The following is a 72,089-nucleotide window of genomic DNA, read 5'->3' as shown; positions in this document are numbered from 1 at the left end:
TTGCCCCTCCGGCTCCTTGAGGTGTGTGTGCGTGTGCATGTGTGTTATTTCATGCTTGTTCATGCCGGCATACTACATGTGTGTGTGTGTGTGTGTGGGGTTTGTATTTGTATGTGTGTTTTGATATCCAGTGTGTGTGTGCGCGCGCTGAATGAGGGCCAGGTATGGGTTGAGGAGAAGGATTGATGGTCCTGGAGGGACTCGGCAGCTGGAACAGAGAACAGCAGACAGACAGACGGACGGATGGAGAGGAACAGGGGAATAAATCAGAGGAAGAGAGGAGAAGAGGAGGAAGGAGCTTGGAAGTGTGGAAGAAGGAGAGAAGGAGAGCAGAAAGGAGAGGAAAAGGAGAGACGAGGAGGAGGGGGATGACAGAAAAATAGATCCAGACAAACAAACTGCAAATTCTTCTGAAATGATGTGATGCAAGGTTTTAGTAATTGCCCAGTAGGTTGCAATATGTGCCGTCATTCAGAAATGCCAGGAGACCATAGGAAATATCATATAATACTAATGTATCTGACCACAACCATGCTTGACTCTGTGCAGACACAGACAGACACACACACACACACCTCATATCCCTCGCTCCCTCTTCCTTTCTTTCCTTCTCCATTTCACTTTTCCTCTTTTTACCACATCTCTTACTTTCTCTCTGCGCGCGCACGCACGCACACACACACACACACACACACACTACATGCCTGACCACATCCCCTCCTCTCCCCTCTCCTCCCAACCTCAGGTCGTGTGGTAATGAGTGTGTGATGGAGCCTCGTGGCGAGCAGACTGGCAGAGGTATTTTTAGCACTTCTGGTGGTTTCCATCACTAAATATGCTCCAACTTCATATTTCAAGTTTGAAGCCGACCTCAAAGGGAGAAATGGATAGTTTGTTGCAGTTAGTTTAAGCTATTAGACATCGCTGTTGAATGTAACACAGAGATTTGTGGATTGAGGGGGAGGGCGGTAATTGGTGATAACTGAAAAAACAACAGTTTGGTCTTAGATGAAAAAAAAGCTTGAAAGGAAAAAAGACGGAGCACTTCACTTGGCGACAAGAAAGTACAAGTAGCATTACCTCTGAGCTTCAGTTACATTTCTTGAAGGGAAATAATGAGTGGAAACAATCATCACATTCAATCAGTCAAGGCAAAGAATTTTCCCTCACTGTTTTTATTTCTAACAGATGCAATACTGCAGCAGTCAGTCTAAAGTCAACTGAACCTGACGTAAGCATTTTACCTGTTCATACATGCAATCATAGCATACCACTGTACTGTATGACTTTTCACCTATGAAGGTGGCAACCAGTAACCTAATATCTGGATCCTGATATCAGAGAGACTTTTCTGAATAGACGTTACAAGAAGCAATGACAAATCATAACAGGAAGCAGTCTGGTGTTGGTTTCGCTCTGGTCCCATTGCTCAGACTGCAGTCATACTGGGAGCAGCACAGAGACTGGAGTAATAATGGAAGAAGCCACAGTGTCATCAACCATTTGTTTGAAATTTGGCTGCTGCCATGTTGGTTTTCTGGAGGCAAAAGGCACCTACTTTGACTGTAGGTCGGTGCTGGAGAGTATTAATTATAAATTATAAAATATATATATATATTTTTAAATGGACCAAACTACTAGTCTAAAAAGCAGAGGGAGGCATTTTATTCTGTTACGGTGTTTTACCCAGACGACAATGCTAAAATCTAGCTAAACCTCACGACCATACACCGACATGATCGCCAGTGCAGCCACCATCCTCACAACAATCAACATTACCGTAGGCTGAGCTCAACTACTGTTAAGGTTGCTAGCAAGATTGCAAACTCGACATGGAGAAAACGGATGGTAGGCTATGATTTGTGTGTTTTGAATGTGTTTCAAATTAATACATTAAAATAGTGTTGAAATAACTCGTATACATGTTTTTATTAATAAATGTAGAAAACCTTTTTCCCTCTGGTATACACCCAAAAACTGACCGACTTTTGGCCAATGCTTTACAGCATTTAACAGTGGCTTATACATTAGCTGTCGAATTAGCTTGTTAACCATCGTACCACAGAATGAGATTGTAAGTGGGGTGGTAGCTGATTGGGGTTATTTATTGATAGCCTAAAGAAGCTAAGAGAGCTTGTTCAACATAGCAGACATGCCACCTGGTACACAACACGTCCTGGGTAACTTTAATTAACCAGGTTTCTCACCACTACAGCCCGTCATCTTATATGGGAAAAGCCAACAACCTTGACTCCTACGAACTGGCTGCCAGAACTAATATAGCCAGGTACAGTTAGCACAGTATACCTGCTAATTAGTGCGAACACCTCACTGAAAAAAGTTTAAGCGCAGACATTTTGAACAGCCTGTTAGTAAACTAAAGTTAGGAGCTAGCCATATTCTTTGTCCCAGAGGTCAAGAGGTCAAGTTCAGTCACTGAAATAGATAATGTCACTTAGCAGACAGCTAGCTCACCCACCTATCACTAACACCTACCCCTAATGGTGCGTAACTGCAAGTTAATAGAAAATAATGCTATAGAGACCAAAACCATGTTTGTACCAGGCGCAGAAATAACAACTGGGTTTAAATCAAATCAAATCTTCCTGACATGTTCCTTACAGGTATTGTGTTGCATGTGGTTGGCAATACACAAGAGCCATGACAAAGTGTGCTCTAAAACAGAGAAAAAAATCCTGACCTAAGAAACAAAACAAAACCTCAACAAGTCTCAGAAGTTTCCCTGAAATGATGTCTGACCAAACTGTACAGTTTGGGCTCACGTGTGCAGTATTTGTTGTAGAAAAAGAGCTGCCTCAGCCTCATTTAATGCTGATAAAAGCCGGTCATGCATCGCTCACTGTGTTTCCATAATGACCAGTCAGCTGCAGCTGCCGCTAAACCGTATATTTAACTCTCAAACACTTAGCAGAAAGTCCCCTCACACCGCCAATTTGTTCCCACAACAAACTTTCCTTCACTACTTTTTCATCTTCAGCTTGTTGTTGTCTCAGACTGAAACCTCAGTGATTTGTGCTGCAAATGGCTTTTAGAAGTCTTTGTCTTTTTGAAAATGGTTAAACTATAAAACAGATTTATGTCCTAAAAATATCCGTGCCAACTGGTAGTTACCCTGGTTCTATACCAATCAATCTTTTCTGTGCTTGTTGATGATTGATTAGCTTGACTTTTTGTTAATACTTGTGTTCACTTTCTTAGTTAGAGGAAAAGATTGACAGCACGCTTGTGTCTCAGTGTTGAATGTAGGGGTAGCACCAGGAATAAGCTTAGCTAAGCTTTGCTAGCATGGAGATTGAAAATGGAAGAAAACAGCTGGCCTTGCTCTGTCAAAAGTGTAAAAAATACTCCAACCCACACCCCTAAAACTCACATTTTCTTCTTGTCCAGCCTGTTCACACTCCAAAGCCATCAGACGCTGACGTTTTGTCACACCCCACACATCTCACAGACGCACAAAGAACTCTTTACCTACTAGCTGTAAAAGAGAGACACAAATAAAGTCTGCTTTGGGGGATGATTTTTGGGGCAAATAACGCCCGAAAATGGTGTTCGAGCCCGTTAGAAACCAGAATGAACATTGAGTTATCTTTGAGGTTTTTTCCTGATCTTAACAATAGCCCTTTTTAGACTGCCAGTTTAAGGCCGGATTATCACGCCTCTGTTACGTTCCGTCTTCTATGTAGAACGCACAGAGGCTGAATGGTGGGGCGAAGTCAGTCCGCCTCTGAGCTGGTATCGGCGGTAGTAACAGAGGCGTAACTATGTAAACAGTGGAGCCGGCTGGGTGGAATAGTGCCAAGAAGCACGCGCTGTTTGTTCACACTTTGCGCAAGTTTTGCTTCCGCAACGCTGGAACGCAATGTAAAAACACACACTGTGGCAGCTTTACACCGGCGTTACTTGGTCAAATGTAAAATAGCAAAGGCGGAACCTTCTTACAGCGCTGAGGCAGAACGGCAGTGTATAAGGGGCTATAGAGTCAGACAACCTTTCACACTCACATTCACACCTATGGGCAATTATAGATTCAGTAGTGAACCTAACGAGCATGTCTTTGCATCCAGACGGAACCCACGCGTACACGAGGAGAGCATGCAAACTCTACACTAAAAGGCCCCTTACGTCCGAAGTGGGATTCAAACCAGGAACCTTGTAGCTGTGAGGTGACAGTGCTAACTACTGCACCACCAGGCAGCCCTATTACTCTTACCAAGTCGGAAAAAAGAAAACAGACGCTAAGGGGTGCAGCTACATGATACACCATAACAAAGCATCCGTAATTATAGACCTGCAATAGGAATGTGCTGCATTTTCTGAAGCGTTACATTTACACTGAAGGAAGACGTCGGGGGAGGTCGAGAACAGACGCCAGAGCTCGTGCTGTTAGGAGTTGATTTATCCTCAGCTTCCTACGTTAGTATTTTTTCCCCAAGCTTTCTTGTTTTGCACGTTACCTGGTAGCCCATGTAAATACATGTCAACCTATGGGATTTAAACAAGGCCTTGTAAGTATGCAACTTCACAATACTTGAACACTTGCTATGCTAGCTAAGAGGGAGTTGATTTCTATTAAATGACCCTCAAAAGTCAAGTGATCTATATCTCTCAAGTCCTGTGAGAAACAAGACTGAAGAGAAGGAAACTGTTAAAAAGCCAAGAATCTACTTCACTCCCTTCTGTTGTTGTTATAGATTTTCTGTGGCCAGATTAACAGCAGATTTATTCAGACATATCTATTTTAGTCAGCCATTAAGTTTGTCATGGAAAAGAAGAAGAACATTCTGCAACACAGCATCTAATTTATGCTGCCCGAAATATTATCATTTGTACTTCTAGCAAAAGGAAAGGAGCTTCTTGACTGATTGATGTCTCACAGCGGAGCGGAGGTCTTTCATTCATTTAAAAGCTTCCACATTTCCACTGAGTGCTCCGTCTCCTCCATCCTTATTTCTGTTGGCAGGCTCCTGTCCTTCTCCTTGGACATCTTTGCTGTATCACAAGGACGCTGAGTGCCTGTAGAGGAGAAGGTTGGTTTATGGTCCATATAGAGGCAAGTGGCAGAAGCACATCCCATAACATATAAATCCCACTATGCACTATGTGACAGCTGGGGTCAATCCACTTAAAATCCTGTCTGTGTAATGTGCAAACAGAAGGTGTTTTTCCTGTGTGAATTATGTTCATATAATAGCCATATCCTCGGCTGTCTCTCTTATGATTGGTTTATTTTCTGTCTTTACTGGAACCTTCCTTCATTCATTCATTATGTCTGCTGACTTTGCTTTCTGTCCATCTGTCTTACCTTCCTGTACTCCTGCTGTCTGTGTTGTCCTCTGAGTCTGTCCAGGCGTCTGTCATTTCCTCTGAGTCAGAAGGTCTTTTGGAAAACAGAGTTCTGAAGGCTCTAATCATTTCCACTGAAACTGCAGATACATATTGTATGTGCCTGTTTGTGCATTGGCTACATGATAATGTTTTATGGGCTTTTATGATAAAAAAAAAAGAAACACAATAAAACCTTGTAAAATATATTAAATGATATGTCAAGTAAATGCGCACAGGATGCTGCGAGCGTCTGGCCAAAATCATCCATCCTGTGTGGGGATGTTGATGCACACTATTCTATCAGAACCAGATGATCCCTCACGCAGGGATTTTTAAAGCCTCTTCAAATTTGGCTTCCACAAAAGTCTGACAGATTTTATTTCAACTATTGAAAAAAAGAATGTAAAAAAAGGCTAAATTGGATGTTTATTTTAAACGCTGTGTGGGCGTGGCAGGGCACATTTTGATTGACATCTGACTGGATCCAAACACAAAAATGGTGCTTGTGACAATCAACGTTGTGTAGCCATGAACATTCCTGATTCACAATAAGAGGGGGAAGCAGAAGCCCTGCAATCTGAAAATATACATTTCAGTTGGTCACTTAAGTTACAAAATTCCTGCTACAATATCATGGGATATTCAGCAGTTAGCATGCACAGTCAACGGTAGCTGAGATGCCCCCTACTGACTCTTGTGGCTATGAATGCAATATTAAATGATTACTTAGTATTTTTAGCTAGTGCCACATTAGAACTTAAGTATAATAATAGAAAATAAATAATAATAATAATAATAATAATAAATAAACTATTAACTATATAAAAATATAATAGGACAACGCTAACGCTGGGGATAACAGCTGCCTTGTTACTATTCCTACGATAGTTTGCGAAACTAATCGTGTAATTTTCATGATATCTGAGCTTAACCACCCAAATTTCAAGTCAAATATCAGGAAAGTTTACAGGAACACAAATGACAACATTCAGAATTTGGAGGGAAACTAATTTTCTAACATTTTAGATGCTTACTATTATGTGACACAACCAGTGGAATAACTGGAGATGGACCAAGAAATGCTCGGCTCACACGAGTAAAAGGCAGAGTCCAGGTTTGGTATGCAGGTAATCACAAGCAATAATCTAAAAGTAATCTTAAAACTTTTTAACATGTTTTTTCTTTTTTTTAAAGAAGGAAACCCTCAAATTTAAACTGGGAAGTCTTATTAAACAGATACATTTAGAGACACTGAAGGTGAACCGGTCTGAAACACTGTGATACATACATCTATGGTCTCATGTCCAGGTTGCATATTGTCTTTCACACCTTACAACTTCAAAACCTTAACTATAAAAGACTTATACAGCAGAAGTAGAGAATCTACCCACTTGATTCGAACCTTTGGGGGTTTCCCTTTCTGTTTTTCAGCTGGTGTGTCTCCTCTGCAGGGATGCCCAGTGTGCTCTGACCTCCGCCCTGACCACAAACCCTGCAGTAACTGCCTGCGTAAACTGCTCGTGGAAGTGGCTACAAATCCAGGGCACACGAATTCCACAGGGCGTATCCTGCTCTTCCAGCTCACTGCTGCTGTTTGGTAAAGCTTCTTCCTCAAGTACACAGTGTGTCATCTACTACATCTTCCAAGAGTAAAGCCAGCTTTGCACAGACAACAAGAGCACCTGGTAAAGATAACTTACTCAGTTCAGGATTATAAACTACTTATTGTCTTTGATTTCTCTATCATGTGTCCCCCTGACTTTTGCAAGACATCTTGCACCCTCTCTGCTTTATACTGACAATCACAACCTGCCTGTAACTTTGATTCATTATATCTGTAGAAGGTTTATGGACATTCGGTGAAGTAGTACTGCGACTGGCCTGCCTTAGGCCACAACTTTAAAGCTGTAACACAGTCCCAAAAATGTTCCTTTAAGTCATGAACTCTGAAACCAAATACTAGACTAACCAGAATGTTTTAACTGCTGGCACATCATACAGACCAAACAGACCATACCCTTCTGTTTTTTTCCATGGCGCATTTATCTTACAAATAAGCACAAAGGAATCTGAACCATTACAAAAGCATGGAAGCCAGGTGGTATAATGACATGGCCTCTCCACAGGCTCTGAACTGACAACAACAAAGCAGAAAGAAAAGGACCATTTTTCCACAAACAGATTCAAGTCCATCCCATAAAATGACCAATACAGCAGAGTGAGACATGCTGAAATTATTCAGTGAGAGTGTGCAGACTGTCCTGTATGTTAAATTTCCAACCACACGTCTGAGACTGATGCCCCTTTTTCCATTTGAGCCACAGCCAGCCTGAAATCCTGCTCATATTGTAAAAACTGTTCGGCCAGGAGGTGCCCGTAGCGATCCAGTTCTTTATTTTTAACAATGGCACATTTTATTTTCTACCGAGGTCACAAAGATTTTGCACAAATAAACTCTAGGAGAAACAGACCTCGTGCTTTAAGCTGTGACATATGGTTCGGGTCCTTGGCTTGTTAAACTGCCTCTTTTGCAGTAAGGGGTTTTAAAGTCAGAAGTTTGTTATTCAGGATGATTAGTCTTCACATAAGCTGAGCAACACAGATGTGTCATGCCAGGAGTTTAATGTTGCCATGCTAAAAGTAGGGATATTATGCTGTTTCACATTTTAAGAGGTATATATAATTTTACAATGTTGGATGTCCAGACGTCATGGATTCACGCTGGCCAGTGCTAAAAAAGGTAGTGCAACATAAAGCGACAAGGAAAAGAAAACTCCACAACCTGGTGACAGGAAGGTGGTGAAAACATTTTAGAAGTAGTAGAATGTGTTTTTGTCGTTTATTTAAAACACAACCTAAGTTTACAGCCATGTTAGCAGCTGCTTGGAGCTAAATCAATAGAGTGATAATGCTAACATTATTATGTTTAGAAGGCATAAGCTATTGGTGTTCAACATCTTGCTTAGTAAGTCAGAATGCTAACTTTTGCTAATTAGGTACACGGCATAATGAGACGATAACTAAGCCCTTTTAGACTCATCTCTATGCCAGGTCACAAAAGAAAAGTGCACTGGCGGTAGCCTCATCTTGTGGGAATAGTGAACAACCAAAGATGGGAAGGTTTGAAAATGTATGAAGTGAAGCAGCTGATAATTCTGGAGTAAAACCTGTTGCAGCGAATCAGTCTTCCAACAGGACGCTGACCCCAAACACGCACACAATACCGAACCAGAGCCCAAACCTCATCTGAACTGAGCATGTAGATGAGGCCTTGACAATGTTAGTGCGATGGGGCAATTCAGTGAAGTGAGGAAAGATTGGTCAAAAAGGTGATTCCAGATGGCCCTGCCAATTTTGTCATCATATTCAGAGGAGAATATTATGGCCAAGTTTATGCACCTGCTTTACTTTGCATCACCTGGTCAATAACAGCACATTTCAAGCCTTCTGTGCTTAGGGAACACCTACAACTGAAACAGCTTTTACATTCTGCTTGTCTTGAAGCTGCATGGATCATTGTTCATATAAACAAAGGCTACTGTTGAGGTAGGGCTTTTGGATGTGGCTAATAGTTAAATGCATAACGTCCATGTCCATTAAACTCTAACATACAAATACAAGCAACAAACATCCAACACGAGTAACTGCTGCCACCAGTTACCGCAGCGTGTGTGTGTCTGTGTGTGTGGTCCGGGTGAAAACCTGACCAGACAAACAGTGGTTCCCATTTATAATCTCTGGACTCCAAATTGGCTCCTACAGAACATATTCATTTATTTCTCAGTAATCTCTATTTATAATGTAGAAATCTGTAGAATCTGTAGGCAGGGACGTGGATTTTAGGGAAGTGGTCTAGTTTCAGTTTTGTGCTTGTAGCCCGAGTAATATTGACCAATCATGTGTCAGCAGTCTGCGGCGTATGCAGGAAAAACAGTCCGTGTGGAGAGCAAAAGCAGGCGGATCCCATCAGCAGTCATCTGGCAACCTTTTACCTTCTTATTAATCTCTACAAACAGATATCAGCATGTAAGTTCAGCTAACAATCCGTTCTAGATCTAAAATTCAAAATGAGATTCATTCCCTGATGCTGTGTAACAAAAGCAGTTCAGATTTTGTTACAAAGTGAGGTGCAGGGAAGCATAGGGAGACTTCAGGAAGACAGAAAAAATATCACTATGGCAGGGAGTTATGCTTTGAAAAATGAAGAAGACTTTTATTTTCACTCTCTACAAAAATAAAAGAAAAACCTGAACCAAATAAAACTTAGCTTCAATGCTTTACAAAGTAAGACAAGGAACCGAAACTAAATATCTGTGGGGTAACCAGAGCAACCCGGGGAAAAACCACAAGGGTGGGGGGGATGTAAGCCAATACCTGGACTCCTTCTTCTTCTTCCACGTCTTTGGCTTCCTCAATCCCAAAGCGTGCCGGATTCTTTTCCACATTGAAGGCTCCTTTCTTGTAGCTGAGGCTCCACTCGTCGTCATTGTAAAAATTCAGTTTCTCTAACTCTTTTCTTTTTAAGCCAATTAACCTGAACTAAATATCTGTGGGGTAACCAGAGCAACCCGGGGAAAAACAACACAGGGGGGGATGGGGGGGATGTAAGCCAATTAACCTGAACTAAATATCTGTGGGGAAACCAGAGCTACCCGGGGAAAACCACAGGGGAGAGATATAAGCCAATTAACCTAAACTGAATATCTGTGGGGAAACCAGAGCTACCCGGGGAAGAACAACACAGGGGGTGGGGGGCGTGGGGGGGATGTAAGCCAATTAACCTAAACTAAAAATCTGTGGGGAAACCAGAGCAACCCGGGTGAAAACCACAGGGGGGATTGTAAGCCAATTAACCTAAACTAAATATCTGTGGGGAAACCAGAGCTACCCGGGGAAGAACAACACAGGGGGTGGGGGGCGTGGGGGGGATGTAAGCCAATTAACCTAAACTAAAAATCTGTGGGGAAACCAGAGCAACCCGGGTGAAAACCACAGGGGGGATGTAAGCCAATTAACCTAAACTAAATATCTGTGGGGAAACCAGAGCAACCCGGGAAAAAAACACAGGGGGGATGTAAGCCAATTCACCTAAACTAAGTATCTTTGGGGAAACCAGAGCAACCCGGGGAAAAACAAGACGGGGGGATGTGAGCCAGTTAACCTAAACTAAATATCTGTGTGGAAACCAGAGCAACCCGGGGAAATAAAACACAGGGGGGGATGGGGGGGATGTAAGCCAATTAACCTAAACTAAATATCTGTGGGGAAACTGAGGCAAACCAGGGAAAAACCACAGGGGGGGGATGTAAGCCAATTAAACTGAACTAAATATCTGTGTGGAAACCAGAACAACCCGGGGAAAAACAACACATGGGGTGGGGGGCGTGTGGGGGATGTAAGCCAATTAACCTGAACGAAAAATCTGTGGGGAAACCAGAGCAACCCGGAAAAAACCACAGGGGGGGATGTGAGCCAATTCACCTAAACTAAAAATCTGTGGGGTAACCAGAGCAACCCGGGTAAAAACCACAAGGGTGGGGGGGATGTAAGCCAATTAACCTAAACTAAATATCTGTGGGGAAACCAGAGCAACCCGGGAAAAAACCACAGGGGGGGATGTAAGCCAATTAACCTAAACTAAATATCTGTGGGGAAACCAGAGCAACCCGGGAAAAAACCACAGGGGGGGATGTAAGCCAATTAACCTAAACTAAATATCTGTGGGGAAACCAGAGCAACCCGGGAGAAACCATAGGGGGGGATGTAAGCCAATTCACCTAAACTAAGTATCTTTGGGGAAACCAGAGCAACCCGGGGAAAAACAACACGGGGGGATGTGAACCAGTTAACATAAACTAAATATCTGTGTGGAAACCAGAGCAACCCAGGGAAATAAAACACAGGGGGGGATGGGGGGGATGTAAGCCAATTAACCTAAACTAAATATCTGTGGGGAAACTGAGGCAAACCAGGGAAAAACCACAGGGGAGGGATGGGGGGGATGGGGGGGATGTAAGCCAATTAACCTAAACTAAATATCTGTGGGGTAACCAGAGCAACCCGGGGAAAAACAACACAGGGGGGGATGGGGGGGGTGTAAGCCAATTAACCTAAACTAAATATCTGTGGGGAAACCAGAGCAACCCGGGGAAAAACCACAGGGGGAGGGATGTAAGCCAATTAACCTGAACTAAAAATCTGTGGGGTAACCAGAGCAACCCGGGGAAAAACCACAGGGGCGGGATGTAAGCCAATTAACCTAAACTAAATATCTGTGGGGAAACCAGAGCCACCCGGGGAAAAACCACATGTGGGGATGTAAGCCAATTAACCTAAACTAAATATCTGTGGGGAAACCAAAGCAACCCGGGGAAAAACCACAGGGGGAGGGATGTGAGCCAATTCACCAAAACTAAATATCTGTGGGGCAACCAGAGCAACCCGGGGAAAAACCACAGGGGGGGATGTAAGCCAATTAACCTAAACTAAATATCTGTGGGGAAACCAGAGTAACCCGGGGAAAAACCACAAGGGAAGGGATGTGAGCCAATTCACCAAAACTAAATATCTGTGGGGAAACCAGAGCAACCCGGGTGAAAACCACAGGGGGGATGTAAGCCAATTAACCTAAACTAAATATCTGTGGGGAAACCAGAGCAACCCGGGAAAAAACCAAAGGGGGGGATGTGAGCCAATTCACCTAAACTAAATATCTGTGGGGTAACCAGAGCAACCCGGGTAAAAACCACAAGGGTGGGGGGGATGTAAGCCAATTAACCTAAACAAAATATCTGTGGGGAAACCAGAGCAACCCGGGAAAAAACCACAGGGGGGGATGTAAGCCAATTTACCCAAACTAAATATCTGTGGGGAAACCAGAGCAACCCGGGTAAAAACAACACGGGGGGGATGTAAGCCAATTAACCTAAACTAAATATCTGTGGGGAAACCAGAGAAACCCGGAAAAAACCACAGGGGGGGATGTAAGCCAATTCACCTAAACTAAAAATCTGTGGGGTAACCAGAGCAACCCGGGTAAAAACCACAAGGGTGGGGGGGATGTAAGCCAATTAACCTAAACTAAATATCTGTGGGGTAACCAGAGCAACCCGGGTAAAAACCACAAGGGTGGGGGGGATGTAAGCCAATTAACGTAAACTAAATATCTGTGGGGAAACCAGAGCAACCCGGGAAAAAACCACAGGGGGGGATGGGGGGGATGTAAGCCAATTAACCTAAACTAAATATCTGTGGGGTAACCAGAGCAACCCGGGGAAAAACCATAGGGGGGATGTAAGTCAATTAAACTAAACTAAATATCTGTGGGGAAACCAGAGCAACCCGGGGAAAAACCACAGGGGGAGGGATGTGAGCCAATTCACCAAAACTAAATATCTGTGGGGAAACCAGAGCAACCCGGGTGAAAACCACAGGGGGGGATGTGAGCCAATTCACCTAAACTAAAAATCTGTGGGGTAACCAGAGCAACCCGGGTAAAAACCACAAGGGTGGGGGGGATGTAAGCCAATTCACCTAAACTAAATATCTGTGGGGAAACCAGAGCAACCCGGGAAAAAACCACAGGGGGGGATGGGGGGGATGTAAGCCAATTAACCTAAACTAAATATCTGTGTGGAAACCAGAGCAACCCGGGAAAAGACAACACAGGGGGTGGGGGCGTGGGGGGGATGTAAGCCAATTAACCTAAACTAAATATCTGTGGGGTAACCAGAGCAACCCGGGAAAAAACCACAGGGGGGGATGTAAGCCAATTAACCTAAACTAAATATCTGTGGAGAAACCAAAGCAACCCGTGGAAAAACCACAGAGGGGGTGATTTGAGCCAATTCACTTAAACTAAATATATGTGGGGTAACCAGAGCAACCCGGGGAAAAACCACAGGGCAGGGATGCAAGCCAATTAACCTAAACTAAATATCTGTGGGGAAACCAGAGCAACCCGGGTGAAAACCACAGGGGGGATGTAAGCCAATTAACCTAAACTAAATATCTGTGGGGAAACCAGTGCAACCCAGGGAAAAACCTCAGGGGAGGGATGTAAGCCAATTAACCTAAACTAAATATCTGTGGGGAAACCAGAGCAACCCGGGAAAAAACCAAAGGGGGGGATGTGAGCCAATTCACCTAAACTAAATATCTGTGGGGTAACCAGAGCAACCCGGGAAAAAACCACAAGGGTGGGGGGGATGTAAGCCAATTAACCTAAACAAAATATCTGTGGGGAAACCAGAGCAACCCGGGAAAAAACCACAGGGGGGGATGTAAGCCAATTTACCCAAACTAAATATCTGTGGGGAAACCAGAGCAACCCGGGGAAAAACCACAGGGGGGGGGATTTGAGCCAATTCACCTAAACTAAATATCTGTGGGGAAACCAGAGCAACCCGGGGAAAAACAACACGGGGGGGATGTGAGCCAGTTAACCTAAACTAAATATCTGTGGGGAAACCAGAGCAACCCAGGGAAAAACCTCAGGGGAGGGATGTAAGCCAATTAACCTAAACTAAATATCTGTGGGGAAACCAGAGCAACCCGGGAAAAAACCACAGGGGGGGATGTGAGCCAATTCACCTAAACTAAATATATGTGGGGTAACCAGAGCAACCCGGGTAAAAACCACAAGGGTGCGGGGGATGTAAGCCAATTAACCTAAACTAAATATCTGTGGGGAAACCAGAGCAACCCGGGGAAAAACCACAGGGGGGGTGATTTGAGCCAATTCACTTAAACTAAATATATGTGGGGTAACCAGAGCAACCCGGGGAAAAACAACACGGGGGGGATGTAAGCCAATTAACCTAAACTAAATATCTGTGGTGAAACCAGAGCAACTCGGGGAAAAACCACAGGGGAGGGATGTAAGCCAATCAACCTAAACTAAATATCTGTGGGGAAACAAGAGCAACCCGGGGAAAAACCACAGGGGGTGATTTGAGCCAATTCACCTAAACTCAAAATCTGTGGGGTAACCAGAGCAACCCGGGGAAAAACCACAAGGGTGGGGGGGATGTAAGCCAATTAACCTAAACTAAATATCTGTGGGGAAACCAGAGCAACCTGGGGAAAAACCACAGGGGGGGATGTGAGCCAATTCACCTAAACTAAATGTAGCTTAGCGAAAGTTCAAGCAGGAAGACTGTTCTCATTCATTCATTCATCATTAACTTCATACATACTACACTCTCTCTCTTTCCCCCCTCTGTTCCTGTTTCGCGATCAGCTGATTATGGGCGTTCCCATTTAAGCATTAACCAACCAGAGTTAGACACGATGTCTATGAACCAATCATCTTACTGCTGTCAAACTTTAAATCTGCTCCTCTCCCTTCCGCAGTCTGCTCATCGTTTCAGACGATTATTGCGAATGGAACATTTCCTACTCACCCTTTGTTGCATCTCGTTGTCTCATTTTCCTCCAATGTCCGACTCTGACCTCGATCAACTCGCGGAGGATCCTGATCTAGGAGGCGATGTGTTGCCGGAGATAGCTTCCATCTCCCCGGACAGCCTGCGCAGGAGCGCTCGCCTTGCAGTTCGTGACAGTCCATCAAAAGGCGAGGCAGGATTCCTCATGTCTCAGCTTCATGGTCGTGGCATCACTCCAGCACCAGGTATTTCTCTCTCCCAGCTCCGCGAGTTGGCGGAATTATCAAATTACGAACAGGGAGAATGCTCATATCGCGCCAAGCAACCGGCTGCTTCCATCATCTCCTCTCCTGTACCAACTCGCGGTCGGAAAAGAACGAGGAAATCAGGTCCCTCGCAAGCTCCTCAGCCCAAGAGGAGAATTGTCTCTTGCCGGTCCCCCTCTCACGCAGAACTGACTAATCCAAGACACTCATCCTCTGATAGTTTCTTAGTCTCCACCTTACAGGCTCTGAATAAATCTATGGGTAATATCGACGTACGCCTTCGTGCTCTGGAGAACGCTTCATCTGCCACTTCTTCCTCTGCTACAACTTCTGCAAATTCGGGCACTTCAATGCTGGATGTCACTACGCCAAGTCAGCCATCCACTATCACTCGGATTGAAGCTTCAGAACATTCACTCGCCACGGCTGTTCCAGCTCCTATTTTAGGTAGGCCTTACATTCCTCAATCAGCGTACATATCTCCCCGATTAAGGTCTAAAATCTTAGATGGCAAAGACATTAATCTAGTCAGCCTTATCCTGCCTTCACCAGAGTGCGCTAATAGCGTCGCCACAGGCGAAAATTTAACTGCCGTCTTTAAGTCCGCCGATCCCCGGCTTAATAATGATTTGAGTTTCGGGCAGTTCGTAGCAGCTTTCGGCATATTCCATGATGTTATATGCTCTGCTTTCCCCGAGAGAAGACAAGAACTCGATGCTTATTTGTCTCTCATCAGTGATCTCAATCTCAAGTATGAAAACATATTCTTTCAGTACCACAAAGCTTTCTCAAGAAAAGCCGCTCTGAACATTTCACAATATAACATCCGCCTGGACTGGTCCATTCTGGACACCGAGCTCCTAGTGATGTTCGCCGGAGGAAATCAAATCATCACCTGCAGCTCATGTGGGCAATCAGGTCATTCCGCCTCCCTGTGCCCCTCAGTGCCGTTTCAGCAGTCTCTCTTCAAGCCCCCACCTCCACCCACGCCTCTACCTCTCACCGACAAACGTGGCCATCAGGTGCATCTCTTTAATAGCACGCCGATCTGCAACAATTTCAATGAAAATGTCTGCTCATTTCCCAATTGCCATTTTCTTCACGTTTGCAGCAGTTGCAGGGATGCACATCCCCGGTCCGTCTGCCCATCCGTGGGTTTTGGGGGGTTCTTTCAAGGCCAGTGGTTCGCTGATCACTGGCCTCCCGCTTTCTCCGGTTTCGATCAGTCCTCAGCGCTGTACAAAATTTACCCCGTTGCAGTTGCATGTCACGTGTGGGGTCAGCATTGGAAACGCAAACGTATCTCAGTGCTTTGTGATAATCAAGCTGTCGTCAGCATGATCAACAGAGGGCGCTCCTCTTCTAAAGATATCATGCCATTCCTTCGAAGCATCACATGGTCGTCCATAACTCACAACTTCATAATCACGGCCCGTCACGTGCCCGGGCATTACAATAAACTTGCTGACTCTCTCTCACGCTTTAACTTTCAGATCTTCCGGAGCATCTGCCCCGAAGCCAGCCCAGTCCCTATTCAAGTTCCGCCCCTTCAACAGCTAACTCTCTTCTAAATCATGGCCCCATGATCAGCTATTTAGAGTCATCCAAATATTATATGAGGAAAGGTTTAGCCCCCTCCACTTTAAAAACATATGATTTTGCATGGAGTACTTTTGCCTTGTTTTGTGTTTCAATATGTATGCCTCTCAAACCTGTTCACATTAACACCATTTGTGCTTTCATAGGCTACTGTATGGATGTTAGACATTTTAAACCCCAGTATATTAGAGGATTACTTGCAGGAATCCAGTTTAACGTCAGATGTTATGATCCCTCTTTTCCTAGTCTATTTTCGAATCCTGCTATTAAAATTTTGTTAAAGGGCATTGCTAAAGTCTCCCCTCCTGTTGCAGACCGCAGGAGGCCTATTACTTTGTCCGTTCTTCACAGCATGTTATCTGAACTTAGAAAAGGGTTCTTATCTCCTTATGTTGACGCTCTGCTCGAGGCAGTATTTTCCATGGCTTTTTATGCATTCCTCAGAGCTGGTGAATTCACTACAACTTCCTCTCAATCTTTCAATCCCAATAAGAATATTTCTTTCTCTGATTTAGCCTTTCATTCTAGTCACTATTGTGTAGATCTTAAGGATACTAAATGTAATGGGTCCTGTTCAGTCATTGTGGCTCGCACAGGAACACTCTTTTGCCCATTTAAATCCATGATCAAATTCCTTTCAGTCAGACCCCCTACTAACGCCAAGTCTCCTCTATTTCTAACACCTGGGAACTCCCCTCTTTCAAAATCTTGGTTTAATTCTCATCTAAAACAAGTGCTCCTCAAAATCAATTTATCCCCCCAGCATTATTCAGGGCATTCTTTTAGAATAGGTGCTGCCACTACTGCTGCCAATCAAGGCATCTCATCATCCTCTCTGCAACAACTCGGGCGGTGGTCTTCCTCGGCCTACACTTCTTATATTCGCCCTGATGTCGGCACCGTTCTTGCAAATCAAAGATCTCTGAAACCCTGAATTCTGGTAAGCTTTTCATATAACTGGTGGTGATGGTATGTGCGGTGTTGCTATGGGTTGAGGTTCACCGTTGCGTCCTGTCACAAGGTCTCATGGCAGGGGAGGGCACGTACACGCATCATACACTTGGTTAAAACACGTAGATCATATAGGTTTCATCACGCACCTCACGTAAGAGCTATGCGGCCAACGTCAGCTTAGGGTCATATGACCTTTAACACTCAGCCTTAGCGGCTCGATCAGGTCATCGGACCAGCATACACCTCACATAGGTCTATCGTGACCTCATCATGCACGGCCAATCGCTGGTCCAGGTCTATCGTGACCCCCTCATGCATGGTCAATCGCTGGCCAAGGTCTATCGTGACCTCTTCATGCACGGCCAATCGCTGGTCCAGGTCTATCATGACCCCCTCATGTACGGCCAATCGCTGGTCAAGGTCTATCGTGACCCCCTCATGCACAGCCAATCGCTGGTCAAGGTCTATCGTGACCCCCTCATGCACGGCCAATCGCTGGTCAAGGTCTATCGTGACCCCCTCATGCATGGTCAATTGCTGGCCAAGGTCTCATGACCTCACTCTTGCACGGTCAATCGCTGGCTTCATGTCTTGTGATCTCACTCTTGCACGGCCAATTACTGGCTATTAATGTGAATGTAAATGTCTAATTATTGTTTCATAATGCATATCAATTATTCACGCTCTCTGTGCTTAATTCTTTAACTCTTCTTAGAATCCTGTTAAAACCCGGTAAGGTAAGGCCTGCTTCATCAAAAGTGAGTATATGCTTCCCGTTATTTCTTCTCATTGTTTTGGGGGGTATCCTATCCTGCTCTCAGCCTCTACACCCCTCCAGCTCACGATGACATCACGATGGAGTCTAATCGCCAAAGACTTTGCACATTTCATTTCAACCTGTAAATAAATAATTGTTCAAACGTATTAAGTCTCTCCTGATTGAAATGTAGCTTAGCGAAAGTTCAAGCAGGAAGACTGTTCTCATTCATTCATTCATCATTAACTTCATTCATACTACACTCTCTCTCTTTCCCCCCTCTGTTCCTGTTTCACGATCAGCTGATTATGGGCGTTCCCATTTAAGCATTAACCAACCAGAGTTAGACACGATGTCTGTGAACCAATCATCTTACTGCTGTCAAACTTTAAATCTGCTCCTCTCCCTTCCGCAGTCTGCTCATCGTTTCAGACGATTATTGCGACCCTCCTCCACCCCAGTCACCTCCATCCTTTTCATCAGTGTTCAGTCAGCTCAGCTCATCCTGCATCCTCTCTTCACCATCATCACCACCAGTGTCTAGACTCCATCGGGGGGGGGTATCCTATCCTGCTCTCAGCCTCTACACCCCTCCAGCTCACGATGACATCACGATGGAGTCTAATCGCCAAAGACTTTGCACATTTCATTTCAACCTGTAAATAAATAATTGTTCAAACGTATTAAGTCTCTCCTGATTGAAATATCTGTGGGGAAACCAGAGCAACCCGGGTAAAAACCACAAGGGTGGGGGGGATGTAAGCCAATTAACCTAAACTAAATATCTGTGGGGAAACCAGAGCAACCCGGGTGAAAACCACAGGGGGGATGTAAGCCAATTAACCTGAACTAAATATCCGTGGGGAAACCAGAGCAACCCGGAAAAAACCACAGGGGCGGATGTGAGCCAATTCACCTAAACTAAAAATCTGTGGGGAAACCAGAGCAACCCGGGTAAAAACCACAAGGGTGGGGGGGATGTAAGCCAATTAACCGAAACAAAATATCTGTGGGGAAACCAGAGCATTCCGGGGAAAAACAACACGGGGGGGATGTGAGCCAGTTAACCTAAACTAAATATCTGTGTGGAAACCAGAGCAACCCGGGGAAAAAAAACACGGGGGGGATGTGAGCCAGTTAACCTAAACTAAATATCTTTGTGGAAACCAGAGCAACCCGGGGAAATAAAACACAGGGGGGGATGGGGGGGATGTAAGCCAATTAACCTGAACTAAATATCTGTGGGGACATCAGAGTAACCCGGGAAAAAACCACAGGGGAGTGATGTAGGCCAATTCACCTGAACTAAAAATCTGTGGGGTAACCAGGGAAACCTGGGTAAAAATGACACGGGGGGTGGGGGGCGTGGGGGGGATGTAAGCCAATTAACCTGAACTAAATATCTGTGGGATACCTAGAGCAACCTGGGGAAAAACCACAGGGGGGATTTAAGCCAATTAACCTAAACTAAATATCGGTGGGGAAACCAGAGCAACCCGGGAAAAAACAACAAGGGTGGGGGATGTGAGCCAATTCACCTAAACTAAATATATGTGGGGTAACCAGAGCAACCCGGGGAAAAACAACACAGGGGGGGATGGGGGGGATGTAAGCCAATTAACCTAAACTAAATATCTGTGGGGAAACCAGAGCAACCCGGGAAAAAACCACAGGGGGGGATGTAAGCCAATTAACCTAAACTAAATATCTGTGGGGAAACCAGAGCAACCCGGGGAAAAACAACACAGGGGGGGATGGGGATGATGTAAGCCAATTCACCTACCTGGACTCCTTCTTCTTCCACGTTTTTGGCTTCCTCAATCCCAAAGAGTGCCGGATTCTTTTCCACGTTGGAGGCTCCTTTCTTGTATCTGAAGCTCCACTCGTCGTCATTATAAAAATTCAGTTTCTCTAACTCTTTTCTTTTTAAGCCAATTAACCTAAACTAAATATATGTGGGGAAACTAAACCAACCCGGGAAAAAACCACAGGGGGGGGGGTGTGAGCAAATTCACCTAAACTAAATATATGTGGGGTAACCAGAGCAACCCGGGTAAAAACAACAAGGGGGGGATGTAAGCCAATTAACCTAAACTAAATATCTGTGGGGTAACCATAGCAACCCGGGTAAAAACCACAAGGGTGGGGGGGATATAAGCCAATTAACCTAAAATAAAAATCTGTGGGGTAACCAGAGCAACCCGGGTAAAAACAACAAGGGTGGGGGGGGGTGTAAGCCAATTAACCTAATCTAAATATCTGTGGGGAAACCAGAGCAACCCGGGAAAAAACCACAGGGGGGGATGTAAGCCAATTAACCTAAACTAAATATCTGTGGGGAAACCAGAGCAACCCAGGGAAAAACCACAGGGGGGGGGCTGTGAGCCAATTCACCTAAACTAAACATCTGTGGGGAAACCAGAGCAACCCGGGAAATAACCACAGGGGGGGATGTAAGCCAATTAACCTAAACTAAATATCTGTGGGGAAACCAGAGCAACCCGGAAAAAACCACAGGGGGGGATGTGAGCCAATTCACCTAAACTAAAAATCTGTGGGGTAACCAGAGCAACCCGGGTAAAAACCACAAGGGTGGGGGGGATGTAAGCCAATTAACCTAAACTAAATATCGGTGGGGAAACCAGAGCAACCTGGGGAAAAACCACAGGGGGGGGTGTGAGCCAATTAAGCTAAACTAAATATCTGTGGGGAAAACAGCGCAACCCGGAAAAAACCACAGGGGGGGATGTGAGCCAATTCACCTAAACTAAAAATCTGTGGGGTAACCAGAGCAACCTGGGTAAAAACCAGAAGAGTGTGGGGGATGTAAGCCAATTAACCTAAACTAAATATCTGTGGGATACCCAGAGCAACCTGGGGAAAAACCACAGGGGGGATGTAAGCCAATTAACCTAAACTAAATATCGGTGGGGAAACCAGAGCAACCCGGGAAAAAACAACAAGGGGGGGATGTGAGCCAATTCACCTAAACTAAATATATGTGGGGAAACCAGAGCAACCCGGGGAAAAACAACACAGGGGGGGATGGGGGGGATGTAAGCCAATTAAGCTAAACTAAATATCTGTGGGGAAACCAGAGCAACCCGGGAAAAAACCACAGGGGGGGATGTAAGCCAATTAACCTAAACTAAATATCTGTGGGGAAACCAGAGCAACCCGGGGAAAAACAACACAGGGGGGGATGGGGGGGATGTAAGCCAATTCACCTACCTGGACTCCTTCTTCTTCTTCCACGTCTTTGGCTTCCTCAATCCCAAAGCGTGCCGGATTCTTTTCCACGTTGAAGGCTCCTTTCTTGTAGCTGAAGCTCCACTCATCGTCATTGTAAAAATTCAATTTCTCTAACTCTTTTCTTTTTAAGCCAATTAACCTAACCTAAATATCTGTGGGGTAACCAGAGCAACCCGGGTAAAAACCACAAGGGTGGGGGGGATGTAAGCCAATTAACCTGAACTAAATATCTGTGGGGAAACCAGAGCAACCGGGGAAAAAACCACAGGGGGGGATGTAAGCCAATTAACCTAAACTAAATATCTGTGGGGAAACCAGAGCAACCCGGGAAAAAACCACAGGGCGGGATGTAAGCCAATTAACCTAAACTAAATATCTGTGGGGAAACCAGAGCAACCCGGGAAAAAACCACAGGGGGGGATGTGAGCCAATTCACCTAAGCTAAATATCTGTGGGGTAACCAGAGCAACCAGGGAAAAAACCACAAGGGTGGGGGGGATGTAAGCCAATTAACCTAAACTAAATATCTGTGGGGTAACCAGAGCAACCCGGGAAAAAACCACAAGGGTGGGGGGGATGTAAGCCAATTAACCTAAACTAAATATCTGTGGGGTGACCAGAGCAACCCGGGTAAAAACCACAAGGGTGGGGGGGATGTAAGCCAATTAACCTAAACTAAATATCTGTGGGGAAAACAGAGCAACCCGGGTAAAAACCACAGGGGGGGGGGGGTGTGAGCCAATTCACCTAAACTAAATATCTGTGGGATACCCAGAGCAACCTGGGGAAAAACCACAGGGGTGGGGGGGGGGGGTGTAAGCCAATTAACCTAATCTAAATATCTGTGGGGAAACCAGAGCAACCCGGGAAAAAACCACAGGGGGGGATGTAAGCCAATTAACCTAAACTAAATATCTGTGGGGAAACCAGAGCAACCCAGGGAAAAACCACAGGGGGGGGGCTGTGAGCCAATTCACCTAAACTAAATATATGTGGGGTAACCAGAGCAACCCGGGGGAAAACATAACAGGGGGGGATGTAAGCCAATTAACCTAAACTAAACATCTGTGGGGAAACCAGAGCAACCCGGGAAATAACCACAGGGGGGGATGTAAGCCAATTAACCTAAACTAAATATCTGTGGGGAAACCAGAGCAACCCGGAAAAAACCACAGGGGGGGATGTGAGCCAATTCACCTAAACTAAAAATCTGTGGGGTAACCAGAGCAACCCGGGTAAAAACCACAAGGGTGGGGGGGATGTAAGCCAATTAACCTAAAGTAAATATCGGTGGGGAAACCAGAGCAACCTGGGGAAAAACCACAGGGGGGGGTGTGAGCCAATTAAGCTAAACTAAATATCTGTGGGGAAAACAGCACAACCCGGAAAAAACCACAGGGGGGGATGTGAGCCAATTCACCTAAACTTAAAATCTGTGGGGTAACCAGAGCAACCTGGGTAAAAACCAGAAGAGTGTGGGGGATGTAAGCCAATTAACCTAAACTAAATATCTGTGGGGAAACCAGAGCAACCCGGGGAAAAACAACACAGGGGGGGATGGGGGGGATGTAAGCCAATTAACCTACCTGGACTCCTTCTTCTTCTTCCACGTCTTTGGCTTCCTCAATCCCAAAGCGTGCCGGAGTCTTTTCCACGTTGAAGGCTCCTTTCTTGTAGCTGAAGCTCCACTCATCGTCATTGTAAAAATTCAATTTCTCTAACTCTTTTCTTTTTAAGCCAATTAACCTAACCTAAATATCTGTGGGGTAACCAGAGCAACCCGGGTAAAAACCACAAGGGTGGGGGGGATGTAAGCCAATTAACCTGAACTAAATATCTGTGGGGAAACCAGAGCAACCGGGGAAAAAACCACAGGGCGGGATGTAAGCCAATTAACCTAAACTAAATATCTGTGGGGTAACCAGAGCAACCCGGGTAAAAACCACAAGGGTGGGGGGGATGTAAGCCAATTAACCTAAACTAAACATCTGTGGAGAAACCAGAGCAACCCGGGGAAAAACAACACAGTTGGGGGATGGGGGGGATGTAAGCCAATTAACCTAAACTAAATATCTGTGGGGAAACCAGAGCAACCCGGGGAAAAACCACAGGGGGGGGGGGGTGTGAGCCAATTCACCTAAACTAAATATCTGTGGGATACCCAGAGCAACCTGGGGAAAAACCACAGGGGGTGATTTAAGCCAATTAACCTAAACTAAACATCTGTGGAGAACCCAGAGCAACCGGGGGAAAAACAACAAAGGGGGTGGGGGGCGTTGGGGGAATGTACGCCAATTAACCTAAACTAAATATCTGTGGGATACCCAGAGCAACCTGGGGAAAAACCACAGGGGGTGATTTAAGCCAATTAACCTAAACTAAACATCTGTGGAGAAACCAGAGCAACCCGGGGAAAAACAACACAGTTGGGGGATGGGGGGGATGTAAGCCAATTAACCTAAACTAAATATCGGTGGGGAAACCAGAGCAACCCGGGAAAAAACAGCAGGGGGGGGGGTGTGAGCCAATTCACCTAAACTAAATATATGTGGGGTAACCAGAGCAACCCGGGGAAAAACAACACAGGGGGTGATGGGGGGGATGTAAGCCAATTAACCTAAACTAAATATCTGTGGGGTAATCAGAGCAACCCGGGAAGAAACCACAGGGGGGGATGTAAGCCAATTAACCTAAACTAAATATCTGTGGAGAAACCAGCGCAACCCGGGGAAAAACCACAGGGGGGGATGTAAGCCAATTAACCTAAACTAAATATCTGTGGGATACCCAGAGCAATCTGGGGAAAAACCACAGGGGGTGATTTAAGCCAATTAACCTAAACTAAACATCTGTGGAGAAACCAGAGCAACCCGGGGAAAAACAACACAGTTGGGGGATGGGGGGGATGTAAGCCAATTAACCTAAACTAAATATCTGAGGGGAAACCAGAGCAACCCGGGGAAAAACCACAGGGGCGGTGATTTGAGCCAATTCACTTAAACTAAATATATGTGGGGAAACCAGAGCAACCCGGGTAAAAACCACAAGGGTGGGGGGGATGTAAGCCAATTAACCTTAACTAAATATCTGTGGGGAAACCAGAGCAACCCGGGGAAAAACCACAGGGGGGGGATGTGAGCCAATTCACCTAAACTAAATATTGGTGGGGAAACCAGAGCAACCCAGGAAAAACAACACAGGGGGGGATGTAAGCCAATTCACCTAAGCTAAATATCTGTGGGGTAACCAGAGCAACCCGGGTAAAAACCACAAGGGTGGGGGGGATGTAAGCCAATTAACCTTAACTAAATATCTGTGGGGAAACCAGAGCAACCCGGGGAAAAACCACAGGGGGGGGATGTGAGCCAATTCACCTAAACTAAATATTGGTGGGGAAACCAGAGCAACCCGGGAAAAAACCACAGGGGGGGATGTAGGCCAATTAACCTAAACTAAATATCGGTGGGGAAACCAGAGCAACCCGGGAAAAACAACACAGGGGGGGATGTAAGCCAATTAACCTGAACTAAATATCGGTGGGGAAACCAGGGCAACCCGGGAAAAAACCACAAGGGGGGATGTGAGCCAATTCACCTAAGCTAAATATCTGTGGGGTAACCAGAGCAACCCGGGGAAAAACCACAAGGGTGAGGGGGATGTAAGCCAATTAATCTAAACTAAATATCTGTGGGGTAACCAGAGCAACCCGGGTAAAAACCACAAGGGTGGGGGGGATGTAAGCCAATTAACCTAAACTAAATATCTGTGGGGAAACCAGAGCAACCTGGGGAAAAACCACAGGGGGGGGGATGTGAGCCAATTCACCTAAACTAAATATCTGTGGGATACTCAGAGCAACCTGGGGAAAAACCACAGGGGGTGATTTAAGCCAATTAACCTAAACTAAATATCTGTGGGATACCCAGAGCAACCTGGGGAAAAACCACAGGGGGTGATTTAAGCCAATTAACCTAAACTAAACATCTGTGGAGAAACCAGAGCAACCCGGGGAAAAACAACACAGTTGGGGGATGGGGGGGATGTAAGCCAATTAACCTAAACTAAATATCGGTGGGGAAACCAGAGCAACCCGGGAAAAAACAGCAGGGGGGGTGGGGGGTGTGAGCCAATTCACCTAAACTAAATATCTGTGGGGTAACCAGAGCAACCCGGGAAAAAACCACAGGGGGGGATGTAAGCCAATTAACCTAAACTAAATATCTGTGGGGAAACCAGAGCAACCCGGGGAAAAACCACAGGGGCGGTGATTTGAGCCAATTCACTTAAACTAAATATCTGTGGGGTAACCAGAGCAACCCGGGGAAAAACAACACGGGGGGGATGTAAGCCAATTCACCTAAACTAAATATATGTGGGGTAACCAGAGCAACCCGGGTAAAAACAACACGGGGGGGATGGGGGGGATGTAAGCCAATTAACCAAAACTAAATATCTGTGGGATACCCAGAGCAACCTGGGAAAAAACCACAGGGGAGGATGTAAACCAATTAACCTAAACTAAATATCTGTGGGGAAACCAGAGCAACCCGGAAAAAACCACAGGGGGGGATGTGAGCCAATTCACCTAAACTAAAAATCTGTGGGGTAACCAGAGCAACCTGGGGAAAAACCAGAAGAGTGTGGGGGATGTAAGCCAATTAACCTAAACTAAATATCTGTGGGATACCCAGAGCAACCTGGGGAAAAACCACAGGGGGGATGTAAGCCAATTAACCTAAACTAAATATCGGTGGGGAAACCAGAGCAACCCGGGAAAAAACAACAAGGGGGGGATGTGAGCCAATTCACCTAAACTAAATATATGTGGGGTAACCAGAGCAACCCGGGGAAAAACAACACAGGGGGGGATGGGGGGGATGTAAGCCAATTCACCTACCTGGACTCCTTCTTCTTCTTCCACGTTTTTGGCTTCCTCAATCCCAAAGAGTGCCGGATTCTTTTCCACGTTGGAGGCTCCTTTCTTGTTTCTGAAGCTCCACTCGTCGTCATTATAAAAATTCAGTTTCTCTAACTCTTTTCTTTTTAAGCCAATTAACCTAACCTAAATATCTGTGGGGTAACCAGAGCAACCCGGGTAAAAACCACAAGGGTGGGGGGGATATAAGCCAATTAACCTAAAATAAAAATCTGTGGGGTAACCAGAGCAACCCGGGTAAAAACAACAAGGGTGGGGGGGGTGTAAGCCAATTAACCTAATCTAAATATCTGTGGGGAAACCAGAGCAACCCGGGAAAAAACCACAGGGGGGGGGATGTGAGCCAATTCACCTAAACTAAATATATGTGGGGTAACCAGAGCAACCCGGGTAAAAACAACACGGGGGGGATGGGGGGGATGTAAGCCAATTAACCTAAACTAAATATCTGTGGGGAAACCAGAGCAACCCGGAAAAAACCACAGGGGGGGATGTGAGCCAATTCACCTAAACTAAAAATCTGTGGGGTAACCAGAGCAACCTGGGTAAAAACCAGAAGAGTGTGGGGGATGTAAGCCAATTAACCTAAACTAAATATATGTGGGGTAACCAGAGCAACCTGGGAAAAAACCACAGGGGAGGATGTAAACCAATTAACCTAAACTAAATATCTGTGGGGAAACCAGAGCAACCCGGAAAAAACCACAGGGGGGGATGTGAGCCAATTCACCTAAACTAAATATATGTGGGGTAACCAGAGCAACCCGGGGAAAAACAACACAGGGGGGGATGGGGGGGATGTAAGCTAATTAACCTAAACTAAATACATGTGGGGAAACCAGAGCAACCCGGGGAAAAACCACAGGGGGGGATGTAAGCCAATTAACCTAAACTAAATATCTGTGGGGAAACCAGAGCAACCCGGGGAAAAACAACACAGTTGGGGGATGGGGGGGATGTAAGCCAATTAACCTAAACTAAATATCGGTGGGGAAACCAGAGCAACCCGGGAAAAAACAACAGGGGGGGGGATGTGAGCCAATTCACCTAAACTAAATATATGTGGGGTAACCAGAGCAACCCGGGGAAAAACCACAGGGGGGGGGGCGTGGGGGTGATGTAAGCCAATTCACCTACCTGGACTCCTTCTTCTTCTTCCACGTCTTTGGCTTACTCAATCCCAAAGCGTGCCGGATTCTTTTCCACGTTGAAGGCTCCTTTCTTGTATCTGAAGCTCCACTCGTCGTCATTATAAAAATTCAGTTTCTCTAACTCTTTTCTTTTTAAGCCAATTTACCCAAACTAAATATCTGTGGGGAAACCAGAGCAAGCCGGGGAAAAACCACAGGGGGGGGGGATGTGAGCCAATTCACCTAAACTAAATATCTGTGGGGAAACCAGAGTAACCCGGGAAAAAACCACAGGGGGGATGTAAGCCAATTCACCTAAACTAAACATCTGTGGAGAAACCAGAGCAACCCGGGGAAAAACAACACAGTTGGGGGATGGGGGGGATGTAAGCCAATTAACCTAAACTAAATATCGGTGGGGAAACCAGAGCAACCCTGGGAAAAACCACAGGGGGGGGGGATGTGAGCCAATTCACCAAAACTAAATATCTGTGGGGAAACCAGAGCAACCCGGGAAAAAACCACAGGGGGGGGGGATGTGAGCCAATTCACCTAAACTAAATATATGTGGGGTAACCAGAGCAACCCGGGTAAAAACCACAAGGGTGGGGGGGATGTAAGCCAATTAACCTAAACTAAATATCGGTGGGGAAACCAGAGCAACCTGGGGAAAAACCACACGGGGGGGTGTGAGCCAATTAACCGAAACTAAATATCTGTGGGGAAACCAGAACAACCCGGGAAAAAACCACAGGGCGGGATGTAAGCCAATTAACCTAAACTAAATATCGGTGGGGAAACCAGAGCAACCCGGGAAAAAACCACAGGGGGGGATGTAATCCAATTAACCTAAACTAAATATCTGTGGGGAAACCAGAGCAACCCGGGGAAAAATCACAGGGGGGGGATGTGAGCCAATTCACCTAAACTAAATATATGTGGGGTAACCAGAGCAACCCGGGTAAAAACCACAAGGGTGGGGGGGATGTAAGCCAATTAACCTAAACTAAATATCTGTGGGATACCCAGAGCAACCTGGGAAAAAACCACAGGGGAGGATGTAAACCAATTAACCTAAACTAAATATCTGTGGGGAAACCAGAGCAACCCGGGGAAAAACAACACAGGGGGTGGGGGGCGTGGGAGGGATGTAAGCAAATTAACTTAAAAACTAAATATCTGTGGGATACCCAGAGCAACCTGGGGAAAAACCACAGGGGGTGATTTAAGCCAATTAACCTAAACTAAACATCTGTGGAGAAACCAGAGCAACCCGGGGAAAAACAACACAGTTGGGGGATGGGGGGGATGTAAGCCAATTAACCTAAACTAAATATCGGTGGGGAAACCAGAGCAACCCGGGAAAAAACAACAGGGGGGGGGATGTGAGCCAATTCACCTAAACTAAATATATGTGGGGTAACCAGAGCAAGCCGGGGAAAAACCACAGGGGGGGGGGATGTGAGCCAATTCACCGAAACTAAATATCTGTGGGGAAACCAGAGCAACCCGGGAAAAAACCACAGGGGGGATGTAAGCCAATTCACCTAAACTAAACATCTGTGGAGAAACCAGAGCAACCCGGGGAAAAACAACACAGTTGGGGGATGGGGGGGATGTAAGCCAATTAACCTAAACTAAATATCGGTGGGGAAACCAGAGCAACCCGGGAAAAAACAGCAGGGGGGGGGGTGTGAGCCAATTCACCTAAACTAAATATATGTGGGGTAACCAGAGCAACCCGGGGAAAAACAACACAGGGGGGGATGGGGGGGATGTAAGCCAATTAACCTAAACTAAATATCTGTGGGGTAATCAGAGCAACCCGGGAAAAAACCACAGGGGGGGATGTAAGCCAATTAACCTAAACTAAATATCTGTGGGGTAATCAGAGCAACCCGGGGAAAAACCACAGGGGGGGTGATTTTAGCTAATTCACTTAAACTAAATATATGTGGGGTAACCAGAGCAACCCGGGGAAAAACAACACGGGGGGGATGTAAGCCAATTAACCTAAACTAAATATCTGTGGGATACCCAGAGCAACCTGGGGAAAAACCACAGGGGGTGATTTAAGCCAATTAACCTAAACTAAACATCTGTGGAGAAACCAGAGCAACCCGGGGAAGAACAACACAGTTGGGGGATGGGGGGGATGTAAGCCAATTAACCTAAACTAAATATCGGTGGGGAAACCAGAGCAACCCGGGAAAAAACAGCAGGGCGGGGGGTGTGAGCCAATTCACCTGAACTAAATATCTGTGGGGTAACCAGAGCAACCCGGGGAAAAACAACATGGGGGGGGATGGGGGGGATGTAAGCCAATTAACCGAAACTAAATATCTGTGGGGTAATCAGAGCAACCCGGGAAAAAACCACAGGGGGGGATGTAAGCCAATTAACCTAAACTAAATATCTGTGGGGAAACCAGAGCAACCCGGGGAAAAACCACAGGGGCAGTGATTTGAGCCAATTCACTTAAACTAAATATCTGTGGGGTAACCAGAGCAACCCGGGGAAAAACAACACAGGGGGGGATGTAAGCCAATTAACCTAAACTAAATATCTGTGGGGAAACCAGAGCAACCCGGGAAAAAACCACAGGGGGGGATGTAAGCCAATTAACCTAAACTAAATATCTGTGGGGAAACCAAAGCAACCCGGGGAATAACCACAGGGGGGGGCCTGTGGGGGATGTAAGCCAATTAACCTAAACTAAATATCTGTGGGGAAACCAGAGCAACCCAGGGAAAAACCACAGGGGGGGGGGATGTGAGCCAATTAACCTAAACTAAATATCTATGGGATAACCAGAGCAACCTGGGGAAAAACCACAGGGGATGATATAAGCCAATTAACCTAAACTAAATATCTGTGGGGTAATCAGAGCAACCCGGGAAAAAACCACAGGGGGGGATGTAAGCCAATTAACCTAAACTAAATATCTCTGGGGAAACCAGAGCAACCTGGGGAAAATCCACAGGGGGGGGGGGGATGTGAGCCATTTCACCTAAACTGAATATCTGTGGGGAAACCTGAGCAACCCGGGAAAAAACAACAGGGGGGATGTAAGCCAATTCACCTAAAATAAAAATCTGTGGGGTAACCAGAGCAACCCGGGTAAAAACCACAAGGGTGGTGGGGATGTAGGCCAATTAACCTAAACTAAATATCTGTGGGGAAACCAGAGCAACCCGGGGAACAACCACAGGGGGGGATGTAAGCTAATTAACCTAAACTAAACATCTGTCGGGAAACCAGAGCAACCCTGTGAAAAACCACAGGGGGGATTTTAGCCAATTCACTTACCTGGACTCTGGACTCCTTCTTATTCTTCCACGTCTTTGGCTTCCTCAATCCTAAAGCGTGCCGGATTCTTTTCCACGTTCGACCTGTTCTTCAGAGGTCCTCACGTTTCTCCCTGAATTCTGCACTCGCTGCAATTTATCTGGCCTGTAGAATGAGTAAGAAAGTAATACTGCTGTTTGTACTTGCAGTTTGTATCTGGTCAACAGTTGTAGTCCGTGTCAGTGATGACTGTAACGACTAATTCTCTTTCTCTCAGTGATATTACTCTGCTGAGAGATTTGAAATGGTCTGACTGGTAGAATACACGCAGCCTTTGATAGACATCTTCAAAGACAATGACATCACGCCTTTGATGATGCTTCCATTCTAGATTGTTTTGATCTTGAGTTCCACAGTTCCATTTATTCTCCCTTTTTTCTGCATGTTTACATTCAAAATCTACACTGTAAAAAAGGTGTTGTTTATTTTAAATGGCAGCTTTGGTTGCCAGAATAAAATGGGAAAATATGTAAACATAACATTTTAAAGTGTTGAAATTTCCGAAAAATTGCATTAGATTGATCACTTAGATTTTCAGTACATCTGCAATGCCTTCTTATTGATGTCACTTCCCTGAGGTGATGAACATTTAACATTTAAGGTTGCAAATTTAGCAATTAAACGTGAAAAGCTAAGCTATAAATACCTAAAGACTAAATTTCCTTAAAGATTTAAAATAATATTAAACAACCTGACATTCCAATAAAAAATATCTCAAAGCAGGGAATATAATGAGCTGCCATTTCTCAACATATTTGTTATATGTACTTCACAAACATTAGAATAGAGCATATGAAAAAGTATTGATCATCTTATTGGACCTGAGAGAATAAAGACAAGAGAGGAAAAGGGGAAGAAACACTGATGTGAGAGAGAAGAAGAGGAGCAGATAAAAAGATGGCAAGGAAAATTTGTTAAGGAGAATCCAGTGGATAGTTTTTGATGAATAAATGTAAGAAATGTTCACACTCTTTGAATGTCTTTGTTAAAATAGATAGCAGTATACTAATCACTACAAGCTCTTTGAATTCAGGTACAGACATGCAAAAGAGGAATGTCAAGACAAGAGCAATTAAACTCAAAAGCTTTTCATACATAGTCCTAAAATGTAAAATCTTAAACTTAATTGATTAATAATGTTAAAGTATGGAGCAAAAGTGAGCTGAATCTTACCTTCAAACTTGGTCCATATTCAGGCACATCACCACTCATCAGAGTTCTTGAGACAAGGATATTCAGGTTAAAGTTTCAGGTGAAGAATTATTATGTTGGGCTACATGGTTGTGCAGTGGTTAGCACTGTTGCTTCATAGCTACAAGGTTCCTGGTTCGAATCCCTGTCCAGAGGTTTCTGTGTGGAGTTTGCATGTTCTCCCCATGCATGCGTGGGTTCTCTCCAAAGACAGGACACACAGTCTTTTGGTTCGTTGGTGACTCTAAGTTTCCTGTAGGTGTAAAGGTGAGTATGAGTGGTGGTCTGTCTCGACATCAGTGTGCTTTCACCTGGCTGATACTATAATATAAGTATTTTAAGTGAAAGGTAAAGAGTAGGTAACGTCTCCCCGAAGCCAATTTAAGGGCTCGACAATTGTAACAGAACAGTAAGGAAGTAAAGAACAGTGAAAGGGTGAGCTGAAGAGTGTAAAGCATCGCATTCACTGTCTATAGGGCTCAACTTTATTATCCAGAGAAGAAACATGGAGTAACGAGATGTTGCAAAAAGAATAATGCACGTCCGATTTATCCTATCAGTGGAAGGGCTTTGACAAATAGTCCAACAAATACCCGGAGAGTACAGTTTACAATAAACGTGTCTGCATAAGAAGTTAATAGAACACAAGTAGTTTAAGTAGCAGCAGTAAGCACAGTCCTGTCAGTTGAAGTATAAATTGTAGCGGTAGTGGGAATAGTTGGTTTGACTATTTTGTTTGTTGGTGGACAAAAGTTGAAATTTAGGAATTATTGCATGCTGGCTATGCCGAATTACTTTGTGTGGCTTATAAATTGGAAACTGTATCTTCTAAAACAAGACTTCACTTTAACTTTTATGCACATATAAGCGTATAAGTTAAGAGGGAGCTATACAGGCGCCCATTACCAAGGGAACTGAAAGGATGCAGGCTACTCTAAAGAGCCATTGTGAAGGAATCACAAGCCTTATATAATTCAGTCATCCTAAACATCATATTGAAAAGCCAGATCACAACTAGACAAGAGGCAAAGGAAACAAAACCTCCCTGGAAGTTCTCCATTCAAGTTCTGTGGGTCGTTGAAATCAGGTGGTGTTCCGAAAGTTTTTTCTCTTGACCACACAACCTGTCTTGTGGTCTGTACTGAGTTCAGCTGTGCATTTGGTACCCACATCTGGTTTGATCCTCACTAAGAATAGCTGATGCCCGATGTCCTTGATCCACTTTAGTTTCTGGCTTTAAAAATAGTTCCAAATTCTCCTTCCCCTTTGTAAGGAGTGCTTCACTGAGGCGTGTTAGTGTGGCCTTGCTCTTCAATCTCACATAAAGTAGGGGAAGGCCAATAATTTATCATGCTCCTCTGGGAAATTTAAATCAATTGATAGCTTGGGGTCATGCTGCTCTGAAGACAGTCGACGGGGTCAGTCCCCATCAGTCCCTCCAGGATTTAGCGGGCATTTTCTGTGACTGTTGGGGCACATCCAATGTGAGCGACCGGGATAAGCAATCCAGTGAAGCCATCTGGGGTCCGTTTCACAAAGCAGGTTTATTGAAAACTCTGAGTCTGTTAACCCTGAAATGAGGGAAACTCTGAGTTTTCCGTTTCACAAAGGGAGGTAACTCAAACCAGAGAAAGAGGGGTAACTCTAGCCTGTTTCACAGAGAGAGGTAAATTAAGCTCTCGGTCAGTTACCGTAGTAACAGACTCTATGAACCTAACCTGGTCGGGACCAGGTTTTTCTCAATGAACCTCGAGTTTCTCTCTGTCTCCGCCCTCTTTCAGCCACACACGGTATTTGATTTCCTCATTCATTGAGTCAGCAGGCGAGTTTTGGCGTAGCAAAGTTCTGCCGTGTTATTTAAAAAAATCAGTCAGTAGGCCTATATTAGAAGTCCAGTAGGCACAGTAGGTGGCGACTTTTTCCACTTACATGGCATGTCCTTTTGACAACGATCCCGTGGATGAAGGTGCAGCATTACAGCGCAGAGAATTAAATATTCGTCGGGAGATTGTTATCAGACCGCGTATAGATGTTCTCGCATTTCCAGACAATTATCTTTTTGAGCGGTACCGTTTCACGTCACAGTCCATTATCTACTTACACAACCTGATCCGTCCTTACATTTGCAACATTACCAACCGTTGCCATGCTCTCACATCCCAGCAGATATTATGTGTTGCGCTGCGTTTCTTCGCAAATGGGAGTTTTTTGTATAATGTTGGAGATGCAGAGCACCTGAGTAAGGCAACTGTATGCAGGGCGGTCAGAAAAGTGTGCCTCGCCCTGAAACGGCTATTACCCATCTTCGTCGTTTTCCCTGGACATAAACCTGTCAGAGCCATCAAGGAGGAGTTTCACAGGACTGCAGGTGAATGATGTAGAGATCCGTTAAATGAATTTTAAATTATTTTCTGTTAATGAAATTGTGCTGCAACCTTCTTTTAGGATTTCCCAGTGTGATTGGCTGCATAGATGGCACACACATCCCCATCACGGCTCCCTCGCATAATGAAGCAGATTATGTAAATAGGAAGTCCATTCACAGCATAAATGTGAAGGTACATGTAGATTGACTACTGTTTAAAAATGTTAAAGACTGCATCATAGTTCAACATCTGTCATTCTCTTCACTGTCAAGATCATATGTGATGCTGCATACATAATTTCCAATGTGGGGGTCAAGTGGCCTGGGCCTGTTCATGACTCAAGGATTTATCGCGAGTCTAACCTGAGCAACAGAATGCAATGTGGTAAGCAGCCTAAAGATTTGCACAATATAATTCACTTGTCTCCCTCCTTTAATATACTCTAATGTATCCACTATACATTACAGGAGAGTTTGATGGCCTTCTGCTGGGTGACAGGGGTTACCCATGCCAACCTAGGCTGCTGACCCCTTACCCTGACCCTGAACCAGGCCCCCAACAGAACTTCAACCGGGCTCACTGCAGGACGAGAGCCCGGGTGGAGATTACCATAGGCCTGCATAGCCATAGTGCATACGTCAACTTAGGGTGACCCCTGAGAGGGCCTGTGATATTATTGTGGCATGTGTTGTTCTTCATAATATTGCCACTATTAGAGGAGAGCAACACCCTGCCCTACAAATTGAAGACCTTGATGATGACCCCATCCACCTGCCAGCTATGCAGGATGGCAGAGCAGTCAGAGACTCCATATGCCATAATCACTTCAGAGATTAAGTCACCATCATCACCACCACCACCATGGCAGTCAAATAAAGACATAATACACATTTCATTTGGTCTTCTTTATTTCCTACAAATACAAGAGCTAGTTTAGTTAATGTTCCAATAGTTAACATAATTCAGCTGTGACCATGCACCCACCTCTAACTTGTGCTCCAGTATTTCAATTTCTAGATCTGCCCTCCTAATCGGGCGGTCCAAGTATTGCATTTCTTTGTCGGTTTTTTGGATTTATTTTTTTACATAAGGAGGACATTAAATTAGTTTTCTATCTCAGAGTAGATCAACTCAGAGTTCAGGGTTAGACTCAGAGTTTGTTGAACCTGCTTTGTGAAACGGACCCCTGTTGGCTGAGCAAGCTGTATGTCTTCTGGCAGCATTTCCGGTCCATTCCAGGGACTATTTGAAATCAGCACTGACTCAAACATTCAGTAACCAGAGCCTCATTGGAACGACGCAGTTTTGTGTTTCACAGCCAAAAAAAATGCGCCTGTAGCATGCAGCGTTCCAAAGATATAACAGATACAGATATCCCCTTATGTTTATACAAAACTAAAGGCCTTGGGGGATCAATAACTTGACTACCTATATATACCTACTATAACTCAGATTCTGCAACATTGTCTCTGTTGACATGTTCAACTCTTGTTTTAAGCTTGTAGGGGATAATGACCACAACCTCACAGCTCAGGGTCTGCAGTAGAGATGCAGAAATTCAACTTTTTCTACACTTTTACACTTTAACCGATTACTCGGTTAAAGAACCAAGTAATCACCCCCATGCGGTCAAGTCTACAAAAGTTGTGCAATGGAATCAATGCGGAGACAGTCTACCTTTCCATTGCTTACCCAGTGGTGCGTGGCTTAATCAGCTATGGAAAGGGAGACTGTCTGCCTCCATGCATCTTTGTCATTGTCATCAAACATTCTTTTTTTGCAGGTGCATGTTAGTAACAAAGCCACAACTAGCTAGCTAAACTAGCTAAATACATGAAAATAGCACCAGAGCACAGAGATGCTGTTTGCTCTGCAGCGGAATTTGGGGAGCAGCCATTTAACCCTTTGCGTGTGCTTCGAGAATTAGGCAATTAATCATTTGCACTGATTTAGTAAGCACAAAAGCCATACAATCCTTTAGTGAATTAGTTAATTATTGATTTACTTACAATTTGTGCCCTGGAAACTGTAAACAAAGGAAGGAAAACTCACCATTTTCTGTTTTTTCATCACAGAAAAAGATATCATGTTAGTGCAACTATTCACCAGAGCACACAGAGACCTGACCACTGTGCAGCAGTCAGTGTGTCACCTGCCTGTAAACTGTAAACAATCACCTGACGCTGCTGCTGCTACTGTCACACGCAATGTCGGCTGGATGATTGAGGCTTTCAGTTACGCAAGGCAGTGTAGCGTATTCCCGTTATCAGTGAATAACTTTACCTGAAGTTTGAGTGTGAAGTAGTGTGAATTTGTTATTTAGTATTAAAGTCATCCGGAACTATTTAGTTATTTTAAAAAGGTGATACTTGGATTAGGTTGCTGATTACATTTTTTAACAGGTAATTAGTAACTGTATTGGAACACATTGTGGTGTTGGAGTGACTCTCCAACCCTGTTTAAAGGTTAATGGAGCATGGCTTGCTAATCACTTAGCAACCGTGAATTCAATTCAATGCAACTCAATTTTATTTGTATAGCACATTTCATACAGATGTAAACTCAATGTGCTTTACAGAAAATAAGAACAAACATACATAAATAAGATACACATAAACAAATGAATCCAGAAACACAAATATAAAATTCAAAACGCATTTTAAAAAAGACCTTGGCTTGTACTAACCCATACAACACACATATATTGAAAGTTTAGGCCTTGTGCTCCGTGACCTATCCCTATAAGAGTTTACATCAGGCACACACAAGGGAATCCACACAAGCCCACACACAAACAAAAACTAACAACTAACAGTCAAAACCATGTGAGAAAAGCCAAGTTTTAAGTCTACTTTTAAAAGAATAAAGTTTCCACAGATCTCAAGTCAGGAGGTAGTTGTTCCAGAGAACAGCACCATAGTTACTGAATGCACCTTCACCTGCTTTGGTTTTAACTTTAGGTACATGCAGGAGGCTCATACCCCATGATATGAGGGATGTGATTGGTCTATAGCCAGTGAGCAGGTCTGAGAGATATTGAGGTGCCATCCACAAAGAACTGAGCTATGCAAACATTTAATTTAGGGACTTTAAATTTATTCATATGATCAAATCAATAATTAACTAATTCACTAAAGGATTGCACGGCTTTTGTGCTGACTAAATCAGTGCAAATGATTAATTGCCTAATCGAAGCACACGCAAAGGGTTAAATGGCTGCTCCCCAAATTGCGCTGCAGAGCATCTCTGTGCTCTGGTGCTATTTTCATGTATTTAGCTAGTTGTGGCTTTGTTACTGAAATGCACCTGCAAAAAAATATGTTTAATGACAATGATAAAGATGCATGGAGGCAGTGAGAGTTTGTACCCACAGCGCACCTGTTGCTGATAAATGATCCATTAAAAAGGAAAACAACAGTGATCTAACTAAACAGAGCTAATTGTTTTGTCTCATCTGTCTTCCTCTGGGTTATATAAACAGAGATATTCCCACAATTGTCTTTGTCATCTCAATTTAGTCAATGAATACTGATAATTTTTTGTTGACCAAATTGACATGCAACAGTCCTCATCATCAGTCTCATGTGCTTTTGGTGAACTAAGTCTCCCCTTGCCAGGCCAGTGACATTCTTGCTATCATCTTTTCAAATATAACCTGAAAAACTGCTGATCTAAAAGGCTCTGCTGGTACGTGGTTGTTTGGACACCAGTCGACTTGATGCTTGTGCAGTGGAGGATTTAGCATTTTGTTGGCCCAAGGTGAACACAGGCATGGGGCCCTCCGCATCCGTTATTCTGCACCTTTTTCTATCCTTATTTATCTAGAACAGTCCTATGTGTAACTTCTTCTCTTCACTAGTCTTCACATAGCAATGATGTCCAGGTGTCTAAAACTGCATCTGTAATAAAAAAAACGTATTGATGGGTTAAAAAATGTCATCAAGAATAAGACATTTGCCAACCTTTGCCTAACAGTAAATACCTTTGTGCTTGTGCCCCTTTTCACCCTCTCGTGACACAAGCAGAGGGGATTCATCTGATTCCACAAAATAAAATTGTCTATGTGAACCACTGTCATTTAGGGACAGGGTCTCTTTAAATCTCCTCAGTCTTTCAGTCTGGTGGTTGATGATATAAATGTGTCTTGAAAGGTTTGAGAGGTTGTCCTGCGTGAGATCCACCAGCACCAGGTATGCGTCTTCCTGAAAAACCTCACTTCATTCTCTTCATTGGACCCATCTTTGCATTTCTTCTTACTGGTACAGCTTTAGATACCCCCTGCTGTGTGAAATGCCTTGTCTTGTACATGCAGGACATTGTCACGGCAACCACAACCCTTGTCAGAAATGTTTATGACTCGTGTCTTGGGCTTCCAGGCCTTGGCCGCCTGTGCATATTTGAAAAACCAGAGTTTAATAAATTAATGCTATGCTTTGTGAAGCTAATTGACCAGTGAGCCGCTGTTGAAATAGGGGAGCTAGCGGCTGGACTAGCAGGCTAATTGCTAATGGCTACAAACAAATTACACACATAAACTGTCAATGGTTTTATTCAGTCCCAGTCGAGCCGCCCATTTATGTCACGGCAACCACAACCCTGGTCAGTAAAGTTTACAACTCGTGTCTATCTACCTGTGCATATTTGAAAAACCAGAGGCAAGCATTCGGCTGCCAGGCTAAAGGTAACAGATGTTGGCCTACCTGTTTCCTCTCGAGCCAGGCGCAGATCTGTTGCTTATCACTCCACTAGCTCGCTCTAGCTTGCTCCGACTTTTACCACTAATCAGTGTCTGTCTTTCGTTGACAGTTCATTAATTAACATTTAAACGCAGACAAAAACTTGAAAACAAAACTCTGTGGAGACACTCTCACACTCCAACCTGGTTGCGACACTCAGCAAACATTTCCATGCACCAACGCCAGCCTCCTCCTGTGTCCACTTTTCTGCCAAGACACCAAGCTGTCCATTATGCGCACTCTGATGCGCGCTCTCTTTAATACATGCTGAAATAGACACACACTCACACGCGCAACTGAGAGGTACACGTATTACAATCCTCAGGAATAATTACCTGTGCCACCGACAATCATGCCCACAGGCATTAATACACTGTCCACTGTCCATTACCCACTGGAGAATACAGCCCTGTGATCCAGCAGCAAAAATAAGTAAATGAACATTTAAATCCTACCTTTCTTTGATGGTCAGCACACAGAACTTTAATAAATATAAGATCCTGTCGGATCCTGACGGCCTGTCTGGAGATGTAAATAATAAAGTTATGCTGCTGTGCCTCGTGGTGTAAACATACACAGCGTCTCTTTTCATTTTCCTTTCTTCTCTGCAGTGGGATTGCTTCAGTGGCTTTAACATCAATCGGTGCATCAGCGTATGTCGTACAGTGCGACCTGTGTGTGTTCTGCTTGTGCAAGGGAAGGAAAGAAGTTAAATATGCTGCCCCGAGTCCAGTTTATAGAAGAAGACTGACTGAAATCTGCTGTGTAAATAGCAACAGGTCTGCCTGCAGGCACACCTGGCTCTTAAAGGGAATGAGAGCTGACACTCCAATCGGTTTGATTCCTGTTATGCCGAAAATATGGCTATGAATTATCCAGGTACGTAAGCCAACCTCTTTGCACCTTGCGCCTCGGTTTGCGCCCAGAATGTTCGCCATCTAACTAGCAAAAGTGGGTGGGACACGCCCTAAATCACGTAGCGGCATGCGCTTTAGACTGTGCATGGTGCACTGTGTAAATAGGGCCCATAACGTTTCTTCAGAGATGAGCATTGCAGGCTTGTTGATAGATCGACTCCATGGCACCTAATATAGGAAGTCTGTAGTGTAGCAGGATCGCTGGGCATTTATAACCTGGGATACACTGCCACCCCACAGCTGCATGCAAGTTAAGTGTGCCTGTGATGTTCCATGCTTTGAGAGCCTCTCAGATTATTTACTCCAGTACCATGCACCTCTCTTAATTAATATTTTTTCCCCGCTTTCCCTAAAAAAGTGGCAGCAGCAAAATCTAAACACAGCGTCCAGTGATATAGAATACTGGAGCCACGGATGCTTAGATTAGTAGAACGTATAAAAGGCACGATATTGCTAATGACGTGTCTGGGAAAAACAGGAAGCACGGGTTGGTTGGAGCCCAAATATTTTTCCCCTAGATCACTGGGAAGTGGAAATCATAGTCACAGACCTACAAAATGACACACAAAGTCACCATGTTAGCATTTAGCAGCTTAAGGGACAGTTATTATATTTAAGGAGGTGGTGGAGACCAAAAACAGAGCTTAACAAAAGTGTATATTGGACTTGCAAAGCTGATTTATACTGTGATCTTTAGCACAGTATATCCCTAACATTCTAACTCCCCCAAACAGTAGCCTACATCTATGCTATGCTACATCTATCTATGTTTAATTGTCTTCCAGATACTTCTTTCCTCAGTGATGCTACAATAAATGCTAAATTGTCTTGACATTGATGATTTTCTCTGGTCCCCATTTTTATTGTCTCCAGACATTTACCAGTCAGAGGATATATTCTTTACAAATCTGAGCAGCCTGAGTTTTTAGCCAGCGCTGACAGTGGTGAGGAGTGGGCTTCATATGGAACATATTGTTGTTGTTATGAGCAGTGGAGGCCGTCCAGCTGCCTACAGAGCAAGAAATGTTCAGTATCATATGGTCAAAAACCGCAGCCTGCTACTCTCCACAGCCAAAACCTGTGCGTGTGTGTGTCTTTCTTACACATACACACACAAGACAAATAAACAAATGGATGCACACAAGGACACTCTGCACACACACACGCAAATCACTCACACTCGTTCACATGCACACACAATTAATGTTGATATAAATCATCTGTCCAATTTTTCGTTGGAGCGCGGAGCAGTTTTTTCCAGAATTCCACAAACTGATCTGCAGTAATTTACGGTGTGTTTTCCACCGAGGGGAGTGATACCGAGTTCTGGGCCGTAAACGTTGCTCTGCCATGTTTATTTTCTTTTCATTTTGTTCTGCCTCTACTAACACTTCACCTCTGTGATTTAAGGAGGCTGAGAGTGGTTTTGGAATATAACCAGCTGGCAGTCTTTGTGTTTGTGTGTGCGTGTGCATGTCCTCTAAGCTACTGAATCCTCTTCTACTTCTGTACACTATTCTGCACGGAGTTGTACCCCACACCTGTCACCTCAGCGTGTGCTGTCCAGGATTTTCTCCATGATTTGGCAGGCTTTTTCTGTGATTGTTACAGTCTGAAATGCCTGAAGTGATAATGCAAGCTTCAATGTTTTGAGGCTTTACACATCCACTGTGAGCAACTGGGACAATCGAAGCCAAACAAAACTGAATAAAACGACAGTAAATAGCCTTTACTATCCATATGCGCAAAGAGGATCTACACGTTTTTATGACATGTATGCTGTACTACGTGTTATTTTGTGCTAGTATAAAAGCATTGATAAGAGACAAGGGGATTACTGTCTCGCTGTACAATGACTCTCTGGTTGGTGGAAAATTAGGAACATTTCCTCCAGCAGTGGTTAAAAAGTAAGGCTTCATATGCAAGATTTCAAGAAGCTGACTGACTCTCCGTCCACTCGGGACCAAAACCGTTAATTTGAAGGACTTTTTCTTGGTTCAGCAGGTAAAACAAAGAGTTCATTAATCTCACACGTACTGTTCGCTGCCAGCTGCCACTCAGCCAGTCAGTAATTGTCGCTCATCTGTCAGCTAGTCAATCCCTCATTCTGTCAACCATGTTAGCCAGCCTGTCAGCACCTAACTAGCCCATCAGCTGGTCAGCAAACCAAACAATTGAGAGGAAAAAAAGAAAACAGCCAAATCAGATCCCATCATGGCGGTTAAGACTAGTTTTCCTAAAGGAAATCTGATTAAGCAGGAAAAAGAAAGCAAGCTGCTAGAACCATGTCTGGAGCAAAATGCACGCAAATGTGTGTGTGAGTGAGTAAAGGAAGATATGTATCAGTGTGTGTGTGTGTGTGTGTGTGTGTGTGTGTGTGAGTTATTTTCTGTAATACCCCCAGTTTCATTTCAGGTTTGGTTCGGGTCCAGGTGGTTGGCTTTAATGTAGTCCAGATGGGAGACGCAGAGCGGAGAGTGGCCAGATTTTTCCAGAGTTTCGGTCGAATCGGGGCTTTGCTAATAAAAGCAGAGGAGATTTTCACAGTTCCGCAGACAAAACCTTGCGCTCTAATTCTCGAGGGGGAACGGAGAGCGAGCGAGACCGCAATGTTATACTTTGTTTTTATTAAAGAGGGTGATTGACAGCTCGGAGGGAATTTTCCAGCATTAAAGCAGGGGTCTTATTGGAGAGGACAGAGCGGAGAGCACAGGGACCTGGCGAAGCAAAGCAACGCTCTGGCAGGCTGCTACTGACTGAAGGCCTCTTATTCTCTCTATTTTAACATCCACCACTTTCTCTTTAGTCCATCTATAACTGAAGGGGATTGCTGCAGTCTGTACCTGCTCCTCCTCTCCCTGGATCGCTCTTTGATTTTCTGTTTTCTTGTTTCAGTTACTTCCTGTTTTTTAACGTTCTCTTCTGTTGGATTTTTTGTCCTGTGCCTAATAAATGTGTCTAAAATGCTTAAGTTCTCTCTCCGGGGAGGGACGTTCGCTGTTGGATCAGTACACGCCTGCGTAGAGGCTAATAAAACCCAGCCTGCCTCCTGTTTCATAGAGCGTGTAAAAGGATGAAACACTTGCAGCACTGCAGCCCTTGTGTGCACGCGTGCCTTCATACATCCTCAGGGTGTGTCCCATTCTCCATCTATCTCAATATCCATCTATACAGCCCAGATCGAGTAGAAAAGTCTGCATAGGTTGACCAGTGTTTCTCATAGACTACAACCTAATGCAGGAAAGTAGGACGAGCTCAACATCACCTGCAGTCACCAGATATTCTGTTTTCTTTTGGATGCTTATATTTCATACGTCTCTGTGATTGTCGGCTGAGCCTGGACCTGCTTAACTGCTCTCTGTTTGCCTTCTCTGACAGAGCTGTTGTTTCAAATGTAAATCTCTCCAACCATGTATATTATTCTAGTGTACCTGAAATATAAATTAATTTACAGTAGTTAGGTTTGGATAATGTGTGGAAAATTGTGTTTATCCAGTTAATAATACTTTCTCTATTCAGCTGGACCTGCTTTGGGCCCAGCTCTGCTCTGGCTCAGGATCAGACATGGTGCCCTCTCATTATATGCAACCCCGGTCCATATTGCTCATGTGAAACTATGGCAACAGCATAGCAGCCTGTGTCAACATCAACACTGTGAGAATTAACGTTCAAGTAATTAATCACTGTAATGTTGTTCAAGCTTATTTTTCTTACATTTCTTGGTACTTAAGCCTTTTCCTGCCAATATGCTTACACTACCACCTTCACCTTTCTGTGACCTTAACTTCATAAACTACATAAAACTACAAACATACATCTTACGCTCCCGTTTATGCCCATGACCTCAGCATTCAATGATCTGCTCATTATTTTTCTGCCAAGCTTCCTGCTACTGCTACTGCTACCATTAATACAGCATTCACAATAATAAACAGTTTATAGCCGTGCTAGCAGCTCTGTGAGGCTGTACTCAGGCACAGTACCTGTGTCTCAATTCAGCTGAATCCTTTGAAGGACTCAGGCTATAAAGGATGCGTCCTTAGACAGCGAAGGCTGAACTAAGATGACACAGTTTGTTCTATAGAGGATTTCCTGTTTGCTTCGCCAGCTTTTCCTGCCATTATCCTTGCATCACAAAGCGCCGCTCCTGTCGCCTAGCAACAGGTTAGCTACCTGTTAGGTTAGCTACCTGTTGGTAGGCTGCTTGTTGCTGGCTAACTAGCTAACATAAGTAACGTCACGTAACTTAACCTATTATTTTAAGGTAATTAGAAGTGTTTCGTCTTTTTAACATTCCTATCGCTAGCTATTCGATTGAGTTGAAACCAAAAACTTACATTTAAAAGTGTATTCCTCAGCCCCTTGAGAGTCTACCATCTCATTTGAATTGGTGTACAATGAATCTTGGGATACATTGGGCCGCAAAGGATGCAGCAGATGGATCCGTCATGGCCCGGCAAAAGGAGGACGCTTTTGTTGGTCGCATCTAAAGGTCCCTTTGAAATGAGGCAGCCTTGTCACGCCGCTGTAAAGCAATCGGCCTGGAAATACGTTCTTAAAGGGATGCATGCCTGAATTGGCACACAGCTATTAGTGCCTAGAGTTAAATAATAATGTTAGCATGCTAACATGCTAACAATAACATTGACAACTTTCAGAAGTAAAAGTTTTAAACATGTTTAACTTTGTTTAGCAAGTTAGCATGCAAGCGTTTGCTTTCACCACAATTCACCATTAGGTAGAAATGACATTTTTTACCAAAACTGATGTTGATATTAAGAAATTTCAGTCTGGATTAAAGTGACCGACCAACATTTACCTCTGTAGAGCTATGCTGCTAGTTTGGCAAAAGTACAGCAGATCCACAGGCATCATTCTGTAGACTCTGTAGGATGTTTTATCTGTCAGCCAGAGGTAGCTTTTGTTTACTTGTTGGGATTATAAGAGCCTTGTTTCAAAATACCAGTACTGTTCATTGTCTGTGATTCACAATGGACCACGCTGATTGCCGCCCACCTGAAGCCCACTTCTGTTCGATGCATCTGCCTGTTAAAAAGAAGTTTTCCGTGCTGCTGCTGACAAGTGTTCAATTATACAGGGATTGATGAATCTTGACTTTACATAATAATCCATTCAAAGCAAGTTGGTCGACTGAAGTGTTTTTAGATATGAGCCTGTCCTACTCTATTTTAATCCTTTTATTCTTTAAGGTATATTGCTGTAGATTGGCTGACTAATTGATGAGTGAGTGAATGAAAAAGAAATGGGAACAATTTTGATGATTCTTAAAGACCCCCTCCAGTGAAAATCTGGTTTCAACCTTGTAAACATCTCCATGTGGTGTTCTTCATGTGCTACAGGACATATCAGGGACAACATAAGCAGTCATCTCCATGGCTGGGCCTGTCTGCTTTTAAACTGCAGTGTACCAAGGACAGGCTGAACAACACGTTTTCAGATTGGCAGGTTTGAGATGTCACAAACCTAAGGAGCCAATCCCGTTAATGGACGGGATGACGCTATGCATATCATTATGTGTAACCTATGGCAACCACTTCCGTGATGCGCGAGCCAGCTGTAACCATCATCGTAATTTTTGCAAACTCACTACTGACCACGAACGTTAATGTTACTTCTACTTATTACTACATTTCAAGCTAGCTAACTTTCGACAAGTTGCCGCTAAACGATGGCAGAGACGTGTTTTGTTTTCGCAACAGAGGAGGGCGGTTGGAAATTTGCATAGTGGGCGGGAACTATGCAGATTCAGGAATTTTTAATGGGAGAAGGAGGTAATTAAACGTACTTTGCAGAAAACATATCAGACACAATTTATTATTTCAAGCAGAGCATTTTATATATTTACATGACATGAACAGGAGCTGCTCTTTAAATTGATTACAAAGTTAAACACATTTAAAAGTTACTTTTTAATGCCAAAATGTCTGTAGTTCCAGTGCCAGAAATGAGAACATTTGCTTCTTTTATTACTTTTCTATTAAAGTAATTTTGAGACTGAATATGTCACATGGGCTTGGGAAAACTGTGTTTAGATTTTTCCCTCTATTATATCATTATTTTAGTATACTATAATATTTTCAGATTTAAAGACTAAACTTGAAGACAAGTGATCGAGAAATGAAAATAACCATTAACTGCAGCCTTAAAAGGTTTGTTCAATTAATCTCTTAAATTAAAATGTTTAAAGGAATGGACACCAGTTGTCCTTTGAGCTTTTGTTCATTTGGTTTCATCAGAGTCCATTTTCCAGACAGACATTAATACAGAGTCTAGACGGTCTCTGTGAGCTCCCAGTGAGATTTTTACTTTTAAAAGGGGGGAAAACCAGAAGAATAACAATGGAGGAGCACAATGGGGAAACAATCACTGGCTCTGGACAAGAACAGCAGCTTTCGTTATCTGGCCGGATCCCCTAAACCACAAACTTTGGTGCATGAAAAGATGCCTGACGAGTGGAGCTGAAGAGAAACAACTGGAGACTGAAACATTATGCAAGTCTTTTCACAATTTGGTTGTTGAGAAATCCTGCTGTTCTGCGGAGCCTCAAAGGTCTTTCTCCTTCAGTGTCCAACTTTTTTCTGATCATGTGGAATCAGGTGACTGGATATCATTGATTAAAACACACATCTTGAGCCACTGGTGATCTTAAACACATATATGGACACACATTTTGGACTGAAAAACACACGGTCGTATACAATTATTGAGCCTTCCATGGTGGTATCCTCATGAGCAGGAAATGTCTTTTTAACAACCAATTAAAGGTGAGCGGGCCAGGCTGCTAGCTTACAACAGGAATGTTTACACAGAGGAGCTTTTTGAAGGAGAGAGAGGGGGAGGAAGATTCATCGTGGGGGAGAGAGGGGAGAGATAGAAGGAGAGAGGAGGTCGGAAGAAAAGTGGACAAGGGAGAGTCAAGGATTTGGCACTTTCACAGGTGTGCACAACAGGGGGTTTGAGGAGGAAGGAGTGTGTGTACGTGTGTGTGTGTGTGTGTGTGTGTGTGTGTGTGTGTGGAGCTGCCAAACTGGCCACCTGTCTTTCCCTCGTTGTAGTTTTAGTGTTTCCTTTCATCCGGCCCTCGGCAGCACAGCTCCCACTTGGAGCAGTTAGCCTCCTGCCGTGTGTGACTGTGTGTGTGCATCTGTTTGTGTGTGTGTGTGTGTGTGTGTGTGTAGCTCATGTCCCAGTTGGGTTAGAAAGACTAATGTTCCTAAAGGTGCATTTCGCTCTTTGCTCCACATTTTTATATCTTTGTTCTTGATGTTTTATTGAGACAGTTGGAGCTGAGGCAGGAAGTTGGCCAACAGGCCGGCCGAGCAGGAGAGGACACCAGAGGAAACTTCTGCTCCAACGTCAACAGGAGGTCATGCTTCAGGAAAAACTGCTACCTATCCATCTTTAATTAATAGACCTTATTCAGCTGGGTGCCATCTGAGCGCAAAAACATGGATGAGCTGGAAAAAAACAGGAAGTGCTCCTGTCTCCTCCACTGACTCTCATGTTTTGACAGTTGAAAGCTGTAGAAATGACTCGGTTGTGTTTCTGAGAGTCCAGGAGAGGATGTAGACACTTGTTTGAAGAAAGGTATTACTTTAAACTGAGATAAAAACACAGTCATTTTCCTTCTAACCAGATACTGACATTAAGAAGCCCTCAGGGAAAAATGATCAAACTCAGCCTTCTTTGCACTACACTATGTGGTCAGCACAAAACTGCATATGGACAGTTTGTGACAAGTTGGTTTACATACTGCAGCATTATTTTGGCACTAAAGAGCCTGTCGTTTTGAGCTACAGTTTTCTTCAGAAGTTGTTGGAGACCAAAACAGAGCTACAAGGAGAATGAAGAAGTTCTCTTTACATTACCTGCTTCTTAAATAACCAGTTAATAATTGTCCACAACCTCAAACTGTTTGTTTCACTCTGTTTTTATGCAGCAGCATGTTTCCAGTTAGCAGCCAGTGATAATGAGCAAAGAGTAAACGAGAGGTGCTGATACAACAGCCAATGTTGCATCAAACAACAGAGATTGTTGAGGGTGAAAGGACAAATAAACTAAATGTTAATGCTTTTGCTTTGACCTTTACATTGACCTCTAGCAGCAACGACAACTTGCAACTTCTGTTTCTAATTCCTAAATAAAATTTGCCATTCATTTGAGGGACTGTGTGAAATCTTTTACATATGTCTGTATACCATACTAGATTTACTTATTTTTAAAGCAAGACATTTCTTGTCACAATGTTTTATCACGGGTGGCACCGTGCAGTGGTTAGCGCTGTCACCTCACAGCGAGAACTGTTCAAATGGTTCGAATCCCAATTCGAACGTTGGTGGCCTTCATACGTGGTGTTTGCATGTTCTCCTCGTGCATGCGTGGGTTCCCTCCGAGTACTCCAGCTTCCTCCCTCAGTCCAAAGACATGCTCGTTAGGTTCATTGGTGACTCTTTGCCCGTAGGTGTGGGTGTGTGGGTTTGTTGTCTGTCTCTTCGTGTCAGCCCTGTGATTGACTGCCGATCAGTCCATGGTGTACCCGACATCGTGCCCCAGCCCTATAGGCGACCTTTGACAGGTTAAGCGGTATAGATTGGTCCCGAAGCTCAATGCTGAAAGAGGGAGAGACGAGAAAAAGAAATGTGACCTGAATAAGGTTTGATTATCTCCTTGAACTCTGTTTATTGTTGAACTCACCAGAGAGCGTAAAGCCTTAAATTGATGCTTGATGCTTTCTTTCATAAGTGATTAAAATAGATCACATCTCAGGCCTTCACTACGCCGGTCAGTTTTCAAGTACAGGACATATTCCAAATATGTTTCATTTCTCAGAATCATCCCCCGGCTCCGTCCTGCAGCCCCTCTGGCTCTGGCACCACCTGCACATGCCAGGACGAAAGCTACGTTTTATTACTCCACACTATCAGCATTCACATGCCAGATTTCCACGGGGGCACCGTCGTCAGAGACCATTTTATTGATAATAAGAGCCGGACGATCGTCCAACCTCCGGTTCACCTTGGTCCAAAACCGCCCACTTAACTCCACCGCAGCAGCCTGCCCTCTCAGCTGATCCGTTTTCATCGATGTGAAACACAGAGATCATTAGATGTATAAGCTATATCACAGATCCTCGCACGCATGTGAGTGTGTGACAGCACGTGCATGCAGACGTCCATCCATTTGTGCATATGTATCTGAGTCTGCGTGTGTGAATGGTCATCTGTGCGTGTGTGTTAAATGTGCGTGTGTAGGCGTTGGGGGAACCTGATCTGGTCTGTGTGGGAGGAACCGGTTCCTTTTTCCTCTCTGCTGCTCAGACAGACGTTCTGCTAGAGAGATCAGACTCTCAGACTAACTGGACCAGAAGTCATTAGGACACACTAGACACACACAGAGAGTTTTTTTAAAATCTATTGCTTCCTTTTAAAAAAAGTCCTCGCTGTAAGATTATCTACGTCTCATAATAGAACTTAGATCTTTTAAACAAGTCGCCCGGCGCTTTTTAAACCTTTGTCTCAGGAACCAGCGAGCAGCAGGGACCACTTACCCTCAAACTGTGCCCCGAGATTTAGTCTTTTGTTTCCCGGTGTTACGTTTTGGGAGGAAAAACTTGCTCTGGCACTTGAGTTTAAAGGGCATTTCAAGCATAATACGCCAGAACATTTAGTCTGTGGTATAAGCGATTCTGCAGGACGGATTTTGCAACAATCTTAAGCTCATGATTTTTCTGCTATTTCTGCTTTTTTTCTGTGGAACTATATTTTTCTTTCTCTCGTCCCCCCTTCATCACCTTTTGAGTTACTCCATTAAAGTTAGCATGACATCACTCTGAGTAACATTCAGACACATTAGCTCTGAACGTGTTGGGTGCTGTTTATAGTTTCCTGGGTGTCTGTGAGATCACACACGCTGTAAATCTGCTTTGTCTTTCACGGCCGCTTCCACTAAAAGCTGTGACTTGGCAGAGCGATCAAGTGACCTGAGTGTGAGTTTTTGTTGGTTGTTATTCTTCACCGGGCACTTGTCACTTTGTAGGAAAAAAAGGCTCCATAATTGGCACCTCGGTGGCAGAAACAGCTTGTTAGCATTGCTAAAAAATAATTTGGAAACACTGGAGTGGACCAGCTCGGGGGTTAGCGTCCATTAAAGGAATGGCTCATTTACATTCAGCTTAATGGTGGAAAATGGCTCAAGAAATGTGCTGTTATGCGGTTAAAAATGCTGGACACAGCCAGGACACAATAGACTGATTTAAAAGATGCTCTTTCTCTGAAGCCATTTTTTTGTAAAAAGAAAACTTACAGAGGAATCCTTAACGTGATAATCTCGAAGATTTTCATTTAAATAAATGTCTGTTCAGTCACTATCGCCCAATGAGGTAACACAATGACTAATTGAGCATATAGCCCACTGATGAAAGCCTTTGCGTCGCAGTATATACTATTATTATGGACTGGGTGTCTGGTCTGACTTTCGTGGAAAAAATCTCAGTTAGTGAAGGCACCATGTTAGTGATGCACTTTCCATCACCCAGCAGTGGTTGGTCTGCCAGAGAGGGTAGGCGGAGCTAAGCGGCTGCTTTTCCAGTCTCTGCAAGTGTTGCGAGTAAACAGTAATCTACTATGGCTGAACAAACAAAGAAAAGATCGATGACTACAGATACAACTTCAAAAAGAAGTGAAAATCCAAAGAGAAAGAAACAAATTCGCGATCAGATGAAGGCAAACAGTCTGAAAAGGAAAGAGACCGACAACGAGGAAAATCAGGAGTTACAACCGGAGCCAACCGTGGACGTCACACATGCAACACTGTTTTGATGTCTGGGAAGTGTGCTCCCACAATTACCGTTTAACGCCATAGGTGCCGCCAAAGACAAAACTGAGATCTTCGAGATTACATCTTTAAAAAGTAGCAGTATCTCTCTCATTTCAGTCATACTGTGCAACACTTTCAGGTACCCACAACTCTTTATACCACTGAATTTAATTCATAATTTGCTGCAGAACCTAAAATTCTTTATAAACAAGTGACTGATGGTTGTAATACCATTCCCCATTGCTAATGCACGGATCATTTTCCATAAAGGCAGCGGACAGATTTGCAGAAAAAGTGAGAGGACAGATGCTGATGCAGGTGCAGGAAAAGGTAAAGAGAAAAAAGACATAGATAGATAGATAGATAGATACATAGATGGATAGGAAAAGGAGGTATGGAGAGGGTAAATGGTGCGTAGCTAAACACGCTGGAAAGACATCACCAACCCGACTCGGGCCAGTGGCACTCCAGGGAAAAGAGAGGAAGAACAGAGGAGGAGAAGAGGAGAGGAGAGGAGCATGTGGAAAGGTAAAGAAGAGGACAGCGAGGGGACACGGGCAGATGTCCAAGCGGCCGTACCTGCAGATTCAATTCTGTGCTCTCTTTCCCTACCCGCCCGCCCGCCCCCTCTTTCCTCTGCTCCTCCTGTCTGCCTCATCTTCAAACCCTCTCCCTCTCTGTCTGCTCTGATCTCGGTGTACCAGAAGAGAAGAGAGAAAGATTGAGTGTGTGCGGGAGAAAAGACAGAGAGATAGAGAGAGTGAAGGTCAAAGGTCAAACTAGGATTTAGGTTGATGTGAGCTGCAGGTGTAGCCGCTCTGGGACGCCCAGTTTTTATCGCTGAACTTGAGCAGAATTATGATAAAAGCTGATATAAAAATGTAAAACATCAGAACACCACCAACATATAAAAGAAATGTACAAACAATTTATTGGTCATCTTCAGTTATTTTCCAGCATTGGGACGTTAATTAACACCACGAAAGTTCCAGCATGATCTCTGTAATGCCATAAACTGTCACTGTTATACCTTTCACTATGTGTCATTACTGCTGGTTAAATTACATAGTTTCATTATATAATGTTATATCACATAAATATACATTTATATTTCAGTTTACACATTAATAACACACAGGTTTTAATGAATACTAACTCGTCTTTCATAGGTTCTGTGTTGTTTCAATCATGTGCCATAAGTTCCTCAGAAGAAGAGTCACTGAGTGTCTGAAACGATACAGTAAAAAGTCTCTTATAAGCTGTGTTAAAGGTTCTTCATGGTCATGTGAAAGCCCTTCAAACGTACCATTCAAAGAAATTTTTCAAGCATATTTGAAAACACCCAAAAAAGTAAAAGAGTTCTTGTAAAGTGATATAAAAATAGGAAAAGTAAAGTTTGGTAAAGTTCCTTGAAAAGTCCTGGAAGTGCTTGAGAAGTCCTTCAAAAGTCTCTGAGATGCATCAGAAGTCTGACGAGTCTTCAAGTGGATGAAAATATAAACAGTGAAAGCGCCGTCAGAGTGTCGAGCGCTTCATCCGTGTGTTTGTGTCCTCGCTGTTAACTTCTGATGGCCGTCTTCCTGTCTCTGTCTTTGTTCTGCAAGAGAGAGAAACAACTCGCATTATTGAGGATACAACACTGAAATCACTTTAAATGAATGCTACAGGTTAGCTTAGCATAAAGACAAAGAGTTTTACTTTTTTTTTCTGTATGGAACAAACCAACACAAGATATTACATGAGAGGGGTTTAAAGGGGCAGTCAAGCAGATTTTTTTTTCCTTAAGCAGAGCCTGGCTGGGTGTTTCCCCCTGTTTCTAGCCTTTATGCTAAGCTAACAGACATCTGGCTTCATCATTTAGACATGATAATAGCATCAATCTTCTCAGTTAACTTTGGTTAAATTTGGTCAAAGAAAAGATGGCCACGCCTATTCTTTGACTGTCTTTGTAACATTTTTCTTCTGGTTTTAACAGTGTACTTCTGCAGTTTTATAAACCCTTTAGATTAAAATGCACTGTCTGAACTTTATTCAAACTGATTAAACATCAAACTTTAAAGATTAAACAATGTGAACATAAAAGCACACACCCACAATGAAAATAAATTCACTCTCAATATGTGCAACCATGTACAAAACTTCAATACTTATGTGCAATAATACTTGCAATGTGCGATAACATGTCCAACCATTTTTTGCACAGTGTGCGCTGTACTTTTCTGTGCAACTGCTTCTGTTTGATTATATTGTGCACTGTGTGCATAATGTGTTTCTTTGTTGTTTCTTTGCTGCTGTGAACACAGAAAATATCTATTGTGGGATCAATAAAGGTTTAACTTGTGTTTTTTCTTTTCCTGCCCATTTGCATTTATTGTATAGGACATCTGAAGAGAGAGGAAACGTGGGGAGTAGAGAGTGGGGGATGACATGCACCAAATGATCAGCAGACCGGGAGTCGAGCCTGCGATCAGTGCAATGAGGACTGTAGCCTCTGTACCTGGGGCGCCTGCTCTACCGATTGAGCTAAAGCAGCGCCCCATTTAATCTTTTCTTATTCAGTTTCTAAAGCAGGACAGGTGAGGGACCATTTTCACCCTTGACTTCAACATACACGTGAGCGTCTTTAAATGGATCACATGGAGGAAATACAAACTACAGCACAGCAGATGTTTGTGGTTTACTACTGTACAGAATATACTTCAACAGGTTTGATTAAGTAAATGAACCTTGACTGCAGGCAGTAAACCCACATAAACACATTCAGTACCGTAGCATGCATTCTGTGCATTAATTATAGTAGCGGTAGCTAACTTTATTATAGCCTGCAGAGTGACATCATGAGCTGCTGTATGACGGCCCTGCATGATGAAATGCTTCTCATCTATCTGCGGTATCAGGACACAGAAGCCTTGATTTCCTGGCCGGTGGGGAGACTTTCTCTATCTGGCCAGGAAAATAACATCACATTTTCCCTCTTCACCTAACCTCTGCTCCGCTCACGTCTCAGGACATTCACCGCTCGCTTTCCAAACTCCAGCCGAGGGATTTTATCAAATGCACAGCTGAGTGATGTGCAGCACACGTCGTCCTCATCTTACTAATTAGTTTTCAGTGTTGATGTTTGATTAACTCAATGATCTCAGGATGTTATAACTCATATGTGCTAGGAATACGTGAAAAAACTTCCTTTGTTCCTTTTTTGGAAGTGAAAACAGGAAAACTTGATTCAATTTAGTGGTCAAAGTACACAACGGTGCTCCCCTGTCCTCTGCTGACTTTTCTTCCCCCTCTCATATTGTCTCGACTAACCCTCTCGCCGCCCCCCCCTCTCGCCTTCCTCTCATCAGCCCAACACCTGTTACACATTTCCTCTCAGACGGAGGAAAAGGTGTAGGTGTTTGGAAAAATCCTTTTGACTGACATCAACAAAGGTGGGTAGGTGTTTGGAAGCGTATCAGGAGGTAATGAGACGATGAGATCACGGGATTTGGACGGGAGTCAACCTCCCACTGATTGAGATTTGTGTGAGGAGACGGAGGAACACTTACTGTCGATACGTCCTCCAGGATCACTACTTTATTATCTGGACGTGATCCATTCATTCATTTGTTATGTATAAATTAGAGGACCTCTTCAGATGTGTTTATGAGCAGCTACTTGTTCCATTTTCTCATTTAGTGTTTTGTATGTATCCCGATGATGTGACTCTCACTTGTGTCTGGCAGAGGTACGGACACACAGTAGAGTGTGCCTTAGAATCATGCAATCGTTGAGGGTTTATCTGCACTCTATTTTGCACAAGTGGACAATTATCCACAGCAAGAAATCTACAAGACAAAACAAAAAACACATTACCAGGGTAGTTGGTTTAGTGTACCAGAATCCATTGTAACCACAAGTCTAGATCTAAGTCTAGATTTTTCTAAATTTGTGTTCAATCTTTCACAAAAACTGTCAACTATAGAGTGTTCAAAAAGTGTTGCCAAATGCCGAGTAAGAGCTGTTACTACTGCTACAACCTAGCTATAACAAGTCTGCAAGCTCGTCTTTTATTTGCTCTGACAGATGCGTCTGGTCCCCTTCATGTTCAGACAGATTTCCAGTCCGCCTGATTTTGGTCAGGCCAATCACAACTGTTTATCTGATATTGGGCAGTTTTAAAGGGCCAGTTCACTTATTTTCAAAATCAGTCCTATCATGCTATTATGGGGAGCTAATGCCGCCAGACTATGTAAAACGCTTGCTAAACACTTGACAATCGTCAGCTTTGAAAAGTAGACTGCAGACCCGAAGATTTGTTAGACGATCCACCAGTTTATTCTCGTCATATTTTCGGATCCATTGCCTGCAGCGATCAATGTCCTTGACTGGTAAACGGTAGTATTTCACTCCAGTGTCGCTCGCTGGGTCGTTCCTTTCAGAGGGAGGGGCGCAATGCATGCTGGGTGTTGTTGAAATGTAGAATGGGCGAAATCTCAAGCCGTTCGTACAACTTTCTCCACAGCTATGGTGCCAATTTCATATATTATTGCTTCTATTGATTACAGAGAACACCAGCTGTGACTGACAGTAGCTTTTTCCAGGGGAGAATTTCTCCTTTAATCATAGTTGTGGCATTTTCATAAAGAACCAAGATGGCTGGCGCTCATATGGACAGTTCAGTCAGACAACACGTTTACTGCAGCAGCTGATGATTGTGTTTGGTATTTGGTTTTTTGGCCTCATCACAGATTTATTTTACATGCAGAAATTTGAGGAGTGAAGAGATAATATCTTAAACCCCCCTAGCCAGAGCCTGCAGGTGGATGCTGGGGTGGTGGTGTGGCTGAATGTATGAGTGCAGTACTGGTGTAGGGCAACGGTGGCAATGACAGAGCAGAAGTTAAGACCAGAAATGTTGCAGCTTAAATAGACTGCCAATTGGGAGGAAGTGTTTGTCAGGTGATTGTGGAGAATGAGACATGTGAAGTATGAAATCAGTGCAGCTCAAGTTGCCTGCCTGAACTAGCTTGCAGGCATCGCCCCATTTTTGAAACCACTATCATGTCTGTGCTAAATAAACTGGACTGTAGTTCACTTTATGTACAAAACACAAGTGTTGGCTTCTTAATCATGTCATGCCAAACATCTGTGTTTTATGTTGAAATAAACAATTTGAATTGGATGTTAGAACTGGCTACCTGCCAGACAGACAACTGTTCATTACATGTTTCATGTTATCTGACTGGTTGTAGCATCCAGGGGCGTTTTCGTCTATGATGACCCTAAAGGGGAATCTACACTGACAACCTATTTAAAGTGTATTTTTGACATGTGTGCCGGGACAGAGCCGCTTCAATGTAATTCAGTGCTGCAATCTCCACCAGCCGTGTATGCTGCGTGGGAGGCAGGTGAAATACGCTAGTAATTTTCTGCTGCTCCGTTTGTTTTACGCATCAAGTCTATCTCTCCACGCTGCTGCGCGTTAGTGAAGCATAGAAAGCCATTGACTGCATGTAAATACATGCCTACAACCAAGGACTCCATGTTAAACAATTGATAAGCTATTGATAGGCTCGATGAGATTGATGATTAATTTGAAAGAGCAATGAATATTTACATTTCCTCAACATCTGGGTAAACCAATCCTATTACTTCATTCTCATTTGACTTCTACATAAGTCGGTTGCAAAGTTATCTTCTTCTACTGTTTCCAGCAGACTGCATACTTTTTGGCGCCACTGCCACCCCTATTTATGGCCAGGAATTGCAACTACCATGGCTAACTCATAGACTCATCTCTGCTGTAGTCGCAGCCGGTGTAGATTGCAAAATAGATGCTGCCGTGACGCTTACGTGTCGTGCACGTTTGTCTGACGCTACAGTGTCGGTGTAGATTACGAGTCACTACTAGAACTGTTAGAATTAAGAGTTGCATATTGCTGTCGCGACATCAGGCTAGTTTCCACAGGGCTACCTGCATGCCCTTTGCAGCGTGTTTCATCCCTGAAGCCTTCCCCGCAATGTGTGAAGGTACGGGTGAAGGAAGGAAGCTTGGACTACACAGAGGAGCTCTCCTTGCATGTGTTCTGCTATGAAACAAAAGCACCCGTATGAAGACAACTTCCATGATCCTGAAGTACCTCACAAAGTCATCGCCTGAACTTTACCACACTCAAGACTCAGGATGAGGTCTGCATAGTCCAGGTTATGAATGAACGAGAAACGTGGAAGGGATAAACCAGGTAGTACTAACTGTGTGTTTCCTTTTTAAAAAAATGTACTAGTATTATTATTCTAAGAGGTATTTACCAGGAGCTTTAAACCATCATTTATGAGAAAAAGAGGTTACTTTAGGCTGCCAGAGTCGTGTCTGGCAGCCTACATGGCCCGAGGAGGGTCTTAAATACATTAATTTGACCATCTTAAACATATATAAACCTTTATTTGGCCTTACTGTTACATAGCTGTTGTTTTGCTTTCTGCCAACACAAACTATAAAAACAACAGCTGGATGAGACAAGTGCAGCCGTGCTCTCTGCTGTTTGTTGGACGGCTCTGTGGAAAACTGAACGTACGTATCAGAATGAAAGTACTCGAGGCAGGTTAGAAAGAAAAGTGGCTGCATGAAAAATCACACTCCAAAACTGAGCATGACAATTGGACTATTTACCAAATTACATGAAATTACTCTGAAAGCAGCGAGCGAGCGCTCGGGGGTGGTTTGGAGGCACAGCTGTAGCTGGTTCAGCTGGTTCAGTCAAAACAGGCGGAGGGGGCTTTAAGGCCGGCGTGGTAGTCAAAACAATCTCCTGAAGACTAATCGGACGTGCTCGGATGACTTCTCCGCTCTCTCTCTCTCTTTCTCCAAACACCCACACACACACTCTCACACACACACAGACATACCACTGACCTCCCGGGGGGGTGATTTGTCCGACACTAATCTGATTACCCGATGATGTTTACTTTAGATACGATGTGATGATGTTACCACGCTGGAACAATATTGTTGTGAATGAGAGGACGGTAAACATGATCTTCACGGCATCTTATCAACTCTGCAAATTCAAACCTTTATTTTGTTTTTCCGAAACTCAATCCGGCCTTTACCTACAAACGTGGATTTTCCATGCTCTCTCGCTCTCTTTTCCTGCGTTAAGCCGCTCTGTCAAATATAAACATCTAATTTAGTTCCTGGCCGCGTGAAGAGAGGAACGACCGCTTGGAAAAACTAATTCCACTTGGGTACCGGCCCCGGCGTCCGTATGAGGAGATTGGTATTCAGGCGTGAAATGAAAACTGGTAATATCCCTTTAGTTTATGGAGTGAAAATATGTGAATATGCGTCAGTTCTCTCCAGTGTCTCGTAGAAGCCGTAATTACCCTCGTAAATGATCATCGATTAGAAGATTATAGACGTGCATTAAAGGAGTGTCATAAATAACATGTCAGACTTTTAAATGAAGCTAACGAACAGTAAATAAGCAGCAGTCTGTATTTATGTGGTTTGGACTCTTCTTGTTCTCTGTGGTTTGTTAACAAGCGTCCTGATGGCTTCTGAAAAACACTTGTTATATCTCAGATTGCCTAATCAGATGTAATTCACACCAGCAGGCCACACATGTATTTAATTATTCCCACATTTTATTAATCACTTATAATGACTCCAGAAAGAGTCTGAGATGACTTCACTCTGCTGCGTTACGCACTTTATCATCAGCGCTCAGATGCACCATGCGACGGCCAATAAGTCATTAGCTTCTGTAGATGTTTACTAAAGAAACTGCACAAACTTTAAACAGCTTATTTCTGCTTTTCTGTGTGTTTTAGACTTCTATGAGGTTTGTTCTGTGCCCGGCTCAGATTCCTGTGTTTTTGTTTGAATTCGCTCCATGAGCAGCCCTCTCCCCGAGGCCCAAATGACAACAGCATGATAGTTTTGCTAATAGATTTTGTTAGTTATCTGAGCCGACTTCTTCTGTTGGTGTTAAATTAGAGTTTAACTGCTTCCATCTGTGCTGAAAATATACAGACAGGTCCGCGCATGAAGCCACACGTCATGCACACAGCTCACTCACACACACAGAGCGTGGGCAGGAATATATTTGAACGGCCTGCTGTATATCAGCCTCCTTCGATGCACCTCATTAGCATTAGCTTGCAGAAGAAGCAAACAGGCGACGCTCTCGCTCATGAGGCACAAAACATTAACTCCCAGTCACCGTTTTATCAGTCAGCGAGGGTAATTTTGTTTTCATCTATGACCTTGAAACGTCAACTTCATGCACACAAGTGACGTAAGGCTTTTTTCCACTGAAAACAGACTAATAACTGAATGCCTGTTAAAGCCGCAGCCTGCACACGTCTTATCCATGCATTTAGGCTCTCTTCAGGTGCACGCTTCATTTCTTCTCTATAAAGAAGCAAAGTGTTGCTTCAGCGCAGTCGAAAACCAACTGTCCAAAGCGGAGGATAAATAGCTAAGTTGATTACCCCGCTGAGTCGTTGGATATTTCTCTACCTCTCTCTCGCTCCTTCTCCATCTCTGTTTCCACAACTTCCTGCACACCATTAGTTCAGAAAGTGTTGAAAGCTCAGTCGTGATCCAGCGCTCCTTAAGTGAGTAATCATACATGAGGGTTTTTTTTTTCTTTCTGGGGTGTCTAGAAAGACGCAATGAAGTGCCGTCTGGCCCAGAGGAAAAAATAGCCGAGGTGGAGTGAAAAGCGTTTGATAAAAGTCTCTCTGAGTGTGGTGCACTGTGTTCCTGCGAGTGTGTGTGTAAGCAGCGAGGGCGTTTCACAGAGCGCGGTTTCCAGCCTTCTTTAACATCACCATCAAAGCCCGTCGTCAATGTGTTTCTAATAGCAGCAGCTGAATTAAACACTGGCTGAACAGGCCTCAGCAGAGGATAAATCATTTACAGAACAATTAGCTCATTTGTTGCTCCGCTCTGCACCGCCAACGACTTCCAGACACAGAGAGCCCGCCAGTGTGTGTGTGTGTGCGTGAATGTGTGTACTGTATGTATAAAGGCTGTAAAAACGTCAGTTTGTCACTCATATACATCTCAAAGTAACAAACACACACGAGTCAAACTGCCTCTTTTCTTTCTTAAAAAAGACACACGCACATGGAACACACACACGAGTGCAGATAAGTCCGTTTCCAGTTGCACGTTGCAGTTTTAGTGCCACTGTCTTTCCATACGCCCTCCTTTCCAGCCACACACACAAAAATCATCACGTATAAAAGTTTTACTGCAGCCCGAGATGTAAATTAAAACTCTTCGTGATATTATGAGCTGTCATCCCTCGAGCTGCGTTTGGCTAAATTTACATGCGTCGTTTTTAATTCCAGAAATTCCAAATAAATAAGATTCCTTCATGTTGGAATTAGATCAGGGCCGTGCCTTAAAGTGGCTGTAAACTCGACTAAGTCTAACCATCTCAAAGGAACAATGCTCTATTTACAGCCACCGCACTATAAGCATCATAGTAGTTATATTTTATTCTGTTTCCAAACATATAAATACGCTTTTAATTTGAAAAATGAGCGTCTTTAAATTTCATATATTGGACTCATCATGCAGTGTAAAAGGGAAAATCCAGATTGATTGCTGTTGCTGGCAGATGAGTCGGCGTCTCTGTTTACGTTTGCGTAGAATCGAATTGACCCTCAAACTGTTCGAGCCCAAAAGAAATAAGTCACAGTTGTGGAGGAAGCTGTAAAAATGCTTCAAGCACTATAGAGTAAAGACAACAAAGTAGACGGATTACAAGATTTAAAAAGCTTTCTGTTTTTGACTTCAATTGGGGAACAAACTAAATCAAAGTGTCGTTAAGAGGCGTATTACTGATACTTCTGTCTTCATTTAAAGCACAAATTAATATGTAAAGCGAGCTGCAGATGCTCAACACGATGACACATTTAAAGGTCATCATGGGAAGCAAAGACAGCAGAGATGCACCAGAAAGTATAACACCATGATGATTAAAAAAGCTGCATGTTTCCTTCAGGTTGAGTCCGGGCACCTGACGGTCGCACTGATCAGCAGCAGCACAGAGGCCTGCACAGGATGTCCGCATCAATCAACCCGACAGCGCAGGGATTTGAGCGGCCCTCGGCTCACCTCAATCCTCCGTCCTCGGCCCCGTACATCTCATTTACAGATGTTTACATCAGGAGCGTCCCCTTTTTTTTTGGCACGGACAAAACAGGAGCGCAAGTTTCATACGAGCAGTAAGACCCCTGCCGCTCCGTCCCTTACAGTGAAGATTTGTCAGGATATATGTGGACCATGAGGAATAGCTTTGGCTTCTGATCAAAAGATACTGAGGAGAAATGTCCGACTGTGTGTGGCTATGGAGCTGAACACAAGAGGGGGGAGAAAATCCAGCAGCAGAGCAGAAGCACAGATTTGCAGGACAGTGAGTCTGAGTAAGAAAGGCCTCACCTGAACAGAGAAATAAAACAATTGTCGTGCTTAAGGCTCACGCTGAGGCTTTCCCTGTTCTTCAGTTGAATTTAAGCTAAACTAACTCAAAATAACCTTACATCTTTGGTGATTTTAACCAGATCTTTGTGAATAACCTGCATAAAGTCCCACATAATGAAATCCCATCAGCACTCCTGAATATGTATCGCTCCCTCTCTGTGCAGTAGTCATTACGAACACACTGTTTGTTTTGAAACAGTTATCCTGTATGCACACATAATAAGAGGAAATGAGCGTATACTTTTCTCACTCTCACCCTCTCCCGCTCTGGAAATAAGCATGATTGTAGCGGCGGCTCTAAGCAGAACTGACAGCTGTGATGAACCTCAGTGAGCACAAAAACATACAAAGAGAGCACCGAGTCTCGTTTTACCTCCGCAATCGTTTCCTCTCTGTAATCACAGCTCCAACTCTGCCCTTTAGCCCACTTAAACGCACCGTACGGACACTTTTCCAGGGAGAGAGAAGTCCTCTCAGGTGCTGCCAATCAACTGTTAACCATTCATGTGCCAGGTGAGCCTGAGATCCTTTATGTCACATCTCCTTAAAGATATTTTTCTTTATGCCAATAAATCCCATAAAAAAACAAAACCAACAATTGATCATGGCGATAACCTTAAATAATTAAACCTCATATAATTTGTTGACTTCCTGCGTCGTCCCCTCCTCGTCGTCTACTTCTTATTATCACTGCAAATGCGACTGTCAGTGTAACCGCCACCGTTACTTCTTTACTAAGCTTAATTCTGTTTGTACTATTGTTTTTATATGAGGCACTGTCTCTTGGCATTTAACCCACTTTATATTGTATATTCCACTTTTATTTGAGTTATTTTTTACTTGTTTTTTTGTACTGTAACTTTGGAGCAACCTGGCACCAGATTTCCATCAGGATTAATAAAGTACCTGTCCATTGTTGTCCTATGACTTTAAAATAAATCAATAATCGACACTGTTTCGCTGTGTTATATGTTACTTCATTAAGATAAACATGAGCACTATGGTTTATGTTGAGTTTATCCTACATCAACCGTCCTGCTGCTGTAAATGCTGTCTGGAACGTGAAATCTACATTAATCAGCCACTGAAAATAGTCCTCAAGAATTCACTCTTTACTCCTTTTTCTGAGCAACGGTAAACGCTAAAAACGACAGTTACCGGCTGTTTAACAAAAACAAGTGAACAATTTTTAAGCATTAAGTTGTTTTTTTGTGGGATTTTTTATGAAACAATGAAGAAAATTCGAAAAAAGTATGCTTTTAGATGATGAAATTATTATTTTGAAGCAATTAATTAATTTTGATTGGATTCAAGAAGGGAGGAATATTTATAGTGATTAAGTTTATGAAAAATGACACTAAATGTACCTACAGGACATCCTCTTTATAAGGACTTTCACTCCTTTTACAAGCTTTTTATCTGAACTCATCTTCTCTTTCTCGTGTATGACAAAGTTAGGGAGGTCAATAGTAACGATATAATGGCTTTCAGTTGGTTTCAATATATCAGTGCATCACATGAAAACAGTACAAGTATTTTCCGACATACACAAAGGTGAGCAGTGTTCGCTGTTGTTGAGCTGACAGGAAACAGCATCATGTGACTGACATGAAGTCAGAGTGTCCACATGTGGAGGTTTTGACATGAGAAAGTTTCAAAATAGTTTTCTACCCAGCATGCACCTACAGGTCGGTCATACGTCTGCAGCAGAGAGCTGACAGCGGCAGATAGTATTACACAGCTCCTACTGACAGCTACGACCTCCACCGGCTGATCGATACGCAGGGAGCAGAGGGGGAGGAGAGGAGGAGAAAGTGAGAGTGTGAGGGCAAAGGAAGAAGAGAATAAAAGTAGTCGAGGAGAGAGGACGGGCTGAAGGAGACAGATTTCCCAGCCGAGGGTGTCTGGGTTTCAGACGCTGCGGACGTCTCGGCTTTCACTCACAAAGGTTCAGAGGGGAGGCAGCAGGGAGGGAGGGGGGTAGGAGGGGGGCACACACTGCTGAGACTCAGGTTATCCCTCAGCTAGAGGGTCTCTGGGTTTAGACACTGAGGAGGGTATTAGCTTTCACACGCTGCTGGGGTAACGGGGGAGTCTGCCAGATGTCAGCTCCTCACCCATAAATCCTGCTAAATGGGCAGCGGCTCGGTTTTGTGGGGGGGGAGTTGAGAGGACGTCACCTCTCTATCATCGTCTGAACGGGCTGCTGGAGTCACTCTTATACATTTAATTTATTTCACTCAGCTGATTCTTCATTCCTGCTATTTCTCATCAGACTGACGACTTCCTCATGCAGAGAGTGTTTCTGATTATGTTGATTTCCTGTGTGGAATCAATCAAACGTGAGCTCTCCTTCACTACATCTGTATTAAGGTGTAGGCCGACGGAGGGAGGGTGGAAAGATGCCAGAACAGCTACGAAAGTCTTAAACAATTGACTGTAAAATGGCCAGTCTAGTGGATCAGTTTGTTTGGTGCTGCTGCCTGAGTTTAATTTGTTACAAAACACTCTGAAAGTCTTTAAAAATGGTCTGAACACGTGCAGTATGTGCGCTCAAAGAGACTGTGAGGAACTGGTGGCCTCTGTGGACAAAGCGGTCTTATCTGTTTGCTGGTCACGTGTAGAAATATCTTATAAAAAACGTGTCCTACCTCATTTAAACTAGCTAAATTACTTAGTATGAAAATATCAGTGGGAAAATTTGGAAGAGAAAAATGCTCTTTTGGTCTGAATTCTTAAATCATTTCGTCGGACACAGAGCCGGTTGCAGCAGTGACAGGCATTTAAAATAACCTAGATAGTCTTGTAGCTGATGGTCTTACTTGCTTTTCTAGCTTTATAGAGGCCTCAGTATTAGTTTCAGTCTGTCTCATAAGCAGTTAAAAACTCCTCACAGTACCTTCATGGTATAAGAAGTACAGTTTGTTGTTTTGTGACATCCACTTTGAGTGGAACAAAGTTGGTGACCGATGTTTGTTCTTCAGCAGTCGGGATTAAAACCGTCTCATATTCAGACTGACGTCAATGCATTCTTAAAATTATACACATGGTTTTGGATGGATTTCATGGACTGCTTGTCATAAATCTGCCTCGCCGTCTAAATACCCTCAGTCACATTTTTAGGAAAAGAAAGAAAGTTTGGGTCTAACCTCATTTTTACATCCTGTCCAGTGAAAAAGTCTGCGTCCAGTTTGACTCTCCTCTCTTCCCCTCTCCTCACACAGAAACAATCACTTCTAATTCGCTGAAACCTCCAGCCAGTTTCAAAAAGCGCCTTCAACTTTCAAGCCACCTGCTCGAGTAAAACGAACCCCCAACAGGACAATAACACAAAGTCCTTCACCCCCAGAAGAGGACTTTAAAGAGGTTCTGCTTTTAACGTCCCTCAGGGCCAATCGGGTTTATAGGCACAGTCACTGATCTCAGGTCAGCTTTAAACACCACGTTGACCTCAAAGCACTGCGCACTCAAAGGAGGCTTCACTCTGCGGTTTGATCTGCTTTCACTAAATCTGGCTGTTTTTCTACTTTTCAAGTGCTTATTTAGTATAATAGATGTTTAGGACACAGAAAAACAAAAGTGTAAATATTTACTTTGTACTTATTTTAAAATAGTTTTGCTGGAGATATTTTTGTTTTGGCGGTTTGGAACTATTTTCCTGCTCCTTGATTTATGATTTGCGTCTGCTCACCATTTTCCTCTGGTTGCTGAGGCAGAAAGTACAGATGTGCTTCGGCTGAGCTGATTGGTCGGATCCTCGGGTGGGGGAGGAGTTAACGTGGAAGAAGGGTGGTGAGGGAGCGTGGCACGGCTGTCCGTCATGAAGCCCCTCGCCCAGGAGCAGCACGTTCCCCAGATGGCTGATGTAGCTGCTCGCCAAACGTAGCGTCTCAATCTTCGACAGCTTCCTGTTTCCCAAAAGAGAACGAGATTTATGGTATTATATCAAACATGAATCATGCAGTGTGAGATAAGTTTTAGACATTAAAATAAGGTGCAAAACAAATAGGCAGTGACACAAAATCTATGACACAGGGACACGGAAATATCCGCTCATGATTAAATGCATTGCTGTTTCAATTCCATTACAGGTCTGTCCAATAAATAGTTAAAGTGTGATTAAAGGTGCTTGTCCAGAGCTACATCAGGGACTGTTTTTCATGCGCACATTAAAAATAAAAGCACAGTAATATCTTTAGGATTGTATTTTTGCACCAGACAGAAACTCCTGACTCAGTCTGCCTCCTGTCGCTCTGCACCACTCTGTACCTGTCTGCAGGCTCGGTGGGGATGAGCGTCCTCAGCGCCGTGAACGCCGTGTTGACAGAGTTGGTGCGATCTCTCTCCCTAGCATTGGCTGCCGTCCTCTGGCGTCCTTCCCCAGGGGGAGAAGACCCCGGGGGGCCGAGCCTCTCCGCCATGGCTTCCATGTCTATTGCTCCTATTCCCGCGCACAGCTTCCTCTTCCTGTTCACCTTGATGTGAAAGGCAGATGGCGACGAGGAGGACAGGCGGTAGTTGGAGGAGTTCCGCTCCTCGGATCCCGACCCCTCGCTCCCGTTCTCGTCGTCGTCTTCGGAAAGGAGGGCGATGTCGCCGTACAAGAAGCGGCCTGCGGGAGGCGCTGTGCGAAGCATCGCGAATGTCATCTTTACTGAAACGATGCTCTCAAAGCTACTGGTCGATCCTCGGGAGACTTCGATTGGTAACTTTAAGTTACAAGTTCGTAAGCGGAAGTTTCTTTGCTAATTTTTACGAGCTGCTGCTAATTAAAGGTGTCCCGCTCTTAAATTGGTACTTAACCCCCCAAATGCTCTTCTTAGGTGAGTCAGATGTAGCCCTTAAGATGCTGAGTTAGTCTTGGTTTGACAGATCAGAAAGTTGATCCTTAGTCAGAGGTCAAGAGCGACTTGTTCTGAGAGCGGCTGGGTCTCAGGTGGCTGCAGGTTCGATCCTTCTTTGATTTTCTCTCCTGGTTTTCACAAAAACACTTCACATCCCAGAAGTCAGTTCTTCTTTCAGTAAATCCTTTCAGGAAAGTCAAAAATTGTTAAAGTCACTGATTCGTCCTCTTTTACTTCTCTAAACTTCTTCCTTTGTCCTCTGTTTCTGTATTTGTCTGGTTCAATCTTAAAACTTCTCTCAGTCTGTTGCAGCTGTTCGATTCTCTCTCTCGCTCTCTCTCTCTCTGTTGGTCTCTCTCAGCCTCTCTACGTCCTCTCTCTCTCTGTCTCTTTGCTCCACGTGTGCCTGCTGTCTGAGTGTTTCCGTCTGCCTCGGGTCTTATAGCCGGTGGGAGGGCCGCAGGACTCCTCCGCTCCTCCCTCTGAGCGCTGAGGGTCCCTCGGCTGCTGTCGAGAAGCAGGCCAGAGAGACCGGAGGCAAGAGGCGAACCATCAGCAGGAGTTTGTTTTGGCTGCAGGCTGATGTGTTGCAGGGGAAATCCACCCTAAAACAGAACCTGCATCAATCTGGAGCTGGGTCGGTTTGGTTGATCTTAGTGACCACAGAGACCGATTGCACACATTCACAACTTGTTAGATGGTTACTTAAAATGTGAGTCAAACAGAACAAATGTGCCTGATCAGAGTAATAAAGAGAAGACTTAACTCATTCTAAGTCTGTTTTTAAATGTTGAGTTCAAATTTGTGTTACTTAGTCAGAGGCCAATTCTTCATATAACAATGGACCTTATGAAATGATTTAATATCATCTCCTTCTCGTCTATAATCATTAGTTTCCAGGCTTTGACGTGGATCTGAGTATCTGAGTATAAAACACTATGGAAATCCATCCATAATCTATGCTGCTTATCCTGTTCAGGGTCACATGGGGGCTGGAGCCGATCCCAGCTGTCATTGGGCGAGAGGTGGGATACACCCTGGACTGATCGCCAGTCAGTCACAGGGCTGACACATAAAGACAGACAACTTTTCACACTCACATTCACACCTACGGGCACTTTTAGAGTCAACAATGAACCTAACCAGCATGTCTTTGGAGTGTGGGAGGAAGCCGGAGTACCCGGAGGGAACCCACGCATGCAGGAGGAGAACATGCAAACTCCACACAGAAAGGCCCTCTTTGTCCGAACCAGGACTCAAACTAGGAATCTTCTAGCTGTGAGGCAACACCGCTAACCACTGCACCATGATGCAGCCCGCACACATCAGTATTTCTAGAAATTATTTGTACTTCAGTCGAATCAGATCACAATAAACCAAACCAACCAATATCAGGCTCATTACATTTCTGCAGAATAATGCTCCATCCATAAATCTTTATCCTATAAGTCTTCTAATAGTTTTTCTCTGGTCAAATTCTCATGACAGAGAAACAATAAATTAGATGTACCCCAGTGAGGGTAGACCTTCACCCCGGCCAATAGTCCAGTCTTCTATTATACACAGATCTGCAAGTGCAACAACTATATGTGTCTGGGTGTATTTCTAAAACTATTCAGTACATTTGGTCAATATAAATGCTTCTTTATTATTTGGCTCCAGATCTGCAGCAAATTGTATTAGGTCCTTCATCTGTCCGTGTTACAGCTGTCTATAAAGTTTCATGAAATTCGGGAAAGTAATTTTTTTTTACTCCTGGTAACAGACACACGAACAAATGGGACCAAGATTAATTTGCCTCCTAAAATTGCTTAAAAATTTAGCTCACAGATTTAATGTATTTTAATTCAATGCATTTAATGGACACCAAATCCTGCTGTTTCTCCTCATCATGCCAAGGTCCCAGCTTTTATTTTGAAAGTGCAGGAAGGGGTGTAACAGGATGACCTTGCAGCTCCAGGTCAAATTGAAAAGGTGCTGATCTGCAGTTTGAGATTGCTCTCAGGGGATTCTGCAAAAAGTTAGAACGAGCAGCTTTGATCAAAACAAATGAGAGAATCTCGACAGCTGCTTCAGACATAAACATTCATACTCAAATCATCTGCCAGGTTCTCATTTCTGTCCTCTGTGATGCACAAATCCAATCTGCTCTAAAGAATTTGAGCCTGTGCCCCCTCAAAATGTAACTTTCTACTGCACAGTGCTTAACACTTTTTCTGTGCTCTGTTGATATTTTGTCACTTCCATAACAGAGCAGTGGGAGGAAAGACTGGGAGTTTGGTTTGAAAAACGGATGTTTTCTTCGACCACATTCTTGACAGCAAGAAGCTGAGAAGCTTGAGTGGTGAAGCAAGAGTTTGCCTTTCTCCCCGCGTCTTCTTTTCCTTCTTTGGCCTCCTCGCTCTGCGCTGTTTGTCTCTGGACAGCAGGCTGGGAGGCTGCAGCCACAGAGCTGGACAGTACAGACTCGCAGTCAAAGCCAGGAACTCTTGATTCAGCCACAGCTGAAACCTTTTTATCTGAACAAGCTGTGACGCTGGAGGGCCTGCGAGCACTTTGTCCTCAAGGGATTCAGATTTTTGGGTGGAGTGTTTTTGGTGATGAAGGGGAGGATCATGGAGAGTAGTAGCGGAGCTGCTTCTTTACTCACTTACACTCCTTTTAATAATCTGTCTTCCTCTGAGAGAGAAGGCAAATGAGAGGAGACAGCAGAGGGAGCAAACACAGAGCAGGGAATAAAGACGACGGGGAGAGGGAGGAAACTAATGAAAGACAGAGCAGAATGAAAAAGATCCATCTATCAAGCCCACTAGATACAAATTAACCACGTGTGTAGGGGTTTTCTTACTTAGCAGTTTTATAAAAGCAAGCTCTTCCTCAGATTTGACTCAAACTTCCACAGAGCCTTCACAAACCTCTGATCTGCTTAAAGTCTTTGGGATTTTATTCACCGTGATCGAGTAACTTAACTCATTTCCAAGGAACTGACTGACCTTTAAATGTTGTTTCCTGCTTTAACTGTGCAGGGTTTAAAGGTTGACAGCCGATGTAAAACTCGACTATGAAGTCTGCAATCCTCAGCGGTGCATTATTGAAAACTCTAAACCCGGCTGCCATTGCTGGTATGCTGCTTTTGTGTAGATTGGCAACCGAGAGCTGCTGCTGAAAACTAATAGCACAATGAATAACCTGTCAGTTACACAATGTTACAGTCAGCATTCATCAGTGTTGCTCTCGTCCGTCCATATTTCTCTCTGTCTGTTTCTATCTCTACCCTTCAATCACACACGCACTGTTTATTCTGTGGTATCGACTGTATGAACTGAGGCCAGAGCTGGCTGCAGTGGAGGACCACAGAACATACAGGAAGCATTTGGGGCAGTGTGGATGGTAAAGCAGATCAATTGGTAGGCTATATGTGGAGATCAAACCACTGTCTATACACTGTAATAAAAAAGGCACATAAATAGAATTTGATCCATATTGAAAAAGGATTTGATTCAGACAGAGAACGATGAGAAAAGCATCGGGTGCTGGCGCTCAGAGGCAACATTCGACCAGGCAACACTTGTCGGTGCTGCATGGACGTCCAAGTCTGTGTGGGTTAAAGTCTTGCGGTCGGTGTCCAAATTTTTGCTGCCATGCTGGGCATGCAAATTCATAATAAATTACCTTCAATTCCTGGCAGTAATCAACAACAATTGCTGAAAAAAATAGTAAAATTGGATGCAGACTGGAATGGAAACATGCAAGATGAACGGCTTGGACTACAATCAATTTTCCACTCTCCTCCGGATCTTATGTTACACATCCGGTCACTGGATATCAAACGTGCTTGAAAACAGTTGGCTGGCTCTAAACTCTGAACATCTGAGACGTGAAATGGATCTACATTACTCAAAAAGCACCCTGCTCTATCCTTCCAATGCTACAGGTCCTCTGCAGTGACCCTTCCTGTAAATCAGATCCCCACATCGTGGCTTCACCTCCGTTTGTGATGCACGTCATACGATATGACTGCTGCTGTTACAGTTCTGTTAGTGTTGGAAAAAAACATGAAAAAAGACGGGAAAGAACAAAATTGCCCAATGAAAACAAACTTTGTCTTTCCAGAGCCAACATCGCAAAGCAATCAAACAGCTCATTGCTCTCGCAAAGGAAAAAAAACATGACAACATGAGATAAACAATGAGGTTTGGGTCTGATTCCCTTTTGGATCAGTTGCTAACTAAAACAGTCGGGGTACAAAACCATTGCCGTCTTTGAAATTATCCAAATTTAACAAAACAAAAAAAACATCAGAGAAATCCTTTGATGATGTTCAGCTAAGAGTGTGGAGAGTGAAAAGATGAAATGAGAGCTGAATTGATGTTTGTGTCTTCACAAAAATGGCGACAGAAAGTAGATCCACACCCAGATGACTGTATTCATACTCACTGTTCATGGATTTGTGACTCCCCTGCACACTCGACCATATTACAAAAGCAGCTTCTCTCTCTGTGGTCCGTCATTACATGCATTAGCATGATCTTCCTCTGATTTGCATCTCCCAGGAGTGTGTGGCTGCTCTAACACAGTATCCATTTCTCTCTGAATTGATGCCCTCAGGCCAGAAAACATTGAACTAGGTATACTGTAGACTTTAAGGCTTTTCATAATCACACATGGCTGCATTTGCCAGAGGAATGTTTTATGAAAGGGAAATAGCTACATTACAGCAGAGTAATGGTGGCATTTACATAAAACTACACAAAGTGTTGACCTAAGTCTAAACGCAGACTCTGGATTTTACATAATCATAACCTCTGGTTGTCAGTTACAGCGAGTTTGAGAAATAACAGTGAAGATTTTTGATAAAATCACATTAAATATAGATTAAGGATGTAAAATGCAGACAGTTCATACCACGAGAAAGAAGCTACACAGACACAAGCTAATGTTGCAATGGGCGAGAAAATGTGTTGAAAAAGAGAATACTGTTCGCTTTTTTGTTCAGCTTTGTTGAGCTGTAAGTCTGCTCCAGCACTGAAAACTCTTTAGATCATAAAACATGAAAAATATTTGAGTACTTAAGCTTTAGCAGCTTAGCAGTTCTAAGACAACTTAACGGTAAACTCTGTGGCTACCAGGAGGACAACGTTAGCAGCTAGCTAACTTTTAAAATCACTCACTATCTAACCTTTATTCATAATTTTAGACTCACATTTACATGAATAAAAAAGTCTTGTTTGTGCCTGTCAAACTATTTGCCAAGTCCACGTTTGTATGAAAAAGTAGACTCCTACATAAATAATAATGTTTGCCATGTGAAAGAATAGGCTATGCCTACTTAACAAAGTAACAAACCACACTCTTGCTAACACGCTAACATTTTTGCTAACACACCATGAACAATACCACAACACTTCCCTGGTGTTGGGAAATGGTATTTCACATATCTCTTAGGGATTTAATATGGAACATTTAAGGATTAAAATATCTTAAAATAGCCTCATAGTTACAGTAAAATGGTGAATTGTGTAATAACATTGTCGAAAAACACTTTTCAGTCCCAAAGATAGAAATGATTGTATTCAAGATAATGGTTTAGCTAGCTATCGAAGTAAATATCTCTTGACTGTCAGCTAGCTTACCACTATGACGTATGGAAGTGGATGAAGATCACCTATAAAAATCCCAGCATGCACCAGCACAGGTATTATTTTAAAATGTCAAGTTTAGCTGCCCTGGCACTCGAATAAAAAC

General features: G+C 43.8%; 1 protein-coding gene and 1 pseudogene across 1 annotated transcript; one reads left to right on the top strand and one right to left on the bottom strand.

Annotated features, from left to right (window-relative positions):
• The first annotated feature begins 34,094 nt into the window (after window positions 1-34,094).
• On the top strand, window positions 34,095-35,368 carry LOC138583711 (putative nuclease HARBI1; annotated as a pseudogene).
• Window positions 35,369-51,961: 16,593 nt separating this feature from the next.
• On the bottom strand, window positions 51,962-66,741 carry scxa (scleraxis bHLH transcription factor a). Its single transcript, XM_069656800.1, has 3 exons — window positions 65,770-66,741; window positions 65,192-65,408; window positions 51,962-52,617 (listed from the first exon to the last, which is right to left on the bottom strand). The coding sequence occupies exons 1-3, from the start codon at window positions 66,147-66,149 to the stop codon at window positions 52,579-52,581; spliced, it is 636 nt and encodes a 211-aa protein (XP_069512901.1). The 5' UTR covers window positions 66,150-66,741; the 3' UTR covers window positions 51,962-52,578.
• Window positions 66,742-72,089: the final 5,348 nt, after the last annotated feature.

The sequence above is a fragment of the Semicossyphus pulcher genome, unplaced genomic scaffold (assembly GCF_022749685.1).
Source record: "Semicossyphus pulcher isolate SPU_LCO1_2020_fin unplaced genomic scaffold, fSemPul1.0.p SCAF_9, whole genome shotgun sequence".
NCBI classification, from domain to species: Eukaryota; Metazoa; Chordata; class Actinopteri; order Labriformes; family Labridae; genus Semicossyphus; species Semicossyphus pulcher.
This window is presented reverse-complemented; position numbering and strand designations above follow the sequence as displayed.

What these genes read in the sequence shown, in the direction of transcription:
- scxa (XM_069656800.1), bottom strand. Translation starts at nt 66,149, where the DNA reads ATGACATTCGCGATGCTTCGCACAGCGCCTCCCGCAGGCCGCTTCTTG. An exon ending in CCCACCGAGCCTGCAGACAG is followed by an intron (nt 65,409 to 65,769) that starts GTACAGAGTGGT and finishes TTTGGGAAACAG; the next exon opens with GAAGCTGTCGAAGATTGAGA. An exon ending in TCAGCAACCAGAGGAAAATG is followed by an intron (nt 52,618 to 65,191) that starts GTGAGCAGACGC and finishes TCTCTCTTGCAG; the next exon opens with AACAAAGACAGAGACAGGAA.